This window comes from Mauremys mutica, chromosome 17, assembly GCF_020497125.1.
Source record: "Mauremys mutica isolate MM-2020 ecotype Southern chromosome 17, ASM2049712v1, whole genome shotgun sequence".
NCBI lineage: Eukaryota > Metazoa > Chordata > Testudines > Geoemydidae > Mauremys > Mauremys mutica.
The window spans coordinates 14,646,442-14,714,974 of record NC_059088.1 but is presented as its reverse complement, the minus strand read 5'-3'; the positions used below and the strand labels follow the sequence as shown (position 1 = coordinate 14,714,974).

The 68,533-nt window shown below is 55.8% G+C and overlaps 5 protein-coding genes across 13 annotated transcripts in view; 3 read left to right on the top strand and 2 right to left on the bottom strand.

Moving 5' to 3' along the window:
• The window catches only part of LOC123351690 (interferon-inducible GTPase 5-like), a 24,271-nt gene extending 20,023 nt beyond the window's left edge, over positions 1-4,248 (top strand). For 2 of the 3 annotated variants that reach the window (XM_044991237.1, XM_044991238.1), the window contains exon 2: positions 2,755-4,248. In XM_044991237.1, coding sequence (XP_044847172.1) covers positions 2,755-4,072 — 1,318 coding nt within the window. In that variant the 3' untranslated portion in view covers positions 4,073-4,248. The remainder of the gene's footprint in view (positions 1-2,754) is intronic. The other variant, XM_044991239.1, reaches the window with a different exon arrangement.
• A 25,037-nt stretch (positions 4,249-29,285) lies between these two features.
• LOC123351697 (single-pass membrane and coiled-coil domain-containing protein 3-like) lies at positions 29,286-32,444 on the top strand. 4 transcript variants are annotated; one of them, XM_044991245.1, is made up of 3 exons: positions 29,286-29,508; positions 29,539-29,587; positions 30,812-32,444. In XM_044991245.1, exons 1-3 carry the CDS (start codon positions 29,365-29,367, stop codon positions 31,486-31,488), a joined length of 870 nt encoding a protein of 289 aa, XP_044847180.1. In that variant the 5' UTR covers positions 29,286-29,364; the 3' UTR covers positions 31,489-32,444. The 4 variants fall into 4 exon arrangements, with proteins under 4 accessions (XP_044847180.1, XP_044847181.1, XP_044847182.1 ...); XM_044991246.1 differs by having other exon boundaries at positions 29,457-29,503; XM_044991247.1 differs by lacking the exon at positions 29,286-29,508 and having other exon boundaries at positions 29,585-29,716.
• Positions 32,445-38,836: 6,392 nt separating this feature from the next.
• LOC123352011 lies at positions 38,837-40,920 on the bottom strand. The gene is made up of 2 exons (XM_044991695.1): positions 40,888-40,920; positions 38,837-39,677 (listed from the first exon to the last, which is right to left on the bottom strand). Exon 2 carries the CDS (start codon positions 39,668-39,670, stop codon positions 38,837-38,839), a length of 834 nt encoding a protein of 277 aa, XP_044847630.1. The 5' UTR covers positions 39,671-39,677; positions 40,888-40,920.
• Positions 40,921-41,584: 664 nt separating this feature from the next.
• LOC123351699 (single-pass membrane and coiled-coil domain-containing protein 3-like) lies at positions 41,585-45,964 on the top strand. Of its 4 annotated transcripts, none has more exons than XM_044991251.1 (2): positions 41,585-41,676; positions 45,130-45,963. In XM_044991251.1, exon 2 carries the CDS (start codon positions 45,141-45,143, stop codon positions 45,804-45,806), a length of 666 nt encoding a protein of 221 aa, XP_044847186.1. In that variant the 5' UTR covers positions 41,585-41,676; positions 45,130-45,140; the 3' UTR covers positions 45,807-45,963. The 4 variants fall into 4 exon arrangements, with proteins under 4 accessions (XP_044847186.1, XP_044847189.1, XP_044847185.1 ...); XM_044991254.1 differs by lacking the exon at positions 41,585-41,676 and adding an exon at positions 41,782-41,804 and having other exon boundaries at positions 45,130-45,964; XM_044991250.1 differs by lacking the exon at positions 41,585-41,676 and adding an exon at positions 43,986-44,109 and having other exon boundaries at positions 45,130-45,962.
• Positions 45,965-52,043: 6,079 nt separating this feature from the next.
• Positions 52,044-53,237, bottom strand: LOC123351693 (interferon-inducible GTPase 5-like). The gene has a single exon (XM_044991241.1). It carries the CDS (start codon positions 53,235-53,237, stop codon positions 52,044-52,046), a length of 1,194 nt encoding a protein of 397 aa, XP_044847176.1.
• Between the last annotated feature and the right edge of the window lie 15,296 nt (positions 53,238-68,533).

Below are 68,533 nucleotides of genomic sequence, written 5' to 3'. Positions count from 1 at the left end.
ATCTCTGTCCCCTTAATTAAATTCCTGAATTTCAACCAGGTTACCATGAACGATATCACTCTCCTGAGGATAACACAGCGAGATAAAGAGAGGATGTTGCTTGAATGCCAGCAAACACCGGGACCATACGCAGCTAGGCTTTGTCATGCAATGATACCAGATTACTTGCTACATGCATGGCATGGTCAAGTGTCCTACCATGGAGGACGGAATAAGGCTGCCCTGCCCAGAAACTTTCTGCAAAGGCTTTTGGAGTACCTCCAGGAGAGCTTCATGGAGATGTCCCTGGAGGATTTCCGCTCCATCCCCAGACACGTTAACAGACTTTTCCAGTAACTGTACTGGCCGCGAATGCATCCCAAGTCCTCAGGGTAAATTAATCATTAAAAAACGCTTGCTTTTAAACAGTGAAGAGCTGCCAAAATCTTAACAACCGGTTCCCTATAAAAAGCTCTGATTTAAGGGAGGGGGGGAGTGGGGGACGGGCTGGGGTGGGGGGAGACATACCCGTGGGGCCGGGGGCCCCTGCAGGGCCTGGGGCAAATTGCCCCACTTGCCCCCCTGGCAACCCTAGAGCTTGCAGCCCCCTCCCCCATTCCCTTGCAGGCAGCTCAAAGCAGCAGGACGACTCAGGAGCTCAGCTGAGCTGCCCAGCTGCTGGCCATGCTGCGGCTCTGCGGGGTGGGGGAAGCGGAGGAGGGCCCACGGGAGACATCTTCGTGGAGCCAGGGGCCCCTGCAGGGCCCGGACCAATTGCCCCACTTGCCTCCTCCCCTCCGGCCAGCCCTGGAGCTTGCAGCAGGACCACCCCCCCCACAGACACACCTTGCTGGGCCGCTCAAAAAGCGGCAGCAGGACAACTCCTGAACTCAGCTGAGCTACCCAGCTGGTGCCGGCGGCTGGCCACGCTGCCGCTGGGGGGAAGTGGGGGAAGGGCCAGGGGAGCCTCAGCCTCCCCAGCTGGGACTCCTGGGAGCAACAGGATGGTCTGGCCCGTGGACTGGAGTTCTTTGCCCACCCCCTGGCCCTTTAACAACCGGTTCTCCACGGAGGTCTAATTTTAGCAACCGGTTCTTGGAAACCTGTGGGAACCGGCTCCAGCTCACCACTGCTTTTAAACCATGTTTTATATTTACAAGGTACACTCACCAGAGGTCCCTTCCATGGCTTCATTGTCTGGGATACCGCCTTGGGAGGGCTGGGAGGGTAATTCCGTCAGGGTGAGAAAAAGCTCCTGGCTATTGTGGAGAATGGAGTGCTGTGTGCTCTCCGCAAGCTCGTCCTCCTCTTCCTCCTCCTCATCTTCTCCGTCCGCAGAATCCTCAGCCATGGCTGAGATTACCACCCCCACCTCAGAATCCACGGACAGGGGTGGGGTAGTGGTGGCGGACCCCCCGAAAATTTCATTCAGCTCAGCGTAGAAGCGGCATGTTTTCGGCCCTGCCCCGGACCTTCCGTTTGCTTCTTTGGTTTTCTGGTAGGCTTGTCTGAGCTCCTTAACTTTAACCCGGCACTGTACTGAGTCCCTGGTGTGGCCTTTCTGCATCATGACCTTGGAAATTTTTTCAAATGTTTTTTCATTTTGTCTTTTGGAACGGAGTTCTGTTAGCACGGAATCCTCTCCCCATACAGCGATCAGATCCAGTACCTCCTGTGCAGTCCATGCTGGAGCTCTTTTTCGATTCTCAGGAGACTGCATTGTTACCTGTGCTGATGAGCTCTGCATGGTCACCTGTGCTGGTGAGCTCTCCACGCTGGCCAAACAGGAAATGAAATTCAAAAGTTGGTGGGGCTTTTCCTGTCTACTTGGCCAGTGCATCCGAGTTCAGATTGCTTTCCAGAGCGGACACAATGGTGCACTGTGGGATACCGCCCGGAGGCCAATACCGTCGATTTACGGCCACACTAACCCTAATCCGACATGGCAATACCGATTTCAGCGCTACTCCTCTCGTCGGGGAGGAGTACAGAAATTGGTTTTAAGAGCCCTTTATATCGATATAAAGGGCCTCGTTTTGTGGACGGGTGCAGGGTTAAATCGGTTTAACGCTGCTAAATTCGGTTTAAATGCGTAGTGTAGACCAGGCCTAAGAGATGCAGAGTTAGGCTGACCTAATTATATTTCTCAGGGCTGTGAAAAATTTCACATCCTGTGCGATATACTTAAGCCAACCAAAGCCCCAGTGTAGACACTGCTAGAACTAATGAGCCTGAGACACAGTGGGGGTTCTCCCGTCATGCACACAGGGCCACAGGAAGTGAGGAAAATGCCCCTGCCTTCTTCCAAGCCCCTGATAGTCACCCAGTCCCCTCTCCCACCCGCTCTGGCTCTCCTGGAAGGGGTCTGGGGTTCTTCCTCCCTTCCCTGTGGACTCACTGAGGTCTGCAGGGTGGGAGATGCCCCAGCAGGCTGATTGGGAGCCATTACCCAGGCCAAGCTCTTCATGGGAAACAACTTTTTTCTCTAAGGAAATTCTTTGGCTTCCTGTTGGGAAAATACGAATCCTTTTCTGGGATCTTACATGTCACACATTGTGTGGGCCTTTCCGTCCCCAGAAGAACAGAGGGGTGTCTCTCCTGGCATTCCTATGGGGGCAGAGTTAAGGTTATGTGCTTGAGCTGAGTGGAAAGTGTCACCTTAACTCCACCTTTCCCATTTCCTGCCCAAACTCCCACTGGACCTTCACATGTGAGCTGACGTCTATCAACTGTCTAAACTAACCGTACATGGAATAGCTCATTGTCTTTTCGCAGGCAGGCTGAGCAGTGCACTGGAGCTGCCATGGCTGGGGTAGATACTGAAGAGCTTCCCAAGATACCTGAAGAGGATATGGAAGCAATGAACGCTGCTGTTGGGAAAGGAGACCTCACCGAAGCAGCTGCTAAAGCGAAAGAGGCTCTGGAGAGCATTGATAAAATCCCTCTCAACATCGCTGTCACGGGGGAGTCGGGCTCTGGAAAATCGTCCTTTGTCAACGCCATCCGGGGCCTGCGGGATACAGATAAAGGTGCTGCTGAGATGGGGGTGAATGAAAGGACAATGAAGACCACTCCTTACCCACATCCTACATACCCAAATGTAATAGTCCGGGATCTGCCAGGGATCGGGACCCCAACATTTAAACCAGACACGTACCTCAAGCAGGTGCAGTTCAGCCGCTACGACTTTTTCACCATCATCTCCTGCACCCGCTTCACATCCCACGATATTGGACTCGCTCAGGAGCTCCAGAGACTGGGGAAGAAGTTTTACTTTGTGCGCTCCAAGGTGGACCAGGATTTGACAAATGAAAAACGAAACTATGACGAGGGGGGAAAACTGAAGCAGAGCAATGCTGCCATGAAAAGGCCACTTCAGTACAGTGAGAGTTCGATCCTCGATGCCATCAGAGAGAACTGCATCAAAGGCCTGAAAGCAGGACAGGTGACTTCCCCACAGGTTTTTCTTGTATCTAGATGGGACTTCAGCAAGTACGATTTTCCCAAATTGCAGGGAGTGCTATTGGATGAGCTGCCCAGTCTCAAGAGACTCGCTCTTCTACGATCCCTGTCCAATGTTTCTAAAGAAATCCTAGAGAAGAAAAAACAACAGCTGCAAACGCAGATATGGCTGAAAAGTCTGGCGTCATGTGCAGTCGCTGCTCTTCCTATACCGGGTCTCTCCACTGTTTGCAATATCGCCATGCTGATGATGTCACTGAAAGGGTTCTGCAGGGACCTGGGCCTCAATGAAGAGTCTCTCGCTACACTTGCCAGACAGGCTAACAAGCCCATTGCAGAGCTGAAGGCCGTTATAAAGTCCCCACTGAGTGAGGAAATAACAGAAGATCTTGTAATTAAGCTACTGACCAAGTGCGCAGCTGGGGCAGTGAAATTTTCTACATATGTGTTTGAATTTGTACCTGTGGTAGGTTCTGTGGTATCTGCAGCAGTTTCTCTCCCTACCACATACTTCATGTTGAAGAATTTCCTGGATGCTGCTGCTGATGATGCTGTACGAGTTCTGGAGGTGGTTATGGAGGGAGACGTTTCAAACTCAGAGAAACAGCATGAAAACTGCAGCACCCCCTGAAAGGAAGAAACGTGGCTGAAAGAATCAAAGTAAAGACCCTGTCCTAGCTGGAGCTTGGAGCTCAAAGCTGTGGGAAGTCTCATCAAAATGCCAACAGGGGTCCTAGGCTCTCCTTTGAGATAATAATACATTAAAAAGTGCTTAGACTGATCATTGTAATTCTGTAATGCTCATAGGTTTAAGGTAGATTTGTCCAGGGAAGCCCCTGTGTCTGGCTGTGCTATTAATTCTGTGAATGGCCCTAGATTTAAATGGAGAAGGGTCAAGGTGTCTCTGGCTGATAAACCCATATTGGATGCTTGACAATTACCTGGCTGAGTGTGGCTGTCACTTATACACAGGGCTGTGTCCCCATTCACGGCTGGTGAGTTGTGTGGAGAGAGGCTTTAGTGTTTGATGCTGAGTTTATGGACATCTATTGCTCCTTGATTTGCTGTTCTCAGTGGGAGCCTATTCTGTAGTTTATTATAAAAGCCGATGATTTAACAATTTGTTTGAGCAACTGGAGACTTTGATACATTGCATCTGGTCTGGCCATATGTATAGCCAGTGCCTCAGCCTCTGCCTTCCCCCAATAACCCATTGATTTGTTGCTTTTGTTTTCATAATGATTAGAGGTCCGGTTCTGTGATCCTGTCACACCCCAGAATGGGCCCCTCTTGTCTTGTAGAAATGATTTAATATTTCAATTATAATAAATTTGCATTTAATCTGGACTAAGAGCCTGTGTCTCTGAATTTCACCATTGCACCATTCATTTGAGGGCATTGCCCTGACTAGACAGGAGCTCTTCCCTCCTAGTGTCACTAACTGGGGGGTTTAAACGAGGGGTGGGGCCTGGGGGGGAATGCAGCCGTAGAGTGTTTGTGAGGAAAAGAAGCAAAACCCTGAAGCAGCAGCGTCACCAGCAAGGAGGGTCAGGTCTTTACCTGAGGGGATTCTCAGCAGTTCCTTAACTGTAACTCAAGGACCTACCCAGTAACCTGGGAACCCGTATCCGCTCTGGGCACCTTTGCTGGGCAAATCTGCACCCACCTGCCAGCACAGTCACCAGAGGGTTAAACAGAAGAACTTTGCTGGCGGAGGAAAGAGGAAGGACGGGCTGAGCTGGGACAAACCTTTACAGTTCGGCAGCTTCTCAGGGCGCATCTGTCACAGCCCCGACCAGCTGCCCCCTGAGCGGCTGATGCAGTTTGTTCTGCCTCCCAGCCCCTCACTCACAGTTTGTGGCTGCAGGAGAATCAGGGTCCCTGGGGCTCGACCCCCCGTCCTGCTACGATGATGTCAGAAGTGGGTTTAAACCTGTGCGGGGACACGTCCATTGGACCTTAAACCTAAAGCCGCCACCACTCAGCCGTTCTGGGGCTGTTACCGTGATTTCAGCAGCTGGGACAGGGAGCCTGCACCAGAGTCTTTAGGTGAACGCAGACCCTGAGCCCAGCCATGGTTCAGGCCTTGCCCAGCTGGTTCCCAGCAGGGAACTCTCCAGCCCATCAGCCCAACTACAGAACTAGCCGCATTTAACCCTGATGTCCCCAAACCACCCACAGTGGATATGTAAATGAGCTACGGCCTCACTCAGTCCCTCTGCCCTCCAGCAGATGGCAGCAGAGAGCTCCCGCTGGTACCTGCCTTCGCTCATGGACTTCAGGCCCCAGGGCTCCCCCTCCTCTCTCCTGGCTTTGCCCCTACCTGGGTTCCCCTCCCTTGTGTCCTCTTTTCCTGGCCCAGCTGGGGTCACCAATGATCATTAAGTTGCCTTATCACCCCCAGCGAGGGGCTCGCTGCTACCTCACAGGCCAGGCTGAGCTTGGTTTGCCTTAAAGGGCCGGTCAGCCTGTGACACCTCCCAGAACCAACCACCCCACTGCACACACAGCGCAAAGAGAGTGTGAGAGGCACCGAATCACACATGACAGACGTCAGTCACCCCGACTGGAAAGTGCTCAGGGGAAGAATCTCCCAGCCACGTACTCAGGTTTGTTCTTAAATCAAAAGACAAAAATAAGGTCCTCCCCTCACACACCATTTCTCACTGTCTTATGAACTGTTTGTCTTGCTCCCACAGCCCCATAATTACTGCTTAATAATGAACTATTCCAGGGGGAGGCAACCTGTGGCATGGGTGCCGAAGGCAGCACACGAGCTGATTTTCAGTGGCACTCACACTGCCCAGGTCCTGGCCACCGGTCCGGGGGGCTCTGCATTTTAATTTAATTTTAAGCGAAGCTTCTTAAACATTTTAAAAACCTTCTTTACTTTACTTACAACAATAGTTTAGTTCTATATCATAGACTTAGAGACGTTCTAAAAACGTTAAAATGTATGACTGGCACGCGAAACCTTAAATGAGAGTGACTAAATGAAGACTCGGCACACCACTTCTGAAAGGTTGCCGACTGCGGAACTATTCTCTCCTGAGCCTGTCACCATACAGTTTTCTAGATATGAATTAACCCTGTGATCCCTCTCTGGGCACAGCGCTGTTCCCATTGGAGCTATTGGGATTTCTTTCTCAGACCTCAAAGGAGCAGGATCTCCATTTCACAGAAAGAAAAGTGAAGCACAGACAAAATAAGTGACTTGCTCAAGATAGCACAACTATAGACATTGAACTCACAATAGAAACCAGGACTCCTGGCTCCCAGTGCTCCCGCTCCCAATTCAGATTTTATTACTTAAGGAAGCAGCAGTAACATGCAATGCACAGTCACTGCTGTTCCACTTAGAAAATACACTCTGTGCATTACCCGAATTAGCTAGAGGGAGTCACTGCTGTGCTAATGAAGGAAACATTACCCAGACTGTCCACCAGGTGTCACTGTTGCACCATCAGAAATACCCACTCCCCCACCTCCTGGGGAAGGGCAGCCAATCAGAGCTGCTGCAGGTGACACTCTCCCCTTCCTCTCAGGAGGCAGAGGAGTGTTTGGGTAGGGGAGGGGGGAGGGGTGAAGATCACCCCCCCCAGCGCTGCAGGAGGAGCAGCAGTGGGACTTGGGGGGCAGAGCCGATGTGGGGCTGGGGGTGTGCAATTAATGGCTGGTCTGGGGGAGGGGCAGATGTGGGGCTGGGCAGGGGACAGAAAATGAATGAATGATAATGTGGGGGTCTGGGGAGAAGCTAGACGCCCCTTTCTACTCAGCAGCCAGGAGAGCCAGAGTCACCTGCTCTGTAGGTCTGGGAGAGCCGGGCACAGTCACTGTCTGACACACACGCTGGGGCAGGGGGAGTTCAGAAACCAAAACACCAAACCCCTCAGTATCGTCCTTCCAAAAATATCTCAGGATTTTAGGACCAACCTTGTGGGTTTTGGAAAAGAAATCTCATGGTTTTTTGGGTCTGATTTGCAATTTCTGAACATTGGGGGCTGGTATCCTGCTCCCAGCACCTGGCATCCCCACACTGCAGCTGTCACAGGCTGGTCACAGGATCGGTAGCGACACATGGTTTGGTGTCTCCAGCGCAGGCCCAGCGCCCCCAATGCCGGGCCCTGTGAGCTGGTTCCCAGGATGGACGAGGAGCCACCGGCTTTGGGGCAGTCATGGTTCAGCCCGTCCTACTGACTGACTCCTTCCCACAGTGCAATGCTCTGCACATGGGAATTACCCAAAAGCCCCTGCTCCCAGGGATGGTGCTGGGCAGTGATGAGCTGCCAAAATCTTAACAACCGGTTCCCTATAAAAAGTTCTGATTTAAGGGGGGGAGCGGGGGAGGGGCCGGGGTGGAGGGAAACATGCCCGGGGGCCCCTGCAGGGCCTGCGGCAAATTGCCCCACTTGTCCCCCGGCAACCCTAGAGCTTGCAGCCCCCTCCCCCCTTACCTTGCCGGCAGCTCAAAGCAGCAGGACAACTCAGGAGCTCAGCTGAGCTGCCCAGCTGCTGGCCATGCTGCAGCTCTTCGGGGGTGGTGGTGCTGGGGGAGACAACCTCGTGGGACCAGGGGCCCGGGGCAAATTGCCCCACTTGCCCCCTCCCCTCCTCTCTGGACAGCCCTGGAGCTTTCAGCAGGACCCCCCTACACCTTGCCAGATCTCTCAAAAAGCGGCAGCAGGACGACTCCGGAGCTCAGCTGAGCTGCCCAGCTGGTGCCGGTGGCTGGCCACGCTGCAGCTGGGGAGAAGCAGAGGAAGGGCCGGGGGAACCTCTGCCTCTCCAGCTGGGAATCCTGGGAACAACAGGATGGTCCAGCCCACGGACCGGAGTTCTTTGCCCACCCCCTGGCCCTTTAATAACCAGTTCTCCATGGAGGTCTAATTTTAGCAACTGGTTCTTGGGAACCTGTGGGAACCTGCTCCAGCTCACCACTGGTGCTGGGCTGTCAGGGATACATTCGTCCAGAGTCCCACAAGGCACTGGTTGTCGGCGACACTGTACTTCTGTGTCCCTGCTGCTGAGTGCGACCTGTCCCACCCACGAGGCAGGGAACGAGCTGGTCCATCCAGCTAGGAGCTGAGACGAGTCCCTTGCTAGGGGAGAGGGGAGGACTCAGCCCAGCTTCACTGTGCACAGCAGGTAACGCATTCGGCCACTGGGGCGGCCACACCATGCTCACGAGATGCACAATTCTCACTGGATTTTCCAAACAGACCCGCATCCGGCAGCTCCCCTTGGTCCTCATGGGGGGCTGCTGTGCTGCACCTGTCTGGAAATCTGACCCTTGGAACTGACCCTGCTCCATTTCACACCATCCTGCAGCGTGTCAGCCTTGGAGCAGCAGTGACACCTGGTGGCCAGTCCAGGTAATGCACAGAGTGTGTCCTCCCCCCTACCCCTCCCTACTATGGGAGCAGCAGTGACACCTCGTAGCTAGTTGGGGGGATGCACAGAGCGTATTTCCATGGAGCTGTAGTGACTGGTGGGAATATGTCCCTGTTCTTCCTCCAGTTTCCTGCTATCCAGATGTCCCCAACCACCTCTCTCCTAAAGCCAGCAGGACCAGGGCTCTGGCCCTACCACGCACACAGGATCCCCAAGGATGGGAGATGTGAATGAGGACAAGCGGTTGCAGGGGTTTGTCCCTTAGGGAGTCTTGGCCCATCTGGGAGCCGTTCCTGGAGAAGCCTCATGGGGCAGAGCCCAACTTCTCAGGGCTGAGATGACGCTGAGTCTGCAGAGGACAGGGCGAGTGAGTGACTTGATCGGCTGTGGGAGCTCAGGGTCCCATGGGTGAGTGACCTGCTCTGCTGGAGACAAGTTTTTTATTACAGGAGGTGGAGAAAGTGACCAGGGTAGAGGCTGCTCTGGGCTTGAACCTGACAAACAGGGAGGAACTGGTTGAGAATCTGCAGGTGGAAAGCAGCTACTTCCCTGTTCCTCCCCCTCACAGGTGCTGCCCTTGGTCAGCGGAGACCCAGAGTCCCAAGGTGAATTCTCAGGAGATCACCCCCCACCCAGAGGGGAGGTGGAGAAACATCCAGCAATACGTTCACTGCTGCTCACAGGTGCCACCCACCACACCCTCATCTTCTGCTGCCACTTCAGCCTCTTGAGGTTCCACCCAGTGTCAGTGATTCAGCTGTGAGTGGGGGAACCTGGCTGCTAATGCAGCTGGCGGCACTTCCACAGCAGGCCTAAGCAGCACTTACCCCTGACTGCTGCTCCTTAACAAAACAAAAGACTCTCAATGGAGCTTATTTAGCTCTATATTTAAACAGTGGAAAGAGGCAAGTTAATAGGGCACAGGGCTCTTCAGCAGAGCCCACATCACCAGGCAACATGCCTGTCCCCCACCCCCTCTCACTCTGCACGTGGCGCTGGCATAAGAACCCCCTGCTTAGCGAGTTCCGTTCAGCTGAGGGTGACCCCCTCAATCAGGCCAGACAAAGCACAGTTCTGCTGCGCTTTACTCACACAATCAGCATAACAACAGTTCATGATCCCTGCACTGACATGATTTGTAACCCAACACCAGCCAAAATTGATCACTTTGGCACCCAGCTCTGTCTGGAAGAAAAAGGGGAAGAAAGAGAACCCGGGGAACTACAGGCCAGTCAGCCTCACTTCAGTCCCTGGCAAAATCATGGAGCAGGTCCTCAAGGAATCCATTTTGAAGCACTTGGAGGAGAGGAAGGTGATCAGGAACAGTCAGCATGGATTCCCCAAGGGCAAGTCATGCCTGGCTAACCTAATTGCCTTCTATGATGAGATCACTGGCTCTGTGGATATAGGGAATGGTGGATGCGATATATCTTGACTTTAGCAAAGTTTTTGATACAGTCTCCCACACTATTCTTGCCAGCAAGTTAAAGAAGTATGGATTGGATGAATGGTCTATAAGGTGTTGTGACAAAGTTCTTCCTCAACCTTGGTGGGTCCTGTGCTTATTGGCAGATTTGCTCACCTCAGTGATCTCCCCCACAGTCTGGGTCAACGCCTCCTATGTCTGATCAGGAGTTGGGAGGTTTGGGGGGAACCCAGGCCCACCCTCTACTCCGGGTTCCAACCCAGGGCCCTGTGGATCACAGCTGTCTAGAGTGTCTCCTGGAACAGCTGGATGACAGGTACAACTCCCTGGGCTACTTCCCCATGGCCTCCTCCAAACACCTTCCTTATCCTCACCACAGGACCTTCCTCCTGGTGTCTGATAACGCTTGTACTCCTCAGTCCTCCAGCAGCACATCCTCATCCTCTCCCTCTCCCTCTCCCTCTCAGCTCCTTGCGCCTCTTGCTCCCAGCTCCTCACACACACTTCCTCTCCTCTGGCCTGACTGGAGTGAGCCCCTTTTTAAACCCAGGTGCCCTGATTAGCCTGCCTTGATTGGTTGCAGGTGATCTAATCAGCCTGGCTGCCTTAACTGGTTCTAGCAGGTTCCTGGTTACTCTAGTGCAGCCCCTGCTCGGGTCACTCAGGGAACAGAAACCTACTCAGCCAGTGACCAGTACAATTGCCCTCTACCAGACTCCTGTACTCCCCTATTGCGTTTTTGGTTGCACTTTTCCCCTCACCTGTTTATCTATGCACTCCCCATCCGTGGCCCCACAAAGTCGCGGGATCTCCTTGTCAACCTCCTCTTGGCCCTGGCCAAACTGGCCATCTACAAAACCAGGGAGAGGAGGTTGGCCGATGGGGTTTCCTGTGACTGTGGGGCCTATTTCCGTTCCTCTGTCCGCTCACGCGTCCGGGCAGAGTTCCTCTGGGCGGCGTCCACTGGCTCCCTTGACGCCTTCGAGAAGCAGTGGGCGTTGTCCGGGGTTCTCTGCTCGGTGTCCCCATCAGGTTCCCTTCATTTGGCCCTCTGACCTCACTCCCAGTCCTGTTTTATCATTTGTTGTCCCCCGTAATTAGTTGGTGTCCCAGACCTGTGGATCCTCCCCTTAGGCTGGGGGGAGTCCTTTAGCGGTGGGCGGGCTTTGCCCGCCCACTTCCTGGATGCCAAATAGGACCAGACTCCTGTACTCCCCTATTGCGTTTTTGGTTGCACTTTTTCCCTCACTTGTTCATCTATGCACTCCCCATCCGTGGCCCCACAAAGTCGCGGGATCTCCTTGTCAACCTCCTCTTGGCCCTGGCCAAACTGGCCATCTACAAAACCAGGGAGAGGAGGTTGGCCGACGGGATTTCCTGCGACTGTGGGGCCTATTTCCGCTCCTCCGTCCGTTCACGCATCCGGGCAGAGTTCCTCTGGGCGGCGTCCACTGGCTCCCTTGACGCCTTCGAGGAGCAGTGGGCGTTGTCCGGGGTTCTCTGCTCGGTGTCCCCATCAGGTTCCCTTCGTTTAGCCCTATGACCTCACTCCTGATCCTGTTTTTTTCATTGGTTTTCCCACGTAATTAGTTAGTATCCCAGACCTGTGGATCCTCCCCTTAGGCTGGGGGAGGTCCTTTAGCGAAGCCCGCCCACTTCCTGGATACCAAATAGGACCAGACTCCTGTACCCCACTGGCCTGGGTCTGTCACAGAATCCTATGAGATGTTTTTGTTTATTTGCCTACTACATCTTTAAAATTGATATTTGTGAATATAAAGAGTGCAAGGCCATCAGCTCCTAGAGACTGAACTCTTCCTTTTGCCTCTTATTATTTTAAGTTCTTTATATCCATATTTGTCTAAAAAGTGCATCATACACACTAAGGCCAAAATTGTCAGACTTGAATTGGCATAATTTAGGCTTCCAAACCTATATTTATGCACCTAAATTTAAGAGGTGAAATCCTGGCCCCACTGAAATCAATAGCTAAACTCTCATTGACTTCACTCAGGATTTCACACCAGTAGTATTATCTAAACATTTGGAAGTGATGAGTCAGGCTCAAAAAAATCCATGAGATTGTCTTAAAAATATTTTGGAGCCTTTTTTTCTTTGCCTTCTGGCTTTTGAGCCTCTAGAGTACACTCAGTTTATAAAGTTTTTCTCTATAACCATAAGAGCTAGAAATGAACTTTTTAAAAAAATTCAAGTTGTGATTGGCATATAATCACAAGAATCTAGAAACTGGGGCTTTGAGAAGGACGCCATGTATTACAAGAATTGCACTGATATAATGAGAGTTGGGAATGCTGCACAAGTAGCCTGTTTTCAAAGGTGCTGAGCACCCACAAGACCCATTGAAGCTTTGGAGAGCTGTCAGTGTTCAGCACCTTTGAAAATATGATTTAAAATCTTAATTTAGGCACTCAGGTTTGAAAATTGTGGCCTACAAACAGCAACATTTACAGAAGAGGTACAGTGCCAGCTTCCCCACACAGTTCTTTCCGGGTCTGCCCCAAAACTCTAATATGAAGAAAAACTGTCTCCAAGAGTAAGAGGAAATGTTTTTGTTTTGCTTGTTCAGACCGTGGCACTTCTCTTGAATCAGTCAACTCTTGATGCCTGTCAGTGGCAATTGTGAGTGGGCATTCTCTTTGTTGTTGTTAAGAGGGGAACTCAGTGTTCTAAAACATAACACTTGATTATTTAAATTGCATTGGATATTCTCGCCTCTGAGATACTTGTTTTAAAATAAGAACCAAGGTGAAATGATTGAGAGAGATAAAATAAAACAAATACAGATGTTTAAAAGACAAAACTGTAAGAATAATTACAGTAAATAATGCTCTCTCTATCTCACCTTATCATTCCAATTACATTCTACTGATCTACAAAATTGAAAGGTAATGAGCAGTATTTCCTTAAAACACATTAAACTGTCAAAATGCAAATTTATTCATTAAGTATAAATGAATATGTTAAATATTCATGAATTGTTGCTCACATGTATAATTAATCCCATGGTTTGTGTGTCCGAAAGCATTTAGAAGATAAAGAGTAGAGAAAATGCTGCTGTAGAATGATAACATTCTAAAACATGTTTTTAAAAGCAAAAGGTCTTGAGCCCATTGGATCCTAAACTATTACAAATGTTTATAATTTCATGATAACACTTCTCCGGTATAGACACACGTTTTCATGATTCAAGGTTGGTATCCTCAATCCTTGCTGTCTAATAATCTGTTCAAGGAAAGAAACACTTCAGAGTGAAAAGAGCTATTAAAGCATCCTATCTGCTAGCTATAGACTCAAATTAAGCCTTAGTATCCACATTTTTAAACTCCCAAGGATGTCTGAGGCAGTTTGACTTTCTTGCCCTCCGTCTTTTCTTAGAAGTGAAGTCTTACACCCACTTGGCCTGCTGGTGGGGTAGTTTAGCATTTCAAGCACCAGACTCCTGTACTCTCCTATTGCGTTTTTGGTTGCACTTTTCCCCTCACCTGTTCATCTATGCACTCCCCATCCGTGGCCCCACAAAGTCGCGGGATCTCCTTGTCAACCTCCTCTTGGCCCTGGCCAAACTAGCCATCTACAAAACCAGGGAGAGGAGGTTGGCCGACGGGATTTCCTGCGACTGTGGGGCCTATTTCCGCTTCTCCGTCCGTTCACGCATCCGGACAGAGTTCCTCTGGGCGGCGTCCACTGGCTCCCTTGACGCCTTCGAGGAGCAGTGGGCGTTGTCCGGGGTTCTCTGCTCGGTGTCCCCATCAGGTTCCCTTCGTTTAGCCCTATGACCTCACTCCCGATCCTGTTTTTTTTTCATTTTTTGTCCCCCATAATTAGTTGGTATCCTTCCCTTAGGCTGCGGGGAGGTCCTTTAGCACTTCCTGGATACCAAATAGGACCAGACTCCTGTACTCTCCTATTGCGTTTTTGGTTGCACTTTCCCCCTCACCTGTTCATCTATGCACTCCCCATCCGTGGCCCCACAAAGTCGTGGGATCTCTTTGTCAACCTCCTCTTGGCCCTGGCCAAACTAGCCATCTACAAAACCAGGGAGAGGAGGTTGGCTGACGGGATTTCCTGTGACTGTGGGGCCTATTTCCGCTCCTCCGTCCGTTCACGCATCCGGGCAGAGTTCCTCTGGGCGGCGTCCACTGGCTCCCTTGACGCCTTCGAGGAGCAGTGGGCGTTGTCCGGGGTTCTCTGCTCGGTGTCCCCATCAGGTTCCCTTCGTTTAGCCCTATGACCTCACTCCTGATCCTGTTTTTTTCATTGGTTGTCCCCTGTAATTAGTTGGTATCCCAGACCTGTGGATCCTCCCCTTAGGCTGGGGGGAGGTCCTTTAGCAGTGGGCGGGCTTCGCCTGCCCACTTCCTGGATACCAAATAGGACCAGACTCCTGTACCCCACTGGCCTGGGTCTCTCACAGTGGATAGAAAGCTGGCTAGGTTGTTGGGCTCAACGGGTACCGATCAACGGCTCCATGTCTAGTTGGCAGCCAGTATCCAGCGGAGTGCCCCAGGGGTGGGTTCTGGGGCCGGTTTTGTTCAACATCTTTTTTAATTATCTGGATGATGGGATGAATTGCACCCTCAGCAAGTCCGTGAATGACACTATGAAGGGAGAGGTAGATACTCTGGAGGGTAGGGATAGGGTCCAGAGTGACCTAGAGAAATTGGAGGATTGGGCTAAAATAAATTTGATAAGGTTCAATAAGGAAAAGTGCAGAGTCCTGCACTTAGGACAGAAGAATCCCAGGCACTGTTACAGGCTGGGGACCGACTGGCTAAGCAGCAGTTCTGCAGAAAATGACCTTGGGGGTTACAGTGGATGAGAAGCTGGATATGAGTCAGCAGTGTGCCCTTGTTGCCAAGAAGGCCAATGGCATATTGGGCTGTATTAGTAGGATCATTGCCAGCAGATTCAGGGAAGTGATTATTCCCCTCTATTTGACATTGGTGAGGCAACACCTGGAGTACTGTGTCCAGTTTTGGTCCCCCCACTAAAGGATGTGGACAAATTGGAGAGAGTCAATCGGAGGGCAACAAAAATGATCAGGGGGCTGGAGCACATGACTTATGAGGCGAGGCTGAGGGAACTGGCCTTATATAGTCTGCAGAAGAGAAGAATGAGGGGGGATTTGATAGCAGCCTTCAGCTACCTGAAGGGGGGTTCCAAAGAGGATGGATCTAGGCTGTTCTCAGTGGTGGCAGATGACAGAACAAGGAGCAATGGTCTCAAGTTGCAGTGGGGGAGGTCTAGGTTGGATATTAGGAAACACTATTTCCCTAGGAGGGTGGTGAAGCACTGGAATGGGTTACCTAGGGATGTGGTGGAATCTCCTTCCTTAGAGGTTTTTAAGGTCAGGCTTGACAAAGCCCTGGCTGGGATGACTTAGCTGGGGTTGGTCCTGCTTTGAGCAGAGGATTGGACTAGATACCTCCTGAGGTCTCTTCCAACTCTATGATTCTATGCTCAATGCCGAACGGCGAAGGCATAAGGCTGCAGGGTTAGACACCACCGCATAATCCCAGGGTTTGTCACCTTTGCTGTTTGTAGCCACTTCAGAGGTGTCTGGTCAGTTACTAGTACAAAGGGGCCGCCTATGAGAGACTATCAAAAAGCATCCATGGCCCACTTGACGGCCAGTGCGTCCTTCTCAACCGTTGCATACTTTCATTCTCGGGGAACAGTTTACGACTGATACATAATCTGGGGTGTTCTTCCCCATTTACCTCCTGTGAAAGGACTGCCCCCAGGCCCACCTCTGATGCTTCGGTCTGTAGCAGGAAGTCCCAGTCATAGACCCCAGGGGCCAGCCATGCCCAGGGGCTGCTCCCCAGGCCAGGTTCCCCCCTCCTCGCCCCCTGAACTCCCCTGGAGTGTGCACAGCCCCCCCACGAGCCCTCCCCACCCCACCCCAGCAGCCCCCGCCCCAAATCCACTCACTGGCTTTGCCGGGCTTGGGCCGCTGCAGCAGCTTGGCAGGGAGGAACCGCCTTCCAGAGGCACCGGTTGACGCGGTTGGTGCTTCAGGAGCCAGAGCTGCAGCTGCTCCTGTTGACGTATGCTGATGACATGCTCCTCGTGGTCCAGAACCCGGGCCACCTGGTGCGGGTGGAGGCCTGCCAGGCCGTTTACTCGGCAGCCTCCTCAGCCCAGGTCAACTGGGTCAAAAACTCTGGCCACCTTAAGATCTGCTATTGTGTGGCCAGGGAGGTTGAAGTGTTCTCCTACAGGTTTTTGTATATTGCCATTCCTAATATCTGATTTGTGTCCATTTATCCTTTTCCTTAGAGACTGTCCAGTTTGGCCGATGTACATAGCAGAGGGGCATTGCTGGCATATGATGGCATATATTACATTGGTGGACGTGCAGGTGAATGAACTGGTGATGGTGTGGCTGATCTGGTTAGGTCTTGTGATGGTGTTGCTGGTGTAGATGATCTGCCGACACCTGCACGTCCACCAATGTAATATATGCCATCATATGCCAGTAATGCCCCTCTGCTATGTACATCGGCCAAACTGGACAGTCTCTAAGGAAAAGGATAAATGGACACAAATCAGACATTAGGAATGGCAATATACAAAAACCTGTAGGAGAACACTTCAACCTCCCTGGCCACACAATAGCAGATCTTAAGGTGACCATCCTGCAGCAAAAAAACTTCAGGACCAGACTTCAGAGAGAAACTGCTGAGCTCCAGTTCATCTGCAAATTTGACACCATCAGCTCAGGATTAAACAAAGACTGTGAATGGCTTGCCAACTACAGAACCAGTTTCTCCTCCCTTGGTTTTCACTCAACTGCTAGAACAGGGCCTCATCCTCCCTGATTGAACTAACCTCGTTATCTCTAGCTTGCTTCTTGCTTGCCTATATAAACCTGCCCCTGGAAATTTCCACCACTTGCATCCGAAGAAGTGGGTATTCACCCATGAAAGCTCATGCTGCAAAACGTCTGTTAGTCTATAAGGTGCCACAGGATTCTTTGCTGCTTCTACAGAACCAGACTAACACGGCTACCCCTCTGATACTTATCAGTAGGTGTTGGCCTTCCTCGGCACTCTGGATCCACACAAGTGTCTGGTCCTGGGTGGAGACTTCAACACACCCCTTGAAGACCGGGACCTCTCAGGAGTCAAGAGCTGCCACGCTGCTGCGGGCGTCCTCAGGGAGATCGTGGACCATCATCACTCCCAGGTGGACGTCTGGTGTGACCACCACCCAGATGATGATAGCACCTTTACCTATGTCCGGGTGGAGGACGATCGGTTGCACCACTCCCGGTTGGACCGAATTTATTTATCATGCTTCCATCTGTCACGGGCTGACACCTCCAGCATTTGGTCGGGCCCGTTCTCGGATCATCATCTGGTGACCATGACGGCCTCTCTCAGCTCAGAGAGGCTGGGGCCGGCCTATTGGCATTTTAATCATAGAATCATAGAATATCAGGGTTGGAAGAGACCTCAGGAGGTATCTAGTCCAACCCCTTGGTCAAAGCAGGACCAACTCCAACTAAACCATCCCAGCTAGGGGCTTGTCAAGCCAGGCCTTAAAAACCTCTAAGGAAGGAGATTCCACCACCTCCCTAGGGAACCCATTCCAGTGCTTCACCACCACCCTCCTAGTGAAATAGTGTTTCCTAATATCCAACCTAGACCTGGGGATAGCTACCCACAGTGCACTGCTCTCACTGTTGACGGTAAAGCACCAAGCATGGATGCGCTCTCTCAGCACACGCAGCGTAGTGTGAACATGCACTGCCGATGTGATTATAATTATAATATTTTTGTCAACAAAATCCATTGTAGACAAGGCCTGAGTTTGCAAGGTGCAGGCAATGGAGAATCTTAAATCGCTCAGACAGCCCCGTCTGATTTACAGGGCGCTTCTGACAGTCCCAAGAGCCATTTTAGGGCACGTATTTTCATCTGACTCTGATGGAAACCAAAAGCAACAGGCTGAGCTGCCCCTTTCCCAGAAATGGGAGAAAGCCAGGAAGCGGGGCTGGTTCTCAGTCAGCAAACAAAACTCTGGCAGCCCTTCTCCTGCAAGGGAACAGCATGTGCAGCTGCTCACCGTTCTTCAATCAGCAGCTCAAAAGCTTATCTCTCTCCCCAACAGAAGTTGGTCCAATTAAAGACATTACTTCACCCACCTTGGCTCACTCATAAACTCATTTTCTTTTGTCACATTTTCCCAGGTGAAAAAACAAAAACAAAAGCAGGGAAACCCCCTTTCTCACTATATTGTACCTGTGCCTGGCACTCCCACGTGTTGGGTCACTCAGACAATTCAACAAAAGGGGTCTCCAGAAAACCCTACCCATAAAATCACTCAAGGTTTTTATTTAGTAATTTTGCCTCAATCTTTTAATGCATTTGTATTCTCTACAGTTGTTACGTGGGTTCACAGCTGTCTAGTTTATGCAATGAGAGAAAAGGGAGCAGCTCATAATGTGGGGACAGACGGGGGAGCCGTTAACACCTTCCAGTAACACAGATCTGTGCCCAAGTGCCGTGTGTGCCAAAGTGTTAGCCGGGCACTGGGCAGGACTTGCAGTCTGGAGGAAGGTTATATCCCAAGCCATGGCCCTGAAGGTGTAACAAATAAAGTAATCTGGTCCCCAAATTCATCACTGGAATGTAGCCATTGCCAGATGGGGTCAGAGCTGAGGTCCGTCTACATCAGTATCCTGCCTCTGCCGGTGGCCAGCACTGGAGATGCAGAGGAAGATGTAATAACCTCACAGTAGCAGATGTGGGAGAACCTCTCCCCATAGTATGCCTTGCCCCCACCCCCAATCATTAAGAGCAGTTTAAGCCCTTCAGCATGAAGTTCAACGTCCCTTCCCACATTTTTGCAATGATTAATTATGATAACTCTGGATATTCCTGGTGTCCAGTTGATTATCTGCTCCCTTCCCAAAGTAGAAATAATCAACCTGCCGGGGTGCAGCTGGTGCCCCTTAATCTGTGTTTTTCGAAGAGCAATAAAGCTCAGATGCACAAAGTGCCAGGCCACATCAGTTTATTAAAGTGGGTCCGCAAGAGACAGAATACTAAACCCTGGGCAATGAGTGCATGGAGCAGGGAGATGGAACGCACGCTGGTTCCTGACTGCAGAGTACACAGCGAATCTGGTGCAACAAATTGGTTCATAACATCATATGAACCAACCACTGTCAGAGCCCAAAACAATGTAACTACACTCTGCCCCCTCCCCAGGTTAGTCCGCGATTCCAGACACCTGGTCAGCCCTAAGCTCAGCCTCAACAAGCCCATCAGTGTCTAAATTCAGCAGCAGGAGCTCAAGCTGCAGCTCAGAAATAAAACAGAAATCTGACAGGAGCAATTTAAGAATTTAGTCTCCGGTTGGGGTTTAACCGCCAGATGCTTCCAAACCCTCCAAGGGTACAACTTTTATTAGTATTTGCACCAGGGCAGCGCTGACTGAGAGATGGGACCTGACAGAGATCAGGGACCCACCCCCATCGTGCTAGTGTAACAGCGTCCCTGCAGGGCCCCCCTTGGCTCCTGCCCCACCGGGCTGAGAATGTCACACAGGGACCGTTAGGTGCGGTGCCCACCTGGTGCTTTTATTTACAGGCTGGGCTCCCACCACCTTTCCACCACACAAGTCGTCCCCTTCTTGCAGTCCAGTGGCAGGAGAGAGGGGCCAAGCTTTCCCTGCCTTCCCTGCCTTTCCTGTAGTGCAGCTTTCCTCTCTCCAGCTCCCCCCGGCTCCCTTCCCCTGGGGCTCTGAGCCAGCCCCAGCCTGATGAGGCAGCAGCTGTTCAAGCTTCTCCAGCCAGGGCCAGGTGGTGTGTCCAGCTCCAATGCACCTCCCTGCATTGGAGCTGGAGCTGACAGAGGATTGGCTAAGCAGTTTTTCCGCTCAGCACCCTGTCACCGCTAGTCTGTGCACAGACCTTGACTTAGAGCAAGGTTCTTGCTGGGTATTGCACAGACACGCAGTGAGGGCCAAAGGGCATTTTTATTAATGACAGGTGTACCTCAAAGCAGCACCCTGGAACCCCCTTATTCACCACTGACATATCATGATAGGTTTTGTACTCAGTCTGCCTTGTGGGGTATCATTTTTAAAACACTTGCTCTGTTGAACATTAATATCCTGTGGGATGGTACGTGCTATCATTGTATGTGAAGTTATGAAGTACTGCTGGGTGTGTTACTGAAATGTACTGTGAGGCTGGGAACACCCACAACCAACCTTTCAGGTACAACAGTGGAGTAGCCAGACAGCGGTTCATGGCTCATCAACACCCACCAAGGAAAGACTCCACTGTCCCAGAGACTGTATGCAATGGAGACTTCTCAGAGAGATCACGTGAGCAATGGAGACTGCTTGACCAACGGGGACTGACTGACCCCTGTGTCGCAGCATAGATCTTTTCAGTGAGCTGGAAGAAACTATAAAGAGGGGAAGTGACATCATCGCTTGGCCTCACTCCCCCGACTACTCAACTCCTGGAAACACATCTGGTGGATTTTGAAATGGGGGAGGTGGTCCCAAGCTGGAGGAGAGTCCCAGCCTACGTACTGAGCATCTGTGACCTTTTTGTACCATCTGTCAGGGTGAGACACTGCTCGATTCAAATCCTGTTTAGTTTGTCCAATGTAAACTGCAAGTTTATTTTTGTTTCTTAAGTAACCACCTCTGATGTCTGCGCTTGCCACTTATAATCACTTAAAATCTGGTTTTGTGGAGTTAATAAACCTCTTCTATATTTTACCTAAACCAGTGCGTTTTGGTTGAAGTGCTTGGAAAATCTGCTCAGGTCCCCCAGGGCGGTGCACGTCCGCTTTCCTTTGTAGAAGCGGTGAACTGGGTAATGAACTCGCACTCGCCAGGCTTGTGACCAGGACCGGACGGTGCAGTTGCGCGGTGCAAGGCTGGGAAGCTGCCGGGGGGTGGGGTTGGAAGGGGGAGTTGCTGGAACCTCGCTATTGCTGGTTCATGAGCGGCCGGGAGAAGCATTCATGGAACTCAGCTGGGTATTTCCCTGCCTGTGGGTGGCTGTGTGAGCGCAGGGCCTATCAGAGGGGTGTAGCTTGATATCAGCAGCACAGTGTGAGCGGCAGTCTAGGCTGGTGGGGAAAAGAGGCTCAGCAGCCCCACACTTCATGTTGCACCCCGGGGACCTCTGTGACGCACTGGGACTGTTCTTACTGTGGTCTGTGAGTGCTGAGTGGAGGGTGTTGGCCTGGGAGGACGATCTGCACTGGGGGATGGGAGCTGTCTGGGGAATGGAGGGAAGGACAGACAGGGCTCTGACTCCCCAAGGGGGCTGTGGGGCTCCTAGGACCCCAGGATGGACCTAATTGGGGAGGATCCTGTTGTCTGTGCCTGCAAGACCTGTTTTGGACTGTGCTCCTGTCGTCTAAATAAACCTGCTTTACTGGCTGGCTGAGAGTCATGGTGAATCGCTGGGAGCCGGGGGTGCAGGGCCCTGACTCCCCCACACTCCGTGACAACCTCATCACAGTAATATCTTGTATGGACCCATCTTCTGCTGCAGAGGAAGAGAATCTTTTGTGCAGCTGTTGGATGGACGCCAGGCTAAACAGCTCCAAATGCCAGACCCTCACCTGTGTTTCCGTGTGTAAGCAGAGTCAGGATGAGCTCTACCCTGACATCTGGTGGTAATTTATGGGGAGTGCAGAAAGAAGTTTTATGTATTCGCATTGGTATTTCAATTATTTGCATTGGCACTCCCACTCCCATTAGCATAGCTCACAGCAGCCTGGGATGGCTATTTTCACCGCTGTGGGATCCCCAATTTCTTTGTTATTGGGGCAGGAGGAATGAAATGTTGTCACCCTGATTGGGTAAATGGGGAACTACAAAAATTGTCTTGTGATGGGGGGTTTCATTGTCAGCTGGATAGCGCTTGCTAGATGGGGCACATGGGTTCCAAAACCCATTGAGAAGAGAAAGGCTGGGGATAGAGATCTGTACTTGGTGGTGTAGGCTCCTTGTGTGAGTCAGAAGCACCAGTTCCACCTATGTCTCTCTCCACTGTGGAATGTCAGAGTTAATGTTTGATTCTGTTAAGATTCTAGATACAGGTACTGAGCTGAACTCACTGGCACTGGGGCTCCCCTGCTATGAGCTGGACTCACTAAGACCTGAAATCACTGAAGAGTTGGGCTTGCTGAGCTGAGAGCATTGAGTACTGTGCTAATGAGTGGGGGAGCCTGAAGCAATACTGTGGAGCAGAGCAGCTGGCAGAGCGGAGTGGAGCAGTTTGTGCAGCCACTGGGTGAGTGGAGCCAAGCAGCTCGCGAGGACGGCTGGAGCGGATCACAGGACAGCTGGTGGACCAGAGCAGCTGGCAGAGCGGAACAGCCCACAGAGTAAGAGGAGCTGAGCTGTTTGCGGGGACGACTAGTGGAAGCAGAACCCCACGAAGGGGCAGGGCAGTCGGCCCCGAACCACGTAAGGTGCCCCTTTTCTACCCAGGCTGGGGAGGGGGACCTCTGCAGAGAGACTCTTGAACTCTGGGGCTGCACGGACCTGGGACAGAGACTTTTGGATTGTGGGACTTGTGGGACTGTGGGTGATTTGGGGGCTGCTGGACTCAAGGGCCCAGAGAGAAGGACACGGCCCAATTTGCTGGGGTGGGTCTTTGCTCACGGTTTGACCTATGAACTCTAGCTGAGGTATTTTCCCAATTTAATGCTTGTTGTTTATCTCATGTAATTAAACCTTTTCTGCTACACCAAGACTCTGTGCTTGCGAGAGGGGAAGTATTGCCTCCTCGAGGCACCCAGGGTTGTGTGTAAGATTTTCCCAGGTCACTGGGTGGGGGCTCGAGCTGGATTTGCATTATGTTGTGGGGAAGGGACCCCTATGTATTGAACCCGGCCCTTGCTGCTATCGTTTCGGCCCGGCAGAAGGGTTACACGTGCAAGAATTAAGTTCTGCCAGAGTTTTGTTTACTGACTGAGAGCCAGGGTGGCTTCCTGCCTTTCTCCCATTTCTGGGAAAGGGGCTGCTCAGCCTGTTGCTTTCGGTTTCCATCACATGGAAATGCAGGCTCCAAACTGGCTCCTGAGACCATTACCAGCTCCCTGTAAATCAGACGGGACTGTCTGAGGGATGACGGATTCTCCATTGCCAGCACCTTGCAAACTCACTCACGCCAGTGCAAAGGGGGCGGAGAACTCTCCTGAGCCAGAAGAGCAGCATTCTAGACCCGCTTTGCATTGGTGCAAATGACAACACAACGTAGTTCTGTAAATAACCCCCCGAGCCCTGGGGTAGTGGGGGGCTCCAGCTGCCTCTGAAGCCGCACTGCTCCCCCAGGGCTCCCTCGGCTACTCAAAGGGCTGGGACAGTGGAAGCAGGGGAGCCCCGGACCCTTTAAATAGCCCCCGACCCCAGGCTGCTGCTGCTACCCCGGTGGGGGAGGGAGGAGGAAGGGGCACTTACCCTACAGGGTGGGCTGGACCCCCTGTACCCGCACCCCCTGCCCGCAGCCAGCCCCTGCCGCACCCTCTGCCCTGCCCTATCTCCAGCCAACCCCTGCCGCACCCCCCTACCTGAAGCCAGCCAGTCCTGCTCTCCTCTGTCTCCAGCCCGGCCCACCCCTGCCACACCCTCCTGCACTCCTCTTGTGACCTGGGACAAATCACTAGATTTTGAAGGAGAATCAACCCACCATGAGCCCCCAGCGCACTGGCTAAGAGAGGGACACAACTGATGTGGGTAGGATTTACATGGTGGGGGCTGTACCCTGGAAAGCAGCAATTCGGGAAGGACCCAGAGATCCTGGTGGAACCCACTGGGCCGGAGCTCTCTGGCTGAGAGGAGGAGCGCAGCTCTGGGCTGGAGAAGCAGGCGATTAGAGAATAGGAGCTGGGAGGTGGGGCCCCCTCTGGATACAGCATGGGGGAGACCATGACTGGAGACTGCACCCAGCTCTGGGGGGGAGCCAGGTATCAAACAGGACATTGGACAATTGGGGAGGGTTCTGAGAAGAGCTACAGAAATGATTTACCCCCAGGTGAGGGAGAAGGGAATCGGCCCCCATGGCATTACTCCCGATTTACCCCAGGGTGATGCCAGCCAGCGTACAGAGCACCTGGGGCCAGGGTGGGGAATCCCAAGACTTCGAGCTGTGGGTCCAGCGCAGGGGAATGGCAGGGAATGTGGGTGAGGGGCTGGGCCGTACAAGCCAGGGGTGGACACATGGGCTTGGGTCCTGATCCTGGGCCTCAGATCTCCTCCCCTCTCCTCCCTCCAACCACCAGGTGCTTGGTGCCTTCACATTGCCACCCAATAGGGGGAGTGGGCCGGGCAGGGACTGGAAGATGGGCCCGCAAACATGTCATGACCCTGGCAGAACTGCCCCAAACCCTCCAGCTGCAGGGAGTCCTGGCACACAGTTCCCCTTCTCTACCCACTAGACCCCACTCCTCTCCCCTCCTAGAGCCAGGAGAGAACCCAGGAGTCCTGGCTCCCAGTCTCCCTGCTGTAACCATTAGACACCACTTCACCCAGCAGGCTGGGGCACACACGCCAGTCAAATGAGGGGAAGCCCTGGGGGTGGGAGCACTTATGTGATGCATACAGGAACCCCTTGGATATAGAGGTGCTGTGGGGCTCGTCCCCTTCAGCAGGGGCGCGCACAAAGTGTGTGCGCGCCCCTGCTGAAGGGGACGAGCCCCACTCTGTGTGTGTGTGTGTGTGTGGCCCCACACCCAAGATACATGGGGGTGGGGGATTTATTCAGTCCCATGGCTGTGTCCATACCAGCTGGCAGTCGTGAGAGTTCTGCTCACGCATGTTTCCTGTGAGTCTCAGGTTGCACCTGCATGAGTAGTGCAGTGGGAAGTGTCTCCACTATTTTGTGTGAAGACCGTGTGTGCCTCGGTTTCCCCTATGTGCCATGCTGGGCCCTAGGGGCTGGAAAAGATCCGTTTTCTCTCGGGCAGGCTACCACCGGGGGCAGCTGATCCCGGCTTTCTCAACTTGGGGCCAATCACTGGCGACTCCACAAAGACAATGGCAAAGCCAACCTGCTGGGACATTTCTGACCTAGTAACTAACCCCCAGGGTGACGCCCCCCCTGCATTGCAGGCAGCCAGCTGGAAGAGCAGGGGCTGAGGGCAGACACGCTTGGCTGGGCCCGGAGCTGCCCATAGGTAATAAAAAGGTAATAATTGGAGATATACCAATCTCCTAGAACTGGAAGGGACCTTGAAAGGTCACTGAGGCCAGACCCCTGCCTTCACCAGCAGGACCAATTTTTGCCCCAGATCCCTAAGTGGGCCCCTCAAGGATTGAACGCACACTCCTGGATTTAGCAGGCCAATGCCCAAACCACTAGCTACCCCTCCCCCCCAGCCGTGGCCCAGGCTGCAGCTTCCGGCTCTCTGGGCTGACCGAGGACTGGCCATGCCGGGAGCAGCCACCTAACAAACCTGCCTGCCCTTCCCCCGCCGGCTGGGAGCCCCAGCAGATGCTGGGGCAGTGCCCCCTTTGGGGTACACGGCTCCCTCAGGTGCAGTCGCTGGAGGGAGCGAGGGGGCTGGAGGCGCCGAGGTTGGTTCCCAGGAGGTGGTGAAGCCAAGTGGCTTCCCCTGGTGACAGAGCGAGACCCTAAGGGGGGCTGCCCGGCTGTAGGCCCCCCAGGGACTGTCCCAGAGCACCAGCCCTGTGACTCCCTGACCCCAGCATCTGCTGCCTGGTGCTGGCTCTGCTGCAGCGCGACTCCAGAGCCCCTTGCTCCACCCTCGGGCCCTGTGGGCAGGTGGGTTCTGGCCCGGCTGAGCCCAAAGCGCCACAGGCCGGGTCAAAGCCCAGACCCAACCCCCACAGGGGCTGGGAGCCCCCGCTGGGGAATGAGCTCTGACTCACCCCCCCCCCCGGCCACCCCTATCGTGCCTGGCCTGGGGGGCCTCTCAGACAAAGCCCTTGATACCGGGGGATCTGGGTTCCCTGTTTGCACATGAAACGAGGCAGTTCGCAAAAACTGGGAAAACCCCTGGAACCAAAACTGGGACCAACGTGTCAGTTTTGAAGTAACAAAGAAAAATCAGGTTAAGGTTTGCAACATTTTTTTCTTAAAAAAAAAACGGAAGTTTTTAAAAAAACCCAAACCACAAACTTTCAGCCCAAACCACCACCTGGGTTTTTATTTTTACCAGAAAGGGGTTTTGAAAAAATCAATTCTTTTATTCTTTTGATTTTTCATCAAACGCCCTCCCCCACACACACACACTGCAGGAAAAATAACTGTAACCAGAACATTTGTGGTTCAGGTTTTTGACGCCCCCCCTGTCCCTCCCTCTCCTGACTTTCTCCTGATTTACACCAGAGTGAAGGGGAATTGGCCCCTTGACATCAGTGGAGTTACTCCTGATTTACATCAGAGAGGGAAATTGGCTCCATTGTCCGCCCACCCCCCAAGTTACTCCTGATTTACACCAGGGGCCGGGAGGGGAGCCTGGTTCTAAGACCGTTGGCCCAGCTCGCCAGCCGGGACAAACCAGTACGACTCAGGCCTGCGGTTTTGCTCAGTTCCCTTGATTTGCTGCGGCTCCCGGCTGCCAGCCCCACATGCTGGGCTCTGCCGGGCTCATTAACCGGCGCAGAGCCCGGGGCAAAGCCTGCCCGTGCGTGTGCCGCGGCGAGGGGGCGCTGTCATGGCTCTGCCTGCGCAGCTCAATGGGCGACGCCGGCAGGATTCTGGCCCGGCCCCTCTCCCGTTCCCGGCTGCTGCTCCGAGATCAGGGCCATGTAGACCTCAGCCGCGGCAGCTACCAACTGGAAAGACTTGCAGGCCGGTGCCAGCGCCTGGAGCACCAGCTCCAGGTGCCGGGCGGCCGCAGCCAGGGCGTTCCTAGCACGACGCCCCGTGAGGACATCGGGCAGGTGGTCGCCCAGCCTCTGCACCACGCTGGTCCCAGAGAAAGGGCCGTTCCTGGGGGGCCCTGCAGCCGTTTCCCCACTTGGGTCCCCAGGGGTGGCACGAGCGGAAACAGCCCTGGCGATCTCCTCGCTGCTCCAGAGCAGGGCGTCCATCGGCAGGCGCAGCACCGGGGAGGCCTCCGCCGCCCGCAGAGCCGCCTCCAGCCGCTCGGGGAGGCCGGCGTTCTGCAGCAGCACGGCCACCACGGGGCCACCCACGCTGCCGAAGATCCCCATGGTGGCCTGGTGGAAGTCCCGGACGATGGCCCCCTTCTCCTGCAGCGGGGTGTGGGGGGAGGCCAGGCGGGCGTACAGGTCCCGGCTGGCGTTCTTCCGCACGTGTCTGTCCGTCTGCTCCGCCGCGGCGTGCATCTCCCGCGCTGCCCGCAGCAGGCGCTCCAGGTTCTCCCCCACGCCGACGCTGCCCCCCACCGGTTCCAGGGACACGCTGGTGTCAAGGTGCTGGTTGAGGAGGCCAAGCAGCGCGTGGGTGGCCGAGATGCATCCTTCCAGGGAGTCGAGCAGGGACTGGCTGGCGCGCACAAGCCTCTCTCTTTCGCTCTGTGTGCTGGAGAACATGGAGAGCATCGCGGGGCTGGGAAACAAAGCGGAGAGCGCAGGTGAGAGGGTGAAAGAGTTTCCCCTCCAGGATCCCCAGTGCAAGGCCAAGGGGATGTGCGATGGAACCGATAGGGAACCCCTATGAACTGGAGTAGAGGGAACGTTGTTTCACAACAACCCTCAGTTTCGCCTGTGGAACTCACTGCCTCATGATCTTGCTGATGCCGAGAGCCCAGCAAGACCCAGAAAGGGATCTGACATTTATATGGCTAATGAGGAGAGACAGAATGACATTAGAAAATATAATTTTTTAAGTTTAATAAGATTAAACACTCTCCTGCTCCAGGGCACAACTCTCTCTCGACTCTCAGGCAGGAACTGTCCCTGCCGGCGGTGGTGAGGTACAGGGGCGCTGTTGTGCGAGATGGGGCTGCAAAGCACATCAGTCCATTACCCACTTCGCAGTTGCTGCGAACCGGAGGCAGCGCGCCACTGGGGTGGAGCCAGGGGACAGGGTGTGTGGAAGCGATGGGGGAGTCTCTGGTACATTGACACTGGAATAAAAGCCCCCCGGAACGGCGGCGACTGGTCTGACTCAGGCTGGGGGGCTAAAAATTGCCATGTAGACATCTGGGGTCAGGCTGGAGGCCAGGCTCTGGGAGCGTCCCCCCAGGCACAGTCCCACCACCTGGGCTCCAGTCCAAGCCTGCATGTCCACACTGCCAGTTTGCAGCCCGGCAGGCCAGCCAGGGGTGTGTAATTGCAGCGCAGACATACCCTGCAGGGCCGCATCGCACCCAGGGGCCGGCGGCTGGCTGCGGGTTCCAGCTCCCGACAGGGCTGCACCCGGAAAGGTTCCCCGGGGTCCCCAAGCAGCTGGATGCGGGGCTGTGGATCAGTGATGACCCCGGCTGGAAGTGATCTGCACCCCCTGAAGAGGATCATTTCGAAAACGTCCGCGTTTCGGAAACTGGGGGTCCTGCCCCAGAAGGGGGTGCGAGGCTATTGTGGGGGGGGGGCGTGAGATCTAGGGGTACCGTATTTCGAGGATGAGCCCTCGGCAGCCAGCTCAGACAGGAGGGGGACGGGGGGTCGTCTCGGCCCGGCTCTCCGCAGCCAGCTCGGATTTGGGGGGGGAGGGGGCGGCCCGGTTCTCCGCAGCCAGCTGGGAGTGGGGGGTCTCGGCTGCTGCTCCCGCTGGCTGGACCCAGAGGGGCCGGGACCGGAGCTCTCACCTGTCGTCACTCGGCGCGGCTGCGGGCGAGGGGGCGGACGGCGCCGCTTCTCCGCGGCTCCTTATAAAGCTCCCGGTGGGCGGAGAGTGAAAGTTGCCCCGGTGCGGCGCCGGAGCAGGTCCCGGGCGGGGCTCGCTGGCTCCCGGCTCGAGCAGATCGCGGCTCGTTCCAGCCCCTCGTGACTGAGGGGAAAAGCGGGACCTGGAAACCAGCCAGACTCGAGTTCCGGGAAACCCGGTGGGAACTGGGAGCCGAAGCTCGAAGCGGCAGCTGAGTCCCGGGAACACCCGCTTGAAGGCCCATGTGACACCCCCTGGCCCCGCGCTCCGGCCCAGCAGCGCCCCGGGCCTGCCAATGGGATCGCGGGGGCTGACCGGGACAGTGAGACACGGAGCGGCCTCCTATAAAGGCGAGTCCCGGCTCCGGCGCGCACAGAGCGTCCCAGCCACGGGATCCTCCCCGGAGAGCCCAGGCTGCCGCCCGCCGAGCCGAGCCGAGCCGAGCCGAGCCCTCCCCTCCCCTCCCCTCCCCTGCCCAGGCCAACGGCCCCGCAGCTTCCCACACGCCCGGCGAGCAGGTAACTCGCCCCGTCGGACGGGGCAGAGGAGGCACAAATGGGAGCAGGGGTCGTGCGGTGAGAGCCCCCCGGATCGCCGGGCGAACTGGGCTCCTCCAGGAACGGGGGTTTCCCGCAGCCCCCGGCAAGGTGCCAATCTGGGGACAAAGAATATCAGTCACCCCCAGGCTGCGGGGTGGGAGCGGCCCCGTCTGTAACCGATGGGGGGGGGGTTCTGCTTTCCAGAGGGGGACCCTGGCGAGCGGCAGCTCTGGGAAGGACCCAGGTGTCCTGTGGAACCAGCTGCCCGTGAGCCCCCCCCCCCAGGGGATGCTGTGGCCAAGCGGGCGAGAGAGACCCCGTGCTGGGGAAACTGGTGACTAGCGAGTGGGAACAGCCGGGAAATGGGATCCCCTCCGGATAGCGGGGAGACCCTGACTGGAGACTGCGCCCAGCTCTGGGGAGGAGGCGAAAAATGAAACTAGTCCCAGGTGCCCCTTGACGCCAGAACAAAGCTGCCCAGCTGCGCGCAGCTCCAGGCCGGGCGTTTTGGGCAAGTTACTTCACGGGCTAATTTGCGGACAGCCGGAAACTGAAGCGTCTGACCCCCAGCTGGGTCCCCGGGCAGCAGGGCGGGGGAGCAAGTTATGCAACTGCCGAGAACTGGGCAGCGCCGTGGCCGGGTAGATGGGGGATGCTGCCGCGCCTCTGGGCTGGATGGATTGGGGGGGCTGGAAGGAGCTGGGGGTGCAGGGGGTTGGGGGCTGGGACAGAGACCGGGGGAATGTGGGGAGGTAACGTGTGGGAGGGGAAGTGGGGGGTGTCTGGGGCAGTAGCTGGGACACTGCTGGGGCGAGGGGGATCTCTGGCAATTTAGGGTCTGTTGGGGAGTGGGGCTGAGAGTCCTGAGCTTGCTTGGGCGGATTCTGCCCCTTCCAGCTGGAGGCTCTGGCTGGCTCCTCCCTGCACGTTCCTCCTGAGACCACGTAGTTTTTTTTTTTTCCGGGGGTGGGGGGAAGAGACGGGCCCGAGTCCTTCCACCCTAGAACCTCCAAGGTGTTTAGGCGCAGAACAACCACGGATTGATGGGGAATTAGGCACCTAAAGGATCAGGGCCCTGGAGACATTTTTTGTTGTAATGGCAGCTGAGTCTCTGCACTCGCTAAGTCTGTGATTTGAGCCGGGGGAGGGGAGGCACAGTAGGGAGCTCTGGCTAAGGCCTCTGTCTTCTTCCTCTCCTGGCAGCTTTCCCGAGAATGTCCTGGAGCGATATCCTGTACCCAGACAACCGGGTGAGGCGGGAGAGGGTGGCGCGGTTACACCAGGAGCTGATCAACTGCATAGAGCTCAATTTTGATACCACCAATGAGCTGATTGAAGCCTTAAACACACACTGTCAGTTCAAGCTGCACCCCGTTAAGATGAACATGAACGGCACCATCCGGGAGAACTGCGACATGCTCCTCGCAGCCATAAAGTCCATCCAAGACATTCTGCAGGCCATCGACAAAAGACTGAAGAGCAACCTGGAGCCAGATCTCTACCGAAAGCTTCACGATTTCCAGGAGCCTGATGCCACGAAGATGCGGATTCTGCGCAATGTGGCCACAGTGGTGAGCAGCCTTGCTGGGACTGTGGCCATGGGGTTCTTCATCAAGCTGGCGTTATCGCAGGTGGTGGTCATAGTCCTGAGCCAAACTGCCATGGCCTTGTCCATTATCGGTGCCTCCTTGATTGGTGCTGTGGCTGGCATGATAGTGGGCGTGGGAATTGACTTGATTCTCAGCGCGATCCTGGGCGCCATAGAGAGAGACCAACTGGAGGCGAAGATTCAGGAGCTCAGTGAGCTGGTGAGTGAGTTCAAGCCAGCCTCCAAGGAGTATAACAAAGCCATCATGAAGATCCTCTGCAAGCTGCCATAGCCGGAGGAGAATCACCTGCTCAGAGGACTCCAGACCAAGCTGCAAGTTACCATTACTTGTGAAAATAAGGCAGTGGGGATCAGATCCCATCTACCATGACTTAGCCCAGCAACATTAAAGCCAGCACAATAAATGATATCTAGCTCTTACACAGTGCGTTTCATCAGCAGAGCTCAAAGTGCTTCAGGCTTCATTAATGTCTTTATCCTCCCACCACCCCTGGGGATAGGGCAGGGCTATTACCCCCATTCTACAGATGGGGAAACTGAGGCCCAGAAATTCACAGGTATTTAAGCACTTCACTTCCACTGATTTCAGAGCAATTGGCTCAGGCTCTCTGCAGACTCAGGCAGTGTCACAGATGTCAAGGGAAGCTGGGTGCCTAAAGTGACTTGCCCCAGCCCACACAGGAAGTCTGGCGAGAATTGCCTGAGTTTCCCAAGTCACAGACTAGTGCCCAACAACCCCTGGGCCATCCTTCCCCTCTAGCTGGTGTTTTTCATCTGTAGATCTCAAAGCACCTCAGAAAGGTCAGTATCTATAAGCCGACTATACATGGGGGGAAACAGTCACATAAAGGGACTCAGCCAGCAGGCCAGGAATAGTGCCGGGAATAAGAACATCAGAATAATTCATTTAGACTTTTCCCCACCAAAACCGACACGTCCCCCCTGAAACATTTTAATTTTGACCAAACGGCCTTTTCCAATGGAAAACTGTTCTAGCGAAAGCTTTCTGGCCAGCTCTGTGCCCGGCCTAGGCCGGAGAACCTACCTCAGGGTTTCGGCTCCAGCCCAGATCTGGGGGTTGAGCTAGAGCAGAGCTCAGAGGTCCAGTAACTTCCCCAACCATTGCTAGGGTCTGTCTGGTGTTTAAATTCAGGGCCTATTACCTGAATCCGAGACTAGATAGGAGGGGGGATTCTGGGATGATAGTGAGCTGAGACACTCAGGACTAGGAAAATGTTAGTCCTAAAGAGCAGTAACCCCATCCTAGAGCAGGGGGTCTCCAACTATTTTTGGGTGAGAGCCACTTTGAAAATATTTCAGGCTGTGACAACCGCACTCCCACCCCCACGCAGTGACAGCAAATCCCTGGACAGGCTCAGAGGCAGGGCCGTCCTTAGGCACACACAGCATACGCGGCTGCCTGGGGCGCCTGAAAATGTGGGGCACCACCCTCGCTGGCTGCGGCGCGGGCTCCTCGCTGGCCCCTTCCCCACGCTGGGCAAGTGGGCTTCTCCCCGACCGCACGCCCCGGCCCCTCCCCTCTGCCCACCCACTCCTCAGCCGGCCTGAGGGCTCGGGCTCTGGCAGGGCCTCACGGGGCAAGGAGCAAAAGTTTGCCTGTGAGTGAGCGGGGGGAGCCGGGCAAGGCTGAGAACAGAGCAGGGGGATACCTGGAGGCTGGGAAGAGAGGAGGGGAGCCAAGCTCCGGGACAGAGCTGGGCACCGGACTTCGGGGAGCGGCGGGTGGAGGAGGAACCGTGCTGGGGATGGCTGGGGGGAGCTGGGCTAGGAAAGGAAAGGGGGGGTGTCTTACTCCGTGAGCGAGCAGCAAACGCACTAGGGCCTCCTGGGGAGCAGGCTGGTGGCCCTGGGGGAGAGCAGCTGTTCTGAGCAGCCCCACACTGTGCCTGCCCCCTCCCCTCTTCTGCCCACGTGCCCTGCCCCCCCAGCCACTCCCTGCAGTCTCTCTCCTCGTCTCCTTCTCACTCCGCCTGCCTCCTCTCTGACGTTTAAACCCAGATGCCGAGGGTCCCCTTGGGCCCATCACCTTTCCTCTCCTCCCTTCCCCAGCAGGGCTCAGCAGCCGCGGCTGGGAGGAGGCAGAGGCTCCCACACAACCCAGCTGGGGAGGAGGGAAAGTTCAAGGCAAATAAAAGCAGGTGGCGTTTGCTTTTCCTGCCCAGCCACAATATTGCAGTGTCAACAGGAGGAAACTGACACTAAACGGATGGGAGGCGGGGATGGACCTGGAGCAGAAAAGAGGCAGTCGGGACCTTTTGCATGAAGCATATTCCAGTTCCATTATATTCACACTCATTAGCATATTTCCATACAATCCTAGAGTGCGATGTCACAGGGGTTGCTGGGAACTGTTAATAAAGGGCACTTGGCAAGTTTTCCAATGCTGTGAGCTTGTGTTTGTGTTGCTAAGAGCCAGGCAGACACAGGGGCACCAGCTGAATAACACTGTGTCGGGCCCCATAAATCCGAAGGCCGGCTCTGCTCAGAGAAGACTAAGTAAAGCATGTTGGTGTTATCCCTGCAGTCAAAGGGCTTCCCTACAATGCCCAGGCTGGAGATCAGCCTGCATCTCTTCCCACAGCCTGCTCTCCCCCGCTATTCTCCCACCACAGCCTGGGCTTCCCCCCCGTTCTCCCCGGCCAGCACTCCTCCCTCCCCCCCCCAAAGGTCCCTGCCCCATCCTCCCCGGCCTGTGCTCCCCTGCTGCTGGGATCCCCCTCACCCCTCTCACCTATTCTCTCCACCCTGCCCGATCCCCTGCCTGTTTCCCCCACTGCCAGCACTGATCTCCCTGCCCTGTGATCCTCGCCCGTCTCCCCTGCTGCCAGAATTCCCCCCCTGCCCTGTGCTGCCTGCTCCATTCGTCTCTGTCCCCACACCGGATTGTCCTCCCCTCCTGCCCCGTGCTCCCTGCCTCAGCCATCTTCCCCACTCTCCAGGCAATCGTGGGCGCGCCCTGGAGGCCATCCGCACCACATGCCAGCCAACTCCTCATCCTGGCTGCACCGCCTATGCCTCGGGCCAGTGTGTTGTGCAGGGCTGGGGATCAGGTCAGCAGGGACAATTGGGCTCCAGCATGGGGGGGGGGGGGCAGGGGAGAGGGAAGCAGATTCTACCGCTCCTGCCTCCCATGTCATTAACTCTGTGGCCTGACGCATCTGCATTTGTCCACGGATCAGCTGTCCCTGTCTGCCGGGGTGGGTGCGCCCAGTCTTACAGCAGCCCCTGCGGACCAACACCAGTGTTGGCTCCCTGGTGCCAACGTGAATTGAAAAGCAGGAGGATCTTTGGCTTCATTGCACCCGAATTGATTTTATTTCCTCTGACAGCTAGTGCAGGATGGGGGTGAGAGTCTGGACTGCTGGGTTCTAGCCCTCGCTCTGGGTGGAGAGTGGGATCCCATCGGCTAGAATGGTGGGGGAGGGTCTGGGAGCCAGGACTCCTGAGTTCTCTTTGCAGATCCAGGTGGGGAGTGGGGTCTAGTGAGTTGGAGCAGGGGAGGCTGGGAGTCAGGCCTCCTGGGTTCTGTAGATAAGTCACTTTTGCCTCACTGGGACTCAGTTTCCCCCTCTCTAGAACTGAGCTAATGCTGCTTATACTTTTGAATTGCTTTGAGAGCGGTGGATGAAAATTGCCCAGTATGAACGACTGCCCCAGGGACGGGGCAGATTCTTCATCCCTCAGAGGCTTTCCACTGAGATCAGGCATCTCTCTAAAAGCTCTGTTCTAGTTTCACCATCAGATTTGGGCTTGAAAGCTACAAAGGGGCAGAGCTAAGGGTGCTCTAGCTCAGCTCCCAGATTGGGGCTGAGGCAGAGAAACTGAGTCAGAGAGAGGCCAAAGTGACTTCCCTACAGATACCCAGTGACCTGGAAATACAACCCAGGTCATTCCCAGGACCCCCACCCTGCTCTAACCACTAGACCCCACTCCCCTCCATGAGCTGGGGATAGCACCCAGACCCAGACCCCTCCCTCTCTAATCCATTAGCTGATTAGCTGTTGGCAGATGTTTCCAAAGCTGGCCTAGAGGTGGGTGGGTCCCATCATGCCACGCCGGTGGCCTCTCCCCCCAGCTGGAGATTCCATCTATACACCAGGCTCCCTGGCTCCTGACTCCCGCCTTAGCTTGGGTGCTGGCAGGAAGAGGAGCAGGGTGTGAGGCAGCAGCCCGGGGAGGGGGTAGACACACCAGGTGTTCCTGTGGTGCAGCGTGTTCGGCTGCTAACTGAGAGATTTCAGATCCCTCAAGTCCCACGAGGGGGAGGTCGGCCCACTCCAGCCTTCATGGGCACCCATGAATTGTGCTTCCTGGAGTCCCACCTTGGAGAGGTCTCTGGGTGACTCCCTTCCTGAGTCCCCGTTGCGGGTCTCCCTCCTGCCACCAATCTGCTGTCCAAAAACTCATCCGCCACCGCGCAGATCTTTGGGCTTCCGGTCCACTAACCACAGCTTAAGGTCTGGAGGGCAGATGTCATACAGCTGCTCCAACCCCACCAGGTTATACACGTCCTCTGCGGTACTGGCCCACGCGCCCTTCCCCCACGTATAGAGAGATTCCCCCAGGAAGTTGGTGACCTCCTTGGAAGTGACACTGGGGACTTTTGTATACCCCAAAATCGTTTCCTGTACGCTCCAGGGTCAGTTCAAACTTCAGCAGCAAAGCCTGTTTGAACACGTCATAGTCCCCCATCTCAATACCATCCATTGGGCTGAACGCCTCTGAAGGACATAAATCCACACCGTGTGGAGGCCAAGCACAGGAGTTTATTACACACAGCGCTGGCAGAGTGTCACCTGGCTCATTAGGCGCAGAGACACTGTCAATTAATTGATCACAATAGAATATGTAGATTTTCCATGGGTGGGGGAAAGTGACGGGGTAGGCAGTTCCACACCCCGTGATAGGTTTTGCAGCAGGACAAGATAGCACATTAGCCAATGGTTAAAGGTTACATAGTCTCCGCCCATGGTCTCAAGTTAGCAAGTTAACATTTAATTAATACGTTGATGAAATGTTAGTAGTATAAAATATCTATGTTGAATTCTGATTTGGGGTCCATAGAAATGGAGCAACTCCTTGGATTGTCCACCAGGTACATTCCTAGGGGTTAAAGCAAAGAAACAGTGAAAGTCTATGGCAGTAAAAATTGCCCCGTTTATGTCTTAAGGCAGGCACTGGTCCCTGGGGAGGGAGGTGGAAGGATGTCATATCTTATACTGACATGTGCCAACTTTTTATAACCTCAAGGTTGGATCTGTGGGAAGAACGTTCCCTACAGAAGAGACGGACACAATGGGATCAGGGATCCTTTGTTCAATTTGCAACTCTGCATAAGACACAATTATTTAGTTCTTAGCGCCAACACCTGCCAATTTGCTGACCAGACCTATCTTAGCAAAACAAGATTATCTGTTTACCCCCAGCTTTCTCTTAGCCAATCACTATTTGCTAGGCCTCTGGTCTCTTGACCAAACTCTGGACTTTGGGTCTGAGAACGAGCTGGCACAAGCCATAGACCAGGTTGTTATATAAAATGCACATGAATTTTAACCCTTCAGCCTCTATGGCCTTGGGACCCAGCAGGGGGGTCAGACAGCGGACCCTGTCTGCGAGACCACTCTGGTTCAGATCACAAGCGTTCTCAGCGGCTGTGAGCTAGGCATCAATATCCCCCTCCACACACACACACGTCCCCCGTAAACTGGGGCTGCAGTTTGGTGTCTCAATTCCCCACAGAACTTGCATCTCGGGGCCCTTCCCCACTCACCCTCGGGCAGGCCCTCTTGGTCTGTCTCTCCTCCAGCTCCAGCTCGTGCTTCGGCTCTTCTTCATGGCCCACCAACTTCCAGTCCTCCAGCTCCAGCTCCTTTGTTTTCAGCTCCAGTCTCCGCAGCTCTTCCAGGGAGAAACCTGACTGGGGGCCCCCTGAGCTGACCGGGGAGTCAGGTCAGATACACTCCCGGCTGCTACTCGGACGGTCCCCACGATTACTGCCCGGCTCTCTGGGCACCACAGGAGCCCCCTTGGGATCTGGAGCCGGTTCCTCAGTCTGGTCATTCTCTACAAGCTGAGCCATCAGCTGCTCCTTAGGGAGCCTCCCCACGCTCAGCCCCCTCTCCCTGCACAGACGTGCCAGGTCCCTCGTACGGAGCTGGTTCGAGGCCATTTCCACGCTGGTTCCTTCAATTCCCTCCTTTAATCGCTGGCAGCCACTCACTGCAAAGCGCCTGCGCTCGCAGCCAACTGTCTGCAGGGTGCATCCGCCAACCATCCTCTGCTACCACGTTGTTACAGACTCCCAGGTCGTGCCCACTCCTGGCCCCGTACGGTTCCTGGGGGGAACCCCCTTCAGTGCCACAGCCCTTCTCGGGGGTCCACTCTCTCTCGGGGGGTTAAGCCCCTCCAGCTCCTGGAGCCGCACCTTGGAACCACACCACTCGCTCTGGACCCACGGGGCCTCCATTCCCAGAGGGAATAATGCCCCCTGTTCTCTAGCCCGGAGCGACTCTCAGCCAGCGTAAAGCAGGAGGGTTTATTGAGGGTTGAACCCAGCACAGGAAACTCTCAGGGCCTCAGGCCTGGCCTCCCTCAGCCCAGCACATCCCAGTCCCCCTGCACCCAGGTGGGCTCTGCCTGCTCCCCCTCTCCAGCCCTGAGCCCCCCTGCTTCCCAGCTGGGCCTTCGATATCCCCAGCCCCAAGCCCCCTCTGTCCATTGTCTTCTCTCCAGGTAAACAGGGTGGCCTGGGCCTCCTCTCCTCTCAGCCGTCCTCTGTCCCCCTTTGGCTGGGACCAGCTGGTCAGCTCACAGGGGTCCTCTCTTCGCAGCCCATTGTCCTCCCACTGGCCAGAACCCGCTGTGACTCCTGAGCTTGACCTCCCAGTCACCAGTCGCTGGGAACCAAAGCTGGGACCAACGTGTCAGTTTTGAAGTAACAAAGAAAAATCAGGTTCAGGTTTTCAACTCATTTTTGTTTAAAAAAAGAAAAAAGGAAGTTTTAAAAAAACCCAAACCACAAACTTTCAGCCCAAACCACCACCTGGGTTTTTATTTTTACCAGAAAGGGGTTTTGAAAAACGAATTCTTTTAGTCTTTTGTTTTTTCATCAACACCACCCCCACCCCCCGCCACACCCCCCACACACAAAAAAAATTGCAGGAAAAATAAATGGAACCAGAACATCTGTGGTTCAGGTTTTTGACGCCCCCTCATCCCCACCTCGCCTGACTTTCCCCTGATTTACACCAGAGTGAAGGGGAATCGGCCCCTTGACATCAGTGGAGTTACTCCTGATTTACATCAGGGAGGGGAATTGGCCCCATTGTCCCCCCCGCTCCCAAGTTACTCCTGAGTCACACCAGAGGCCAGGAGGGGACTCTGGTTCTAAGGCCGTTGGGCCAGCTCGCCAGCTGGGACAAACCAGTACGACTCAGGCCTGCGGTTTTGCTCAGTTCCCTTTATTTGGTGCGGTTCCCAGCTGCCAGCCCCACATGCTGGGCTCTGCCGGGCTCATTAACCAGAGCAGAGCCTGGGACAGAGCCTGCCCGTGCGTGTGCCACGGCGAGGGGGCACTGCCATGGCTCTGCCTGTGCAGCTCAATGGGCGACGCCGGCAGGATTCTGGCCCGGCCCCTCTCCCATTCCTGGCTGCTGCTCCAAGATCAGGGCCATGTAGACCTCAGCCGCGGCAGCTACCAACTGGAAAGACTTGCAGACCGGTGCCAGAGCCTGGAGCGCCTGCTCCAGGTGCCGGGCGACCGCAGCCAGGGCGTTCCTAGCACGACGCCCCGTGAGGACATCGGGCAGGTAGTCGCCCAGACTTTGCACCGTGCCGGCCCCAGAGACGGGGCCATTCTCAGGGGGCTCTGCAGCCGTTTCCCCAGTTGGTTCCCCAGGGGTGGCACAAGCAGAAACAGCCCTGGCGATCTCCTCGCTGCTCCGGAGCAGGGCATCCATCGGCAGGCGCAGCACCAGGGAGGCCTCCGCCTCCCGCAGAGCCGCCTCCAGCCGCTCGGGGAGGCCGGCGTTCTGCAGCAGCTCGGCCACCACGGGGCCACCCACGCTGCCGAAGATCCCCATGGTGGCCTGGTGGAAGTCCCGGACGATGGCCCCCTTCTCCTGCAGCGGGGTGTGGGGGGAGGCCATGCGGGCGTACAGGTCCCGGCTGGCGTTCTTCCGCACGTGTCTGTCCGTCTGCTCCGCCGCGGCCTGCATCTCCCGCGCTGCCCACAGCAGGCGCTCCAGGTTCTCCCCCACGCCGACGCTGCCCCCCACCGGTTCCAGGGACACGCTGGTGTCAAGGTGCTGGTTGAGGAGGCCGAGCAGCGCCTGGGTGGCCGAGATGCATCCTTCCAGGGAGTCGAGTAGGGACTGGCTGGCGCGCACGAGCCTCTCTCTTTCGCTCTGTGTGCCGGAGAACAGGGAGAGCATCGCGGGGCTGGGAAACAAAGCGGAGAGCGCAGGTGAGAGGGTGAAAGAGTTTCCCCTCCAGGATCCCCAGTGCAAGGCCAAGGGGATGTGCGATGGAACCGATAGGGAACCCCTACGAACTGGAGTAGAGGGAACGTTGTTTCACAACAACCCTCAGATTTGCCTGTGGAACTCACTGCCTCATGATCTTGCTGATGCCGAGAGCCTAGCAAGACCCAGAAAGGGATCTGACATTTATACGGCTAATGAGGAGAACCAGAATGACACTAGAAAAGATTTTTTTAAGTTTGATAAGATTAAACACTCTCCTGCTCCAGGGCATGACTCTCTCTCTAGCTAACGGCTGTCAGGCAGGAACTGTCCCTGCCGGCGGTGGTGAGGTACAGGGGCGCTGCTGTGCTAGATGGGGCTGCAAAGCACGTCAGTCCGTTACCCACTTCACAGTTGCGGCAGGCCCCAAGAGAGTGACACTGCAAACCGGAGGCAGCGCCACTGGGGTGGAGCCAGGGGACAGGGTGTGTGGAAGCGATGGGGGAGTCTCTGGTACATTGACACTGGAATAAAAGCCCCCCGGAACGGCAGCGTCTGGTCTGACTCAGGCTGGGGGGCTAAAAATTGCCATGTAGACATCTGGGGTCAGGCTGGAGGCCAGGCTCTGGGAGCGTCCCCCCAGGCACAGTCCCACCACCTGGGCTCCAGTCCAAGCCTGCACGTCCACACTGCCAGTTTGCAGCCCGGCAAGGCAGCCAGGGGTGTGTAACTGCAGCGCAGAGATACCCTGAAGGGCTGCATCGCACCCAGGGGCCGGCGGCTGGCTGGGGGTTCCAGCTCCCGGCAGGGCTGCACCCGGAAAGGTTCCCCGGGGTCCCCAAGCAGCTGGATGCGGGGCTGTGGATCAGGGGTGACGCTGTTGGGAAGTGATCTGCACCCGCTGAAGATCATTTCGAAAACTCTGAAGTCCGCGTTTCTGAAACTGGGGGTCCTCACCCAGAAGGGGGTGCGTGCGATGTTATTGGGGGGGGGCGGAGCGGCCCGGGTGGTGGATCTAGGGGCACCGTATTTCGAGGAGGAGCCCTCTGCAGCCAGCTCGGATTTCGGGAGGGGGGGAAAGGGGAGGGCCGGCTCTCCGCAGCCGACTCGGACCTGGGGGGGGGGGGTGCGGCCCGGCTGCTGCTCCCGCTGGCTGGACCCAGAGGAGCCGGGACCGGAGCTCTCACCTGTCACCGCTCGGCGCGGCTGCGGGCGAGGGGGCGGCGCTGTCTCTCCGCGGCTCCTTATAAAGCCCCCGGTGGGGCGAAGAGTGAAAGTTGCCCCGGGCGAGCGGCGCGGGAGCAGGTCCCGGGCAGGTCCCGGCGGGGCTCGCTGGCTCCCGGCTTGAGCAGATCGCGGCTCTTTCCAGCCCCTCGTGACCGAGGAGAAACCCGGGACCTGGAAACCAGCCAGACTCGAGTTCCTGGAAGGAACCGCGCGGGGAAATGGAAACCAGGAGGCCGCCCCAGCACCCAGCGTCCCCCCCCCCCCGGCTGCCTTAGCGCCCCGCCCCATTTCCACCCTCCAGCAGCCTGCCCCCTTCCCCCTCCCCGGGCAGCTGGAGCGGGGTCCCCGGGTCAGCGGCCCCCCCGCAATCGGAGCCTGGGTTCTGCAGTGAGGAGTTAGGTGCTTATGAACAAGCCCAACCCCCCCCCCCCTCCTTAGGCCCCGGAAGCCCTTCAGGAAGCCGGCCCTGGTCTCCGCCAGCAGCCGGTGCGGCCAAGGGACAGCGCCGAGCTCTCCCCAGCCTGGCCAACGGGCTGTGCAGTGGCTGCCAGTTGTGCTGCTGGGGCTGCCGTCGGGGCATCCTCAGCTGCAGGCGGCAGAGGGGTGAGGTGAAGCCGGCCCTGCCTGGAAAGGCGAGAGTCCCTGCTCCAAAGGGTCCTCCCCGGAGAGCCCAGGCTGCCGCCCGCGGAGCTGAGCCGAGCTCTGCCCAGGCCAACGGCCCCGCAGCTTCCCACACGCCCGGCCAGCAGGTAACTCGCCCCGTCGGACGGGGCAGAGGAGGCACAAATGGGAGCAGGGGCCGTGCGGTGAGACCCCCCGGATCGCCGGTCGAACTGGGCTCCTCCAGGAACGGGGGTTTCCCGCAGCCCCCGGCAAGGTGCCAATCGAGGGACAAAGAATATCAGTTACCCACAGGCTGGGGGGGAGGTTGCTGTGATGGGGGGGAGCTGCCTGTTGTGAGACGCTCCCTCTGGGTGCCGTCCCGGCTTGGCAGATCGCTGACCCAGCAGACCCCGGGAGAACCCCCAGTGACACAGACTCTAGCAAGGTACGAAGGCAGCCGGCCAGGTTATTGTCGAAGAGAAACACAGTCTCCAGCTCCCTGGCATAGAAGTCCAAGGTGCTGCTGAGGTGCGGGCAGCTAGTACGTATGTGCTCCCTGGCAATGGACTCAGCTCAGTCAGCGACGGGACTTTCCACTGCCCCCGAGGCCGGACAAAGACGCCCACTCAGGGGCCTTCTTCCACAGGCACAGACAAGTGACACATCCCTCCTGACGTGTTGCGGTGCAGCCCCTCCACGTAGCAAGGTGCCGCCTCTCACCTTGTACACGCTGGTTCCAACAAAACAACCCGATCCCTCATATTCCCCTTTTGGCCCTGTCAGTGGGATGGGTCGGCCTGTTCCTTGTTATCTGTGGGGAGTGAACAAGTATGTGAATGTTCTGATATCTGGTGCCCGGCACCTTTTAAGTGTGTCTGTATTTGCAGCATCAGCCCTTTCCATGCCAGCTTCTGCGAGCAGGGCCTGCCTCTGGCTCACAGCTTCACTTTGCTGTATGTTCGCAAAGGCCTGACCGTTACTTTAGTTCAGGCCTCAGGCCTCATACTGGGCCTCTGATAAGAGTTTATGTTTCAGAGCCTCATTTTACTACACTGCCCCGTCTGTAACCGATGGGGGGCGGGGGGTTCTGCTTTCCAAAGGGGGACCCTGGTGAGCTGCAGCTCTGGGAAGGACCCACGTGTCCTGGTGGAACCAGCTGCCCGTGAGCCCCCACAGGGGATGCTGTGACTAAGTGGGTGAGCGTGACCTTGGGCTGGGGAAACTGGTGAATAGCGAATAGGAGCCGGGAGGTGGGATCCCCTCCCGATAGTGGGGAGACCCTGACTGCGTCCAGCTCTGGGGAGGAGGCAAAAAAATGAAACTATTCCCAGGTGCCCCTTGAAGCCAGAACAAAGCTGCCCAGCTGCGCGCAGCTCCAGGCCGGGCGTTTTGTGCAGATTACTTCATGGGCTAATTTGCAGACAGCCAGAAACTTCAGCTTATGACTCCCGGGCAGCAGAGGGGAGGGAGCAGGTCTGCACCTGCTGAGAACTGGGCAGCTCCACGGCTGGGGCAGGAGGTGGCCAGGTGGGTTGTGGATGCTGCCGCGCTCCTGGGGTGGATGGATCCAGGGGGTGTGACAGGGCCCTCAGGCTACAACCTGGACTGTGGCACCGCTGAGCCTTCCAAACGCACCGGCCTGGGCTGCCTCTCCGGCCTCCGGCAGGCCCTGCACTTCCACAGCATCCCCAGGATGGGACACACCCAGTGGGGTCACGTCAATGGGTCTCAGCCACTCCTGACCCACCGATAGGGAGGCTCCTGCCAGTTGCCCCCACTCCAGCCCTGTACCCCGGTAATACACCCCCCGCCCTGCTCAGAAGCCTGGCCAGGGTCAGCTCAGCGCTTCCTTCCCCGCTGCTTCCGGGGAACCGGGACCTGCACCAGCCTTTGCAACCAGAGCTGAGCCCTCCCAGGTGCTTCAACCAAAACGCAGCTTTAGGTAAAACACAAAACAGATTTTACATCTTCTGCTAATGCCCCAAGGGGACGCTGGACACAGAGACCTGAGGCCAACTGTCGCTGCTGCTCTCGCGGAGCTGGGGGGTTCTCTGCTCTAACCATTAGACCGCGCTCCCCTCCCTGACTCTGCCCCTTTCCTCTCTCCCCCTGCACTGGCCAGATCCGGACTGGAAGAAGCCCGGAGCCTCCCTCCATGGCAGGAGGATGGTCTCCGAGTTGCGCCGCGGGAAGCGATTGCGGATTGATCAGATCCTGGATCTTTCCAGCCCCTCGTGACTGAGGGGAAAAGCGGGACCTGGAAACCAGCCAGACTCGAGTTCCGGGAAACCCGGTGGGAACTGGGAGCCGAAGGCTCGAAGCGGCAGCTGAGTCCCGGGAACACCCGCTTGAAGACCCATATGACACCCCCTGGCCCCGCGCTCCGGCCCCGCAGCGCCCCGGGTCCGCCAATGGGATCGCGGGGGCTGACCGGGACAGTGAGACACGGAGCGGCCTCCTATAAAGGCGAGTCCCGGCCACGGGATCCTCCCCGGAGAGCCCAGGCTGCCGCCCGCCGAGCCGAGCCGAGCTCTGCCCAGGCCAACGGCCCCGCAGCTTCCCACACGCCCGGCGAGCAGGTAACTCGCCCCGTCGGACCGGGCAGAGGAGGCACAAATGGGAGCAGGGGCGGTGCGGTGAGACCCCCCGGATCGCCGGGCGAACTGGGCTCCTCCAGGAACGGGGGTTTCCCGCAGCCCCCGGCAAGGTGCCAATCTGGGGACAAAGAATATCAGTCACCCCCAGGCGGGGGGGGGGAGCTGCCCCGTCTGTAACCGATGGGGGGTGGGGGGGTTCTGCTTTCCAGAGGGGGACCCTGGCGAGCGGCAGCTCTGGGGAGGAGGCGAAAAATGAAGCTAGTCCCAGGTGCCCGTTGAAGCCAGAACAAAGCTGCCCAGCTGCGCGCAGCTCCAGGCCGGGCGTTTTGGGCAAGTTACTTCACGGGCTAATTTGCGGACAGCCGGAAACTGCAGCGTCTGACCCACAGCTGGGTCCCCGGCCAGCGGGCGGGGGAGGGAAGCAAGTTATGCAACGGCCGAGCACTGGGCAGCGCCGCGGCTGGGGCGGGAGACGGCCGGGTAGATGGGGGATGCTGCCGCGCCTCTGGGACGGATGGATTCGGGGCTGGAAGGAGCTGGGGGTGCAGGTGGTTGGGTGCTGGGACAGAGATCGGGGAATGTGGGGAGGTAACGTGTGGGAGGAGAAGTGGGGGTGTCTGGGGCAGTAGCTGGGACACTGCTGGGGCGAGGGGGATCTCTGGCAATTTGGGCCTGTTGGGGAGTGGGGCTGAGAGTCCTGAGCTTGCTTGGGCGGATTCTCCCCCTCCCAGCTGGAGGCTCAGTGCAGGGAGGAGCCAGCCAGTCCTCCTGAGACCACGTGGTGGGGGGGGGCGGTGGAGAGACAGGGCCCGAGTCCTTCCACCCTAGAACCTCCAAGGACTGACGGGGAATTAGGCACCTAAAGGATCAGGGCCCTGGAGACTTTTTTGTTGTAATGGCAGCTGAGTCTCTGCACTAGCAAAGTCTGTGATTTGAGCCGGGGGAGGGGAGGCACAGTAGGGAGCTCTGGCTAAGGCCTCTGTCTTCTTCCTCTCCTGGCAGCTTTCCCGAGAATGTCCTGGAGCGATATCCTGTACCCAGACAACCCGGTGAGGCGGGAGAGGGTGGCGCGGTTACACCAGGAGCTGATCAACTGCATAGAGCTCAATTTTGATACCACCAATGAGCTGATTGAAGCCTTAAACACACACTGTCAGTTCAAGCTGCACCCCGTTAAGATGAACATGAACGGCACCATCCGGGAGAACTGCGACATACTCCTCGCAGCCATAAAGTCCATCCAAGACATTCTGCAGGCCATCGATGCAAAGCTGAAGAGCAACCTGGAGCCAGATCTCTACCGAAAGCTTCACGATTTCCAGGAGCCTGATGCCACGAAGATGCGGATTCTGCGCAATGTGGCCACATTTGTGAGTGGCCTCGCTGGGACCGTGGCCATGGGGTTCTTCATCAAGCTCGCGTTATCGCAGGTGGTAAGCAGAGTCCTGAGCCAAACAACCATGGTTTTGGCCAAGATTGGTGCCTCCGTGATTGGCGCCGTGGCTGGCATGTTACTGGGCGTGGGTGTCGACTTGATTATCAGCGCGATCCTGGGTGCCATAGAGAGAGACCAACTGGAGGCAAAGATTCAGGAGCTCAGTGAGCTGGTGAGTGAGTTCAAGCCAGCCTCCAAGGAGTATAACAAAGCCATCATGAAGATCCTCTGCAAGCTGCCATAGCCGGAGGAGAATCACCTGCTCAGATGACTCCAGACCAAGCTGCAAGTTACCATTACTTGTGAAAATAAGGCAGTGGGGATCAGATCCCATCTACCATGACTTAGCCCAGTGCCATTAAAGCCAGCACAATAAATGATATCTAGCTCTTACACAGCCCGTTTCATCAGCAGAGCTCAAAGTGCTTCAGGCTTCATTAATGTCTTTATCCTCCCACCACCCCTGGGGCTAGGGCAGGGCTATTACTCCCGTTCTACAGATGGGGAAACTGAAGCCCAGAAATTCACAGGTATTTAAGCACGTCACTTCCATTGATTTCAGAGCAATTGGCTCAGGCTCTCTGCAGACTCAGGCAGTGTCACAGATGTCAAGGGAAGCTGGGTGCCTAAAGTGACTGGCCCCAGCCCAGACAGAAAGTCTGGAGAGAATTGCCCGAGTTTCCCATGTCACAACAACCACTGGGCCATCCTTCCCCTCTAGCTGGTGTTTTTCATCTGTAGCTCTCAAGGCACCTCAGAAAGGTCAGTATCTATAAGCTGACTATACACGGGGGGGAAACAGAATCATAGAATATCAGGGTTGGAAGAAGCCTCAGGAGGTATCTAGTCCAACCCCCTGCTCAAAGCAGGACCAATCCCCAACTAAATCATCCCAGCCAGGGCTTTGTCAAGCCTGACCTTAAAAACCTCTAAGGAAGGAGATTCCACCACCTCCCTAGGGAACCCATGGGTCTGACCCAGTGTGGACATGATTAAATTCTTATGAGTCTGCCTCAGTTTGGAGACACAGGGTCTGGCTACACTTGCAGCTGTACAGCGATTTGGGTTAAACCAGCCTTCGTACAGCAGAGCAGGGAAAGCGCTGCCGTCTGGCCACACTCACTCCAGTATGAGAGGAAACATTTCCCCAACGAAAAATTCTCTCAGCGGGACCTAGAATCGGTCAGTTACTGAACTAATCTAATCTCATCCCACAGCCGTCTCCACCTGGGCCAAGAACACCTGATCTCCATCTCTCAAGTACTTCTGCCCTTTGTCAGCTGCTTTTTCTCACCGCACCACGGCTTTTCTGGCTGCTTGTCCCCCTCCCTGGGACCCTACCCCCTATCCAGCCCCCCTGCTCCCTGACTGCCCTGACCCCTATCCACACCCCCTGACAGGCCCCCCCAGGACTCCCATACCTATACAACCCCCCATCCCCTGACCACCCCCCTCGAACCTCCGCCCCATCCACCTGCCCCCTGACCGCCCCATCCAACCACCTCCTGACTGCCCCCCGGGATCCTCTGTCCCCTTCTCATGCCACTCAGAGCAGCATGTCTGGCAGCTGCACCGCCTGGCCAGACCTAGACACACTGCCATGTGCCCTGCAGGAGCCCGCAACCCGCTGCCCAGAGCGCTGCCTGCATGGCTGCAGGGGAGGGGGGACTGCAGGGGAGGGGCCGGGGCGAGCCTCCCCAGCCGGGAACTCAGCGTCCGGGCAGGACAGTCCCGCAGGCCGTAGTTTGCCCACCTCTGCTAGAGTGGGTTGTAAGGTTACACAGGTGGCACTTGGATGTGGAGAACAGCAGCAGAGGAGCCTGACCAGAGGCTCCGAGCAGCAGGGCTCGAGCTAAAGGAATCAATGTAAATTCCATGTGACAGGAATAACATCCCTGGGAGGGCCGCTCACCCAGGAAGGGGGACAGGTAGCTCCCAGCACGGCTGTGCCTGCGCCCATCACCAGCACGCCTGGCTCTGCAGCCGGGGCAGGGTACCAGACCCTTGGCCTGGTGCTGAGCTAGCGCGTGTCTGGAGAAGGCAGGGAGGGGGAGGGGAGGAACGGGGCAGGAGATTTCACCCGCTGGAGGGGGCAGCTTGGCTGTTTGCCAGGGGCTGAGGGGGTGGCAGGGTTGTTCCAGGGGTGGACGTGGCTGGCCCCGGAGAGACAGGGAGGGGAGGATGCCCACCCCTGGCTGGGTCTGGGAACCCCTGATGTGTCACCCCAGTGGGCTCTGGCCAGGATGGGAGAGGAGCTGGCTCTGTTTTCAGCTGCCCCTGCAGCCCATCAGGGCCTCTGCAGCCCAGTCACCTCGTCTGCTCGGCCCAGGGGTCAGTCAGCACCGGGTGGCTTTGCACAAGCCCCAGCTCAGCCCAGGCTGCCCCATGGGCTGTCTGAGGGAGGGAGTCTGTGCAGGGAGACAGGGCAGGTCTGTGAGTGCAGAGCCGGTGCAGGAATGCCCGGCAGCCTCTGCCCTTCTCAGCCTCAGGGTGTGGGATACACCCCCTGCTGCCCCTAGATCACTAATTATCACTAGTGAAGTAACACCAGCACCCTAATGTGCTGGCACCTGGTGGCCAGTCAGGGTGATGCACAGGGTGTGAACACGTAAGAAAGGAAGGTATCAAATAAAACCTTGGTTAAGTTAATTGCTTAGCTGATCACCCAAATCACCTGTCTTAGGGGGTCTTTGGATACTGATTGCTTAATGAAAGGAAAGGACTCACATTTGAGTTTTCAGCTTTATTGGCTACCCTCATCAACAGCAGCCAAGAGTATATAATAGAAAGGAACGCCCAGCGGCACTGGTTTATGATTGGACTGAGAGAAACGGGAAAAACAGGTCAACACGCGAACCATCCAGGTTTTAAGAATCACATAACACATCCATAGCACAAAGCAGCAAAATTCCTATTCAACAATTATCCTTCGACTTTGTTTGGAATTTTGACCAAGCCCCTTAAAGCAGAAGGAACCTCACTCAAGCCCAATAGTAAAACTCTCCAGTGATACCTGACTCAACAATGCAAAACAATTCCAGGCTCATGCATCAGGGTGCCCAACCTCTGGCTTATGGGCTGTACACGGCCCACCAGAGCATTTCATACGGCCCGGGGCCTGCTTCAGCACAATATACTAACAGCCAATTCATTAGCATTTTAGCATCATGTTTCCATCATTTTAGTTTACACAAGTGTGTAAATAGACAATGCTCTACATAGGCTTTTTCTAGCTAAATACATACGAAATAAGCTGACCTAAAAATATCAATCAATACAGGTGACTTTAAATCTTATTAAACTATGTAGAATCTGTTTGGCTCACACAAGGTTGTGCTTAGGTTTCTGTGGCCCTCCTGTGTAACAAGGTGGTGCACCATTGCCTAAGAAAATGTACTCACATGCCAATCCACCAAGGTCCCCTTCCCAGTGGATCTGTTGCAGTTACCTCTTTTAACCAATACTCACGACAGTTATATTAGCTTAGAATCTGGTAAACTGGTAAACACGCCTAACCATCTAACAAGAACACCTATATTTTTATGACAGGCTGCATGCAGTTCAAGAGGCTTTCACACATAGTCTTCTTTTCTGTCTGTATCCACCTAAAATCCTCATTCAATAATTATCCTGCAAAGGTGACTGTTTGGAATTTTGTCTGAGTCCCTTAAAGCAGAAGGAAAACACTCAAGCCCATTAGTTAAAATCTCCATTGTTGCTTGACTTAACAGTGGAAAACAATTCTAGGCTAATGTATAAAACAACTTGAGCAATTCCTCACATGCCAACCCACCATAGTTTCCTTCCCAATGGATCTCTTGTAGTTACCCTTTTTAACCAATACTCACACCAGTTATATTCAGGATCTGATAAACACTCCTAACCACCTAACAAGAACATCTATATTTTTATGACCGGCTGCATGCAGTTCAAAAAGCTTTCACACGTAGTCTTATTTTATGCCTGTATACACCTAGAACTGGACAGGCAGTGTGCAGCCATTAACTACGAGGGATGTACAGTGTTTAGGAATTGTAACTTGTTCTATTTAAAAGCTATTTTACAATAAACTTTATCAAAACAAGGGCACAAGCTATAACTCTGGAAAAGAGAGAGCGAGAGAGACAGTTAAAGGTGCCTAACTGAGGGTACTTAATGTCACCAGGAGTGAGGATTCCCAAGTGGCCGACTCAAAATTCCAGTCTTCTCCTTTTCTTGGCTTTCAGGAAGTGAGGTGCTGAAGGAGACAGGCCATTGTATCCCCTTTCTGCTGTGAGTTCAACTTGGTTCTTTCTCTGGGAGAGGCTGGCATGGACCAATCAAACGGTGACCCATGCTTGTGATGAAGGCTGGAAATGTCCAACCAAAATGAGACTTGTGTCCTTCTTGCCACCCAGCCACAGGCATGTCTTCTGAGTTCTTACATGGGGGTCTTGAAAATTCCAGTCTCTTTTGTGCAAAACTCCTGGTGTCACATCAGGTTGTGTAGGACAAGTTAGGCCATAGCCAGGAGTATGACCGTCTCAGGACAGCCAGTGAACACCTGCTGCTCAGCTCCGCTCAGCAACCTCCTTTCACAGACTGCTTTCCAAGGGCCCCTCTTGCAATGCACTCCGATCACCATTGCATCCTATGCTGGCCACGCTGCCATTTGCCCTCTGCACTTTTCTGGCTGCTGAAATGTCCAGTTTAACTTTCAAATAGAATTTTATACAAAGTCTCGCCACATTCTATGATGCTCTTTAAACATGTTGGAACAATCCACTCTGCAGGACCATGGAGTCACTTGAACTGTTGTTCTCCAGCAGGCTGGAACAGCTCGATAAACCTGACATCCTGGTCTCCTTATTTTACAATTGTGGCAGGAACTCTGTGTGTGGCTGAGCGTGGCCTGTGCCTCATTGATCCAGCAGCTACATTTCTGATTTTTTAACTCCGTGACCAACTGTTCTTATCTGACATTTTTCAGTTTCAACCCCTTTTTTTTCTTGCCTGTCCCACCCCAGATCTATTTCACATATTTGTGGTAACATGAACATGCTTGATGGCAAATATTATCTTACTTCTTAATTTTATCACTAATTAAAAAAATCAATACGAATGCAAGCCCTTTATTTCCCTAACAGGATCACCCCTCGGCAAACCCTGGCATAATGTTCACAGTGTCTTGCCCAAAGCATTACCAACTTTTAGGTGACTTTCCTTCTCAATTTAACTTCATTTCACCGAAGTATTTTAAGCCGTCTAGTACACCGTCAATTGAGACACACACCCAATGTGAGAAAGGATTTCAGCTTGGATTTTCCCACCCCAGGAGAGAGCTTGAAGCACTAAACTGTTAGAGAGGCACCGCCACTGTCAGTGAGTGGGACATGGGTGGCCGGGCCTAGCAGTTAGAGCAGGATCAGGCCCAGTGGTTGGAGCAGGCATCAGTAGCCAGGAATCCGAGCCCAGGCTCAGGGCAGGAGTCAGGGGGCAGGTGCCAGAGCCCAGGGTCACAGCCGGAGTCAGGAATTGGAGCCGAGGGTCAGAATCAGGTTACCTGGCGTGAGGCAAGGCTGGTCCCAGGCAGGAGCAAGGCTTGGAATGAGCAGGAGCTATCTCTGAGCAGCTGCTGACCTGCTGCTGTTGCTGGACTCAAGGGCTGCTCTGTTGACTCTTCCAGCCAATCAGGCCATGGAGCCATTTCGGCAGCCTGCTACTGTCTGACCGTGCTCATTATGCTACCATGAGACTTGCTCTGCGGCAGGTCCTGAATCCTGACAACCACCTCCCCCTCCATCCATTTTGTGTGGGGTTAGGTGTGTCCTGAGAACACTCCTGGATCAGGCCCTGCAGGCCAGACAGATGAGGGAATGGAACCTTCTGGGGTGTCAGCATGAGGCAGGTTCCCAGGTGCCTAGACCGATGCGGCTGTGCCCCTGCTCACTGGCAGAAACGTAGGCATCTTGGGGCTTTACTGGTGGAAATGTAGCTGTCGAGGGACTTTAGGCACCTACAGGGTCAGGTGGCAGCTGAGCGGTGGTTTTCTGAATGCCCGGGTGCCCCATGCTGGACTTGGGGGGTTAAAACGACACCTAACTCCTTTTCATGGATCCAGCCCAGAAGGCGCAGTTGTACCAGACTTCACAGGGGTTTCTTACAGATTCTTTTTCACATGAGGCCAGAGTGAGTGAGCCAAGCAGAGATACTGGAGCATCGTCGTCTTCTCAGAACATTTCTCCTGGATTCATAGACTGGTTTAGAGACCAGCTCCATCCCAGTTAGTTTTGCCTGAAAAGAAACTATCTAACCTCACATAGTGTTGGTGGAAGGGCCAAGCTTTTGATTTACCAGAATCCTGTCTGATCTCATTTGGTCAGTTTGTTGGTTTAAGGTGTCAGTTTGTTTTTGCTGGGCTCACTCATGTCTAGAGATTCTGACAGGGCTGGGCCAGGTGTGTCTGGTTTTCTATGGGCAGGCATAGGCGGTCTTGGTGCTGTTATATGGATTTTTTAGCTTTGCGTTCAAGAGCCTTGGTCAGAATATTCTGAGCATCTTCTGCAGCCTCATCCAGAAAGCTCTGCAGCATGTAGTACGTGGTCACAAAAGAAATCCCTCCCCCTGCTAGGGAGCCAAGGACTGGTACAAAATTCAGAATAAATTCCACCACCATCGCTGCTCCACATAGAGATCTGGAAAGCACAGTCAGTATAAATTTTTTTGTTATGGCTGAGGCCAGTGGAGACTTTTTGATAGCAGATTTCAGCTCTGCAACAGGCTTGTCAACCTCCTGAGCCAGTCTAGTGAGAGACTCTTCATCCAAGCCAAAGGCCAGGCAATAATGCTTCATGTGAACAACCAAGATGGCTACATCACAGACGAGAGAGAGGCCTGGAACAGGAAGAGCACCAATACCACATGATATTAGGGCCACTTCCCAAATATGCTCCTGCAGTTTGGCCTTTTTCTTCTCCAGGATCTTTGCCGAGATGTTGGGCATGGCCAGGATGAAAACGTGTCTCTTCTGATCATCCAGCTCATTCTCCAGGGTCTCCTGCAGCAGCTGGAAATCGTACTCAGTCAGTTCCCAGCTGGAGAGCAGGAAAACCCGCGGGGAGGCCTCACCTGCTTTTTTCAGTTTCTCTACGCAGTCCTCCCTGATCTCCTGCAGCATTCTCTCCTTTTTGAAATTCCTTTTCCTTTGTTCAGCCTTCAAGTCAGCATCCACTTTGGAGCGCACGTAGTAAAACCTCTTCCCCAGCTTGTGAATGGCACGGGCCAGGGTGGTGTGGTGGGAAGTGAAGCGTGTAGCAGTGACAATGATAAAGAAGTCGTAGTTGTTGAATTGTACCTGATTAAGGTAATTGTCTGCCTCAAAACTCTCTGTCCCAATTCCTGGCAGGTCCCATAGTTTTACATTTCGGAGTCTGGGGTGTTGATAAGCCTTTGGCTCCATCGTTTTTTGTGTCACCCCAGTCTTAGCAGCTCCTTCATCATCATCATGCAGGCCCAGGATGGCGTTGACGAAGGACGATTTCCCTGCACCTGACTCTCCCGTGATGGCGATGTCCAGTGGGATGTTTTCTAATGATTCCAGCTTCTCCTGAAGTTTAGCAGCTGCTGCTGTGAGGTTTCCACTCTCAGCAATGGCCTGTAGTTCTTCAATTTCCTTTTTGGAGAGTCTACCAGCCATGGCAGCCTTTGGTGGTGGCTCAGTTGTTCTTATCACTGATCTTAGAAAAAGGAAAAGAAAAATTCCAGTGATTTGTTTTTATCAGGATAAATCAGATCAACCCCTTTCCTTCAGGACCTGCCTCTGGTTGGGGGAAAGGTTCATTTTGACATCAATTTTAACCGTATGAGGTTGTAATAAAGTTTAACACTGGCTGATTTTCCTAGAAGCCAACACCCAACCTTTAGCAATAGCAGATGCTCTGGGATGTTTGATTAAATTAAAGAGGCTAAAATCAACAGCCAAAGTTCAGTTCAAACCCATCTGCTCAGTACACTGTATTTTCAGAACATTCCCATACACACATTGCAGCTTGTCCCTAGCACTAAGAGCTGATGAACTGCAGTGAACCTGCCGGCTCATGCCTGGATCTCTTCCCTCCACCCCAGCTGAGCTGCAGGGAAATGATCTACCAGAGATCTCCAGTGGAATGGTGCTTCACAGCAATTACAATACCACCCTACAGCGATTACTTTGAATGAAGCAACACAGACATGTCCTGAAAGTGGATTTGTTGCTTTTATTTGGTAATCACGCACTACATAGAAGAAACCTTGATATGCTGAATTTCCTAAGAGAGATGGAAAAGCAGATGCAGTGGAAAATATCAGCCTCTGAAAATTTAAATATGTAGCAGGGACCTCAAAAATATATAGTAAATTTTATACATTTTTTAGAAAAGGAATGCCCCCTAAAAGTTGAGGCAACCGATGCAACATTTTAAAAAGAGGCATTAGTCTGTGTATATAAAAACGCTCTGCACCAAACCTGCACAAAAATATTCAGTGTTGTGTAAATTTTAATATCTCTGATTCTTACCAGTTTTACAACATTTCTTAAAAATCAAGACGACCAGAAAAACCCTCTGCCCAGGCCCTGGCTTCAGGGTAAAGGAGAGAAGAGACAACTCCCCTCCAAGGGATATTTAGTCATATAATCATAGAAAATTAGGGTTGGAAGAGACCTAAGGAGATATCTAGTCCAACCCCCTGCTGAAAGCAGGACCAGCACCAACTAAATGATCCCAGCCAGGGCTTTGTCAAGCTGAGCCTTAAAAACTAAGCATGGAGATTCCACCACCTCCCTAGGTAACCCATTCCAGAGCTTCACCACCATCCTAGTGAAATAGTGTTTCCTAATATACAACCTAAACCTCCCCCACTGCAACTTGAGACCGTTGCTTTTTGTTCTGTCATCTGCCACCACTGAGAACAGCCGAGCACCATCCTCTTTGGAACCCCCCTTCAGGTAGTTGAAAGCTGCTATCAAATCCCCCCTCACACTTCTCTTCTGCAGACTAAGGAAGCTCAGTTCCCGCAGCCGCTCCTCATAAGTCATGTGCTCCAGACCCCTAATCATTTTTGTTGCCCTCCGATTGACTCTCTCCAATTTGTCCACATCCTTTCTGTAGTGGGAGGACCAAAACTGGACACAATACTCCAGGTGTGGCCTCACCAGTGTCGAATAGAGGGGAATAATCACTTCCCTCGATCTGCTGGCAATGCTCCTACTAATTCAGTCCAATATGCTGTTAGCCTTCTTGGCAACAACGGCACACTGCTGACTCATATCCAGATTCTCGTCCACTGTAATCCCCAGGCCCTTTTCTGCAGAACTGCTGCTTAGCCAGTCGGTCCCCAGCGTGTAGCGGTGCATGGGATTCTTCCTTCCTAAGTGCAGGACTCTGCACTTGTCCTTGGTGAACCTCATGATTTCTTTTGGCCCAACCCCCAATTTTTTATGTCACTCTGGACCCTATCCCTACCCTCCAGCGTATCTACCTCTTCCCGCAGCTTAGTGTCATCCGCAAACTTGCTGAGGGTGCATCCATCCCATCATCCAGATCATTGATAAAGATGTTGAACAAAACCGGTCCCAGGACCGACCTTTGGGGCGCTTCTCTTGATATCGGCTGCCAACTAGACATCGAGCCGTTGATCACTACCCGTTGAGCCCAACAATCCAGACAGCTTTCTATCTGCCTGTAGACGGGCCGGACTCACCGCTGCGGCGCCTCCTGCTGGTGACTCCGGGAATTAGCTCTGTCCAGCACTGGAGCGCCCTCTGCAGGCCGGTGATCCACCTGTCTTCAGGCCCCCGTGTCCCTCCCTGGACCCGGTGCCCTTTTACATGGGGTGCTGCCCCCTAGCAGTAACCCCTTACTCTCTGCGTTTCCCCCTCTCAGGGAAGCCCCCCCCCATCCCCACCTTGCCTCAGTATTTGGCTACTGCCAGTCATTGTCTAGCCCCACGCCCTGGGGCAGACTGCAGTATCAGCCTACTCATCACTGGCAAGGTTGGGTTTGGACCTGCTGCCTTGGCCTACCCCTGGGCTGCCCTCTGCAACCCCTAGTACCTGATGGCCCACTGCTAGGCTGCAGCCTGGGGCTTTCCAGGCTGGAGCTCCCCAGCTCCTCAGCCTTTCCCTAGCCCTGCTTCACTCAGGTATCCAGTCTCCCTGCAGCTAGGCCCATCTCCCTCTGAATGCAGAGAGAGGGACTGTCTGGGCTTCTGGCTTCCCTGGCCTTTTATAGGGGCCAGCTGTGGCTCAGTTTTGGGGCGTGGCCCCAGCTGCAGCCACTTCCCCAAACAGCCCAGCCTAGGGCAGCAGCTCTCAAGCCCTGCCAGGCCACTTTTAAACCCCTCACAGCAGGAGCAGGGTCCACCCTGCTACGGGACCTGCTCTGTGTTCCTGGGCTGCCCTGCTGGCTGGAGGGCTCCCCCTTCTCTGGCTGCCTTGCTAGCTGGAGCTCCTTCTTCCCTTCCTGGGCTGCTGCTGTTGGCTGGAGTGCTTCTTCCGAGGACTGCTGCTCCTACTACAACTGCTGCTGAGTGGGTGAGTGAGGGGTGGGGGGGGGCCTTGCTGGCCAGCCCCCACTCCCCCACCTCTGGAGGGAGAAGCCAGGACCCCACCACCACCACCACCACTACAGCTGCCACCTGTGGGGGGTCCTTCCTGCCTAGCCACCGGGGCTGCTAGAGAAGGAACTGCTGCTGCTACTGCTGCTGGTGCTGAGTTTGCCCTGGGGAGCTGCTGGAGCCTGGAGGTAGGCTCAGGGGACTGAGGAGACCACCGGCTGCTGGGGAGCGCCCGAGACTCTAGAGACCGCTGTGGAGGGGGCCGTTAAGGACTGAGTGACTCTTTGACTGTGCTCTAGTGGTGGGGGTTTAGACTGTGTTTGTGGGGACACGGGGGGTGCGGCGTGGAGCCCGCCCCCTGGTCCATCTGTGTCCCCCCCCCAACCCCCACCACCACCGCTGCCCCCTCCACCACCCCCGCAGGCTGCTTACCATCTGCCTCTGCTCCTGCCTCTGGGACTCGACTGCTCACCTGGCCTGCCACGCCCTGTTTGCCATCGTTTGGGCCTCCAGCAGCAGCCGGCCAGCCGGCCATAGACTTTGCACAAGTGCTTGTGGGTGCACGCACACACCCCCCTCCCCGGACTGCCCCCTTCCCCTCTGCAACAGGCCTCCTAGCTTTGCCCCTTGTTGCCTGCCCCATTTGCCCCTCGTAGCCTCCCCGCCCCCCCCCAGCTTCAGTTTGTCTGCCTGCCCCGCCCATCTCCCTTTGCAGCTTTGTTTGTCCTGCCCCAGCCCTGAAGTCAGCCCCTGGGTCCCTCTGCCCCACTCCCAGGCTGGTTGCTACTTTCCCTCCGCGGCCCCTCACCCTGATTGGCCCCTCCCCTCGTGCGCCCATAGCTCCATCAGTGCGCTTGTGCTTCTCCCCGTTTGAGTTGCCCCTCTTGCACTGCACCCCCCATTGCTCTTGTTTCCCCCTCCCCTCCCCTAGTGCGACTAGAGGAGCCGGATTTCAACCTCGTGTCGGTGACTGACACCCCCCCCAAGTCCTTCATAGTCCCCATATCTCCCCCCCCACCCATTTTGGCACCTTCCTCCCCTGCCCACAGCCTAGCAGGGAGGAGTGGTTGACCTGTTCTTCCCCCCCCCGCCCCTTTCTCCGGTGTTCTCCCTCCCTCCCTACTCAGCATGGCGGGAGACGCGGTGGGTGGGACCCCTGGGACAATGCCTGTCCCCCCTCCCCCGCCTGCTCCCCCCGAAAACCCCCCAGTCTCGACCTCAACCGCCGCTGCCGGACCTCCTGCCACCGCTACCGCTGAGGCGCCGGCAGCGGCGACCGATGGGGTGCCCTCTGCTGCTGCCACGTCCCTCGCCCCTTCCGCCTCTGGGGGAACCCCCCCAGCCGGCGGAAAGGGCCAGGGCAAAAAGAAGGGAAAGGGCCCCGCTAAAAAGACTAGGCCCTCCATGGCGGAGCCTGCCACCGCTGCCGCGGCCCTGCCACCGGCCGCGGCGCCCCTCCCCGCTGTCCCCTCCACCGGCTCTGCGGGTGCCCCTCCCTCGGCCCCCAGGGCGTACGCCCAGGTGGCAGCGGCCCCCCCACCTGCCGCTACGTCATCTCCCCCAACCGCTGCCTCCGCTAACATCTACAGCGGCCGGGGCCCCTTCCCCACCTTGACCCGGAAGCACGGCGTCCGTTGCCTCCTGGTGCCCGCCTCGCCCCACGTGGAGACCTACGTGCGGGCGTTGGCGAGGGTAGTGGGGCCCACGGCCATCGTGGCGGCCTCCAAAATGTACGGCAAGGTGGTTTTCTTCCTTGCTTCGGAGGCCGCCGCCCAGGAGGCGGTGGAGAAGGGCTTGGCGGTGGGGGGCGTGTTCGTCCCCCTGGAACCGCTGGAGGACCTGGGTGTCCGTGTCGTTCTGACCTCCGTCCCTCCCTTCCTGCCCAATGCCGCCCTGTTACCCGCCCTCTCGACCCTGGGGAAGCCCATTTCCATTGTGAGCCCTCTCCCCTTGGGCTGCAAAGACCCCGCCCTCCGTCACATCCTCTCGTTCCGCCGGCAGGTGCAGCTTCAACTGCCGCCGGCGGCGCATGGCGGAGAGGCGCTCGAGGGGTCTTTCCTGGTCCCCTACCAGGGGGCCCAGTACCGGGTGCACTACTCCACGGGGGAGGCCCGGTGTTACCTCTGCCAGGCGACGGGGCATGTTCGGAGGGACTGCCCCTTGGCCCGGCACGGGGGAGCGCCCGGGACCCCCGAGCCCCGGCACGGTACCGGCCCCGCCATCGCCGGTGCCTCTGACCGCCCGGTACCCAGAGCCGCCCCTCCTCCCCCTCGGTCCATCACTGCTCCCGCTCGGGCCTCAGGGGTACGTTCTCCGGGGCGCCCAGATGAGCGGGAGAGCCCCGCCTCCGCTGCCTGCACTCTGGCGGGGCCTGTGGAGGAGGGTGCGGCAGGGGTACTGCCGGGCGTGGGAGGGGGCTCTCCCCAGGGGGACTCCTCCCTGCCTCCTGTTGTTCCACCAGTGCCTCTCCCAGCCCCCAAACTGTCTTCCCTGCCCCCTGACCCGCTCCCTGTCAACCAGCCCACGGGCGATGCCATGGAGGGCTGGACCCGGGTGGGGGGTAAGCGGGGCAAGCGGAAGGCTCGGGCTCCGCCTGTGCCACCTGAGGCAGAAGCCCCCCGTAAGACCAGAAAGGGGGCCGCCGACACCGAGCCTTCCGCCGTGCCCCAGGGGTTGACCCATCTGCCGATGACGGCTAGGGAAGACGTGGCAGCACCGGAGGGTACCACCATCCCTCCTCCGCAGTCCCCCCCTGCGGCGGCCTCCGCTGCGGCCCCTCCTGGTCCCTTGCCGCCTGTACCCCCTGCAATACCCGAGGTGAGCGTCGCCTCGGGCGCGAGTGGGGAGGACCCCGGGGTGGTGGGAGGCGAGCTCCCCTCCATCTTCGAGGAGATCGAGGCCCTGGGTCTGACCCCGGTCACCCCAGGGGAGGACGACCCTCTGCCGACGGGCCTTGATCTAGCCGACCTCACCCCAGCTTCCCTTTCCCCGTGCTCCACCAACCCTCCAGCTGCATCTGCTCCCGCCTCCGAGGGTCCCCTGGACTCCTCGACTTGCCCGGCTGCGGATGGCACCCTGCGGCTGGCCACCGAGCCTGTTGAGGCGACGGCCGGTGCCTCATGGCCGGGAGACAAGCTACTGGGGGTGTCCCTCGGTGGTGTGGGGTGATCGAGTTCCTTCCCGGGTGGGGGCCCCCCTGAGGGTTCCGCATCTCCCCGTGCTGAGGCTGCTCTGCCTGCCATTGAGCCCAAGCCCGGTGTCACTGGGGACCCCCTCCGTACCCCTCAAACCCCCGTACCTGGCTGCGAGGAGCCACCCACTGAGAGTCCAGCTCTTGCGGCCCAGGGTCCCATCTCTGTCCCTCCCCCCAACACTGCTCCTGACCCCAGCCCTGCCCCCTCCACCTCCCGCGATGTTATTGCCGCCCCTGGAGCTGTCTCCTTCCCTTTCCCGGAGGATGACTCCCAGGGAGCGGCCTTTGAGTTCCACAGTCCCGACCCACTAGGGGCTGCAATCTTCCCTCCGCCGCCCCCCACTGAGCCGGGGTCCGCCCCTTGCTTGCCCGTCCCAGTAGGCCACGGGGCTGCGCCAGAGGCCCCATCCCCCCATACGATGAGAGAGGAGTTGCAGGAGTTCCTGGAGGACGTCCGGGGCTCCCGCAACAAGATCCCGCTTGCTCTCCAGCGCTGGGGGGACTTTCACAAGATCCTCCTGGCCACGAGGGCCCTCATGGGGGAGGGAAAGAGGATCGGGAAGCAGGGTGCCGCGGCTTACCATCGGGTGCGCAAATTCCGTGACTCCTTGCTCACCTTCGGGGTGGGCCACGGTTTGTTGCGCGGCCCAACGGGGGCCGTGAGCGCCCCTGCCGACGAGGATCCCCCCCAGCCCTCCTCATGGCACTCGTCACCTTTGCCACACTGAACACCCGGGGCTGTAGGGTGGGCTTCCGCAGGAGCCAGGTGCTCTCCTTCCTTCGGGAGGGGGGGTACTCTGTGGTTTTCCTGCAGGAGACCCACACGGATCCGGCCGCCGAAGCTAGCTGGCGGCTGGAGTGGGGGGACGAGGTCTACTTCAGCCATCTCACAACCCGTCGGGCTGGAGTGGCTACCCTGTTCTCCCCCGACCTTCGGCCCGAGGTGCTGGGGGTCGCCGAGGCTGTGCCGGGCCGCCTGCTGCACCTCCGGGTCCGCATGGAGGGGCTCGTGGTCAACCTCGTCAATGTCTATGCCCCGACATCGCCCCCGGAGCGGCTGCAGTTCTATCAGCAGGCGTCCGCCTTCCTCGGCTCCTTGGATCCTCGTGAGTGCCTGGTCCTGGGCGGGGACTTCAACACCGTCCTAGAGGAGCGGGACCGCTCGGGGACCGAGCAGAGCCCAGCCGCCGCGGACGTCCTCCGGGAGATTGTCACCCATCACTCTCTGGTGGACGTCTGGCGCGACCACCACCCGGACGATGCCTCCACGTTCACCTATGTCCGGGTGGAAGCCCATCGGTCGTGCCGCTCCCGGTTGGACCGCATCTATTTGTCACGGTTCCATCTCTCACGGGCCCAGTCCTCCAGCATCCGGCCGGCCCCTTTTTCGGACCACCACCTCGCCACCGTGACGGCCTCTCTCTGTGCGGAGAGGCCGGGGCCGGCCTATTGGCACTTTAACAACAGCTTGCTGGAGGATGAGGGCTTCGTGGCGTCCTTCCGGGAGTTCTGGCTGGCCTGGCGAGGGCAGCGGCGTGCCTTTCCCTCGGCGCGGCGGTGGTGGGATGTGGGGAAGGTGCGCGCCCGGCTCTTCTGCCGTGACTACACCCGGGGTGCCAGCCGACGGAGGGATGCGGCGATAGGGCAGTTGGAGCGGGAGGTCTTAGAGCTGGAGAGGCGTCTGGCCGCCAGCCCCGAGGATCCATCCCTTTGCGGGGCGTGCCGGGAGAAGCAGGAGGAGCTCCGGGTCCTCGAAGACTATCGGGCCCGGGCGCCTTTGTTCTATCCCGCATCCGCCTCCTTCGGGAGATGGATCGCGGCTCCCGCTTCTTCTACGCCCTGGAGAAAAGGAGGGGGGCCAAGAAGCACGTCACCTGCCTTCTGGCGGAGGACGGCTCCCCCCTCACGGATCCGGCGGAGATGTGCGAGAGGGCCCGGACCTTCTACGCGCGCCTTTTCTCCCCGGATCCGACCGATCCTGCCGCTTGCAGAGTGCTCTGGGACGGGCTCCCGACGGTCAGCGCGGGTGACCGAGACCGGCTAGAGCTGCCTCTCACTCTGGCCGAGTTCTCGGAAGCCCTCCGCCGCATGCCCACCAACAAGTCTCCGGGCATGGACGGGCTGACCGTGGAGTTCTACCGCGTGTTCTGGGACGTCCTCGGCCCGGACCTGGTCAGCGTCTGGGCCGAGTCCTTGCGGAGCGGGGTCCTCCCTCTCTCGTGCAGGCGAGCCGTGCTCGCCTTACTGCCGAAGAAGGGGGACCTCCGCGACTTACGGAATTGGCGTCCCGTCTCGCTCCTCAGCACGGACTACAAGATCGTAGCCAAGGCCATCTCGCTGCGGCTGGGGGCCGTGCTGGAGGACGTGATCCACCCAGACCAGACCTACACCGTCCCGGGCCGTAGCATCTTCGACAACCTGTATCTGGTCCGGGATCTCTTGGAGCTTGGGTGCAGGGATGGTCTGTCATTCGCCCTCCTGTCCCTGGATCAGGAGAAGGCGTTCGACAGGGTGGACCACGGGTATCTCCTGGGCACTCTGCAGGCGTTAGGCTTCGGGTCCCAGTTTGTGGGTTTTCTCCAGGTGCTGTACGCTTCCGCAGAGTGTCTGGTTAGGCTCAACTGGACCCTGACCGAGCCGGTCAGCTTCGGGCGGGGAGTGCGGCAGGGGTGCCCCCTCTCGGGCCAGCTGTACGCCCTGGCGATCGAGCCCTTCCTCTGTCTCCTCCGCCGGAGGTTGACGGGGTTGGTGCTTCAGGAGCCGGAGCTGCGGCTGGTCCTGTCGGCGTACGCCGACGATGTGCTCCTCGTGGTCCAGGACCCGGGCGACTTGGTGCGGGTGGAGGCCTGCCAGGCCGTGTACTCGGCGGCCTCCTCCGCCCGGGTCAACTGGGTCAAGAGCTCTGGCCTGGTGGTCGGAGACGGGTGGCAGGCGAGCTCCCTCCCACCCGCGCTTCAGACCATCCGGTGGAGCGCGGGTCCACTGCTCTATCTCGGCGTTTACCTTTCTGCCACGCATCCCTCTCCGCCGGAGAACTGGCAAGGTTTGCAGGGCAGGGTGGCGGAGCGGCTCCGGAACTGGACAGGACTCCTCCGGTGCCTTTCCCTCCGAGGGAGGGCACTGGTGCTCAATCAACTGGTCCTGTCCATGCTCTGGTACCGGCTCAACACCCTGGTCCCGGCCCCGGGGTTCCTGACCGAACTCCGGACGGTGGTTCTGGAGTTCTTTTGGCCAGGACTGCACTGGGTCCCTGCAGGGGTGCTCCACCTGCCCCTGGAGGAGGGAGGGCAGGGCCTGAAGTGCCTGCACACTCAGGTCCACGTCTTCCGCCTCCAGGCACTGCAGAGGCTCCTTTATGGTGTAGGTAGTCCGGCATGGAGAGCCCTGGCGCACGCCTTCCTGCGCCGCTTCCGAGGGCTCCGATACGACCGGCAGCTCCTTTATCTCGACCCGAGGGGCCTTCCGCGAGACCTCTCCGGGCTGCCGGTCTTCTACCAGGCCCTCCTCCGGACCTGGAAGCTGTTCTCTGCGACCAGGTCCGTGGCGGCCACCGAGGGGGCAGATCTCCTCGCGGAGCCCCTTCTACACAACCCCCAGCTCCGTGTGCAGGTGGCGGAGTCCCCCGCGGTGCGCCAGAGGTTGGTCCTGGCGGAAGCTACCAGGGTCGGAGACCTCCTGGCCTACGACCGGGGAGACTGGCTGGATCCCCTGACGCTCGCTCGGCGGATGGGGCTCTCCAGACCTTGTACTCCCCGGCTCGTACTACAGGAGGTGAAGGCCGCTTTGCCGCCCGCTGCTCGGGCCTACCTCGACCGGGTCCTGCGTGAGGGCACGCCCCGCCCACCCCCCACCCCGAGCCCTCCAGACCTTTTCATCGGGCCCCTGCCCCGTGGACCCGACCGGCCCCCCCGCCCCTTCTCCGCCAGCCGGCTGCACGATCTGCAGCCGGTCCGTTTCCAAACCGCGCCAAGGAAGCAGCTCTACGCGCTCGTGCTCCACACCCTTCACTTCCTCACCCTCGTGTCCCGCCCCGACACCAAGTGGCGGGACCTCATGCCACCTCTGGAGGGTGAGGAGCCCCGGTGGGCCAGCCTGTACTCCACCCTGGTCCCGAGGCCCGTCGGGGATATCAGTTGGCGGCTCCTCCACAGGGCCGTGAGCACGGGCGTGTACTTGGCGCGGTTTACCCCTGTCCCAGACACCTGCCCCTTCTGCGGTGTGAGGGAGACCCTGGCGCACATTTACATAGAGTGCGCCAGGCTGCAGCCCCTCTACCGGCTCCTCACTCATCTCCTATTGCGTTTCTGGCTGCACTTTTCCCCCCACCTCCTTCTCCATGCACTCCCTATCCATGGCCCCACGAAGTCGCGGGACCTCCTGGTCAACCTCCTCCTCGCCCTGGCAAAAATGGCCATCTACGTGACCAGGGAGAGGCGGTTGGCCAATGGAGACTCCTGCGACTGTGGGGCTTGTTTCCGATCCTTAGTCCGTTCACGTCTCCGGGCGGAGTTCCTCTGGGCGGCGTCCGCTGGCTCCCTTGACGCCTTTGAGGAGCAGTGGGCGCTGTCTGGGGTTCTCTGCTCGGTGTCACCGTCAGGCTCCCTTCTTATGACCCTTTGACCGCACTCCTGTCCCTGTTCTTTTATTAGTTGTCCCCCGCAATTAGTGGGTTTCTGAGGCTCTGTGGCACCTCCCCTTAGGCTGGGGGGGGGTTCCGTTAGCATGGGGCGGGCTCGCCCGCCCCACTTCCTGGAAACCCAATAGATACACCGCCTTATAGTCCCTGACTCACTCTCCTCTTCTGACAGGACTCAGGGGTTTTCCTGACTGCCTCCATTTTAAACAACTCCCAGCTTCATCCAGTCCTGGGTGGGGCAAGTTTCAGTCCTTTCCTCCTTGGAACAGACCTTGACCTCACCCTGCCTGGCCTTTAGTTATTTCCTCATTCCTCAGCACCACAGCCAGGGAACAAATCCCTCCCAGATAAGAGTGGATGGGCAGTTTCTCCAGGGCAGAGCTGGCCTCTTCCCCCCACCCTGGACTGATCCGTTAATCCCTTCCTGGCCCCATCCACACTGAGGGGCCAGCACACACAACCCATCACAGAGCCCCATGCCCTGCAGACCCTCCAAGGGCTCAAGGACTGGCTGAGGAGAGGAGATTCCCACAAGCCCAGGGACAAAGCGGCTGCCCTGCCTGAGGGAGTGGGTGAGATCCCAGCCAGTGACACCAGCTGGCTGCTAGGGGCAATGGGCCCCAGCCTGCTGTGCTGTGGGACCTGGCTGGCTCCCCCTGGGAGCTCTGGCACCTGAACCATCTCAGGAATGGAGCTGAAGGGCAGGTTATTTTTAAATCTGTCTGACTCAGAAGAAAACTGAAAGCAACGAGCTGACAGAGAGGAGCAGGCACCAGGAGCTCATTCTGGTCCAAGCCCCACAGTAAAGAAGAAAAAGCTGCCCTGGTCTTCTGTGTAACCTGTGCATACGAGGAGCAGCACTTCCTGCCAGAGTGTCCATCTCATAAACATATAGTTAAGGGTTAATTCTTCTTTTACCTGTAAAGGGTTAAGAAGCTCACATAACCTAGCTGACACCCGACAAGAAGGACCAATAATGGGACAAGACACTTTCAAATCTGGGAGGGGAAAAAAGTCTTTTTCTTTGCAGGGTGTGGGCGTTTGCCAGAGACAGAGAAAGAAGGAGCCATCCAACTCTTATAGGGTAGTGAGTATTTAGAGAAGAAATGTATTAGATTACTTTTATTTTCTTGTTTGTGAGTTCCTTTGCAAATAAGAGGGAGGGTAAATTTGGGTTCTTTGTGTAACTTTAAAGTTTTGCCCAGAGGAAAACCCTCTGTGTTTTGAATCTGATTGTCTGTGAGACTATCTTTCATTCTCATCTTACAGTGGTACTCCTTTCACCTTTTTTCTTTAATTAAAATTCTTCTTTTAAGAACCTGATTGATTTTTCATTGTTTTAAGTTCCAAGAGTTTGGATCTGTGTTCACCAGGACTAATTGGTGAGGGGATTATTCTCAAGCCTTCCCTGGAAAAGGGGTGGATGGGTTGGGGGGGGGGCTTATTCTCAAGCCTGTCCAGGAAAGGGGGGGGTAGGGGCGTGGGATATATTTGGGGAAAGGCAGAGCTCCAAGTGGCTCTCCTTAAATGTTTAACTCGCTTGGTGGTGGCAGTGTACTTTTAACCTAAGCTGGTAGAAATAAGATTAAGGGGTCTTTCATGCAGATCCCCATGTCTGTACCCTAAAGTGCAGAGTGGGGAGGGAACCCTGACAGTCCATGAAGAGCAGGGAATTATATTTAAATGGGGATGGTCCAATCTGTGGAATTGCATGTGTTGAACACTGAGGGGTTGTGCTTCCTGCTGTCTCCCCCAGCCCACTCTTAACAGCCCTCCGCAGTATCTGGAATGCTGAAGGCATCTCACTGCAGTAGCATGGCTTGAGCTATCCTGACACAAAATAACAAAACCTTTTACCTATCCCTGACAAAGAAAAACCTACTCACACTACACTGACCTTGTGCAAGAGGAACCAAATCCAGATCTCGAAGGAGCAGAATTAGAAGATGGCACAATATCCAAATTTTATCATTACCCAGAAAATCCCAATGCAAATCCTATCACAGCAGAAGAACTTGCTGAGAATAAGGCACTGGAAACTCTGTTTAATCAACAATCAAGATTTAGCCTTTGCAAGAATCTTCTCATCTACCTTCACGAGAGAAATGGGATTCCTAGATGGGTAGTACCCACTTCCTACAGAGGAATGATGTTATGACATGCCCTGAATAAAAGGTGTAGGAGACAGTCAGGTGATCATGCTATATATGAAAACTTAAACTTCCTGTTGGCCTGGCATAAATAAAAAACATGTCCAATTACATGAAAGATGTTTCATTTGTAATAAATTTCAACATACTTGACTCCAGTTTTGAGCACCCCTCCAAAACGAAGGAATTACATTTGTTTGGTCAATTATTAAAATAGGCTGGGTAGGCCCTGTAACATAGTCATCTTGAGGAAATCATTATTTACTTGTGGTGACTTGTTTATTTATGAAACGGGTTGAATGTATACCTGCACCAAATGACATGGCTCTAACTACAGCCACTCATGTTTTCAGTAAAACATGTTTTGAGCCGATGGGTTTACTCCCAAAATAGACTCAGACAGAGGTACTCTTTTTACTTCTGGTCTTATGGTTAACCAATGCAAAGTCCGAGGATCCAACAGAAGCTCCATGTGCCATATCATCCTCAATCCACAGGACAGGATGAGGGTATGAACAAAACTCTGAAATTTGTCTCTGAAAATGCCAGAGTCTGGGATTTAGAGCTACCCTTAGCACTAATGGCTATGCATTCAATGCCTAACTGATCTACACAGGTTACATCTTTTGAAATAATGACTGGTCATCTGATGGTCTTACCAGTTCACTTACTATACCAAACACCAACTGAGAGAAAGCTATTGCTGATATATATGTCTCAGAGCTAAGATCCTCCACTAATTTTTCCTCCAGATAGAGTCAAGAAGAAGTTATTCCTCCTGAATAATGGAACCTGCAAAAAGGGGGGAGAAAAGCATCAGATGCCAATAGTAAATTTTATTTTTCACCTATAAATAAATAACAGAATAAATACTAATCTATCTTTCTGTTCCTTATCTGACACTGAATCCTCCCAAAATAAACAGATCAGCTGGAATCTACTTCAGATTGGGATTTGGTACCTGTGACTGACATCTTGAAAATATGTTCCATTATTTTGCACTCTAGATCCTGGATTCCTTTATTCCTTTCACGTTTCAAGTGCCTCCTGATGCCGTCATCCACATTGGAGATGGAGCATTATAATATCTGGATCACTATCTCCATCACACTGAAATAAAAATTGTGGATGACTTCAAGGGTCATAAAACTCCCCTTGATGATGAACAGCAAAATCTCCTGAACTATGAGAACTCCCATACCTTTAAAATGTTGGTGAGTACAGAGAAAGCGAAGATTGTTAACTCAGACATTGGCACCAAATATTTCTACATAGAATCATTGAGGGTTGGAAGAGACCTGAGAAGGTCAGTCACTCCTCATAAGTCACGTGTCCCAGCCCCCTAATCATTTTTGTTGCCCTCCGCTGGCATCTCTACAATTTTTCCACATCCTTTCTGTAGTGAGGGGCCCAAAACTGGACGCAATACTCCAGATGTGGCCTCACCAGGGCCAAATAGAGGGGAATAATCACTTCCCTCGATCTGTTGGCAATGCTCCTACTAATGCAGCCCAATATACCGTTAGCCTTCTTGGCAACGAGGGCACACTGCTGACTCATGTCCAGCTTCTCATCCACAATAATCCACAGGTCCTTTTCTGCAGAACCGCTGCTTAGCCAGTCAGTCCCCAACCTCAACTCGGGAGCCTTTTTAAAAAATCATTTTTACATTAGCTACTTTCCAGTCATCTGCGACAGGGGCTGGTTTCACTGAGAGGTTACATACTACAGCTAGTAGTTCTGCAATTTCACATTTGAGTTCCTTCAGAACTCTTGGGTGAATTCCAGCTCTGGTCCTGGTGACTTCTTACTGTTTAATTGATCAGTTTGTTCTAAAACCTCTTCTAGTGACGCATCAGTTTGGGACAGTACTTCAGATTTGTCTCCCAAAAAGAGCAGCTCCAATGTGGGTATCACATCCTCTCTAGTGAAGACCAATGCAAGGAATTCATTTAGCTTCTCTGCAATGGCCTTGTCTTCCTAGAGCACTCCTTTGGCACTTTTGCAATCTAGTGGCCCCACTGCCTGTTTGACAGGCTTCCTGCTTCTGATGCATTTAATTAGTTTTTGCATCTTTAGCAAGTTGCTTCTCAAATTCTTTCTTGGCCGGCTTCTTATACTTTCACAATTTACGAGCCAGAGTTTGTGCTGCTTCCTATTTTCCTCACTAGCATAGGCGCAGAATTCCTCAGTTCTAGGGGGGTGCTCAGTTCCTGTTCCGCCTCTGGCCCTGCCCCCACTCCACCCCTTCTCCCCAGCCCCCACCCCTGCCCCTGCCTCTTCCCACCTCCAGTCTGATCCCTCCCCTAGCACCTCCTACATGCAGCTGAACAGCAGATCACAGCGGATGGAAGGTGCTGCGAGGGAAGGGGAGCAGTTGAGGCTTGGGCGGGGGGAGGGACAGGCTCTGATCCGCTGAT

Bases quoted from the DNA above. Each gene is read 5' to 3' on its own strand.
- LOC123351697 (XM_044991245.1), top strand. From the start codon at position 29,365: ATGGGATCGCGGGGGCTGACCGGGACAGTGAGACACGGAGCGGCCTCC. The intron at 29,509-29,538 runs CCGAGCCGAGCC...TCCCCTCCCCTC, and splicing joins GCCCGCCGAGCCGAGCCGAG to CCCTGCCCAGGCCAACGGCC. The intron at 29,588-30,811 runs GTAACTCGCCCC...CTCTCCTGGCAG, and splicing joins CCCACACGCCCGGCGAGCAG to CTTTCCCGAGAATGTCCTGG.
- LOC123352011 (XM_044991695.1), bottom strand. From the start codon at position 39,670: ATGCTCTCCCTGTTCTCCGGCACACAGAGCGAAAGAGAGAGGCTCGTG.
- LOC123351699 (XM_044991254.1), top strand. From the start codon at position 45,141: ATGTCCTGGAGCGATATCCTGTACCCAGACAACCCGGTGAGGCGGGAG.
- LOC123351693 (XM_044991241.1), bottom strand. From the start codon at position 53,237: ATGGCTGGTAGACTCTCCAAAAAGGAAATTGAAGAACTACAGGCCATT.